Here is a 70,278-nt window from a genome sequence, read left to right as displayed (position 1 = left end):
ACAACCAAAGACCCTTCTCGTCCTGGGCTCCCAATGGGGCACCACCATGAAGACCTCAGATGCGCTGAGGAGTCCAGTGGAGAGCAGAGGCCCCAGGCAGGGGGAAGCACGATTTCCTGTAGGCCTGCCCAAGCCTCTCTGAAAACTAAGATGAGCAATTCTCACCCTGTATTTGCCTACTCTGCCTGACTTTATTTCACAACCTAGAAGCAGGAACTGTTTAGAATCTAGAAGCAGCTACTGTACCACAGCCTTATCACCCCATCCTAGGCGCTTCCTCTTATATCACAGGAGGTGGGGCTTCATTCCTCTCACAGAGCAGGGAGTCCGGGTTCTCCCAGCACACATTTGGACACGGCAGGCTCCCCAGGCCTCCAGGATGCCTGTCCCTGCCTCCTGGCCCCACCCTCCTCCTTGCCTGCTGCTGACTCTACTGCTGGGCCTCACAGGTGAGCACCCCTTGGGGTACACTCCCCTCTCACTCCCCCTCGACCTCTTTCTGCTCCTGAAATTTTAGAGTCTCCAGGAAAACAGGGTGTATGATCCAGGGCTGCACAGAAGGCCAAAGACAGAGCCATGCCTGAGAGCATGAAATCAGGGATCTGAGCATTTTCTCTGTGGGTCCAGAGCCTGCACCTGGTTACCAGAGGCGTCAAAACAGATGATGCTTCAGACCACAACAGTGACAACTTTGTGTGTATTAAACTCTCTAATCTTCACAACGTCCCTGTGTGAGGACTATGACTACTACCCCCTATTTGCAGATGGGGAACCTGAGGCAGAGAGATTGACTTGTCCAGTGTCACCTTTGTGAGGCAGTGGTTCAGCAGGGATTCAAGCCCAGGCCGAGCAGCCCCAGAGCTCATTCTTTTAACCATGTTACACAGCTTCGCAGTGGAGGCTGATTGTGGAAAAGCCAGAAAACACAGAGAAGTAAACCGAAGAATCCTCATCACCCATCGGGCCGCTCAGAGACCCGCAGTTCAGATTCTGCTGTTTGCTCAGGAACGTTTGTTAATGTGCTACAGGTTCCTGTGTGCCAAGTGTGTTGCTGAGCTTTTAATGTGTATTATAATTTTACTTAACCCTGAAAGCACCCTGTGTTCCAGCAGACAAGGCCACACTCTCTATATATTTGTGATGCATGTATCTGTGCGTGTTTGTGTGTGTGTGTGAGTGGGTGTGAGGGAGTTCACACACACACTCACACACATGCGCATGGGACTTGTGAAAAGCTTTTCCTTCTGTTCTCTTCAAATCCTTTCCAGTCCACATGAAATGCACGGGAACAGAGCGTTAGTTCCCTCTGCCTCTCAGGCACTCTCCCTCCTCTCTACTTCTCTCAACTTACCACTTACCCTCCCCAAACCGTCAAGACAAGCAAGCTTCTCTCTTGGTAAAGTGAGTAGAATTTTGCGCCTTATAATCATGGCATCCCTCTTCCGTGATGGATGCAGTGAGGAGGAAAAATGGGATAAAAGATACAGAGACTCCTGCCCCTGTGACCTATCTCTGTAATTATATCCATGTCAACATCTATATCCATGTCTATTTCTATAACTACACCTACACCGACACCTGCATCTGCATCTGCACCAGCACCTGCATCTGCATCTGCACCTACACCGACACCTGCATCTGCATCTGCACCAGCAACTGCATCTGCATCTACACCTGCATCTGTGTCTATATCCATTTCCTTCTCTATATCCCCTGATGTCTGTTGAGGCATCGAGGCCCCAGGAAGTATAATGAGCGGGTGACTTTTCAGTTCCTTGACTGCTCCCCACTGGGGACACCGTTGGAAATTCTTGCGTCGTTATCTCATGTCGCCATCATTTCCAAGGAAGGTCCTCTTGTCACCCTGCCCGCAGGAGAGAGAGCAGAGCACAGAGTTCCAAGGCGCTCAGGGGTAAATGGTAGAGCCATTACTGGAACTCAAACAGCCTGACGCTGGAGCTCACTGGTTTCACCTTCTCCCCGTGTCCTGCCCATGAGATTTCTGCCGCTAGTGACCAGGGGTGTGGGGAAGGGTTGGTGTGGTGGGGAGGGTTTGTGGTTTTCTGCTTCCTGCTAATGCACAAGATCCTTCTGGGGTTTTTTGTTGCTGTTTTTGTTTTTGTTTTTGTTTGGTTGGATTTTGTGTTTTTTGTGTGTTTTTTCCAAGTCATCTGGTTGGAAAACTCAGTTTCTGACATAATTTCCACAAATTTGCCCACTGGAAATAGGCTTCACTTTTTCGGGGAGCAGTCTGACTGGGCAATTCACACATATAATACACATGTTTTTTGGATACCTACTATGTGCAGGAACCATTATGGGAGCTTGGGCTGTGGTGGTGAATAAAAAAGATAAAGTAGCCGTTTTCATGGGGCTTATATCCCAGTGGGGAAATGACAGTAAACAAGGGACATAATAAATAAGTAAATAATATAGAATATTAGAAAGTGATAAGTGCTAAGGCAAAAATTAAATGTTGCTGGACAAGAGAGTTGAGGGAATCTGTAAGGTGGGATGTGTTTTAAACAGTGTAGTCTGGGTGGGCATCACGGAGAAGGAGGAGCCTGAGCCAAGGTTAACAGCAGGCTGTGGGCGAGCCATGTGGTCATCTGGGGGATGAGCCTTCCTATGGGAACAGCATGTGCAAAGGCCCTGAGAGTGGAATCTTCCTGCTGTGTTCAGGTACTTAAGCTTCTGCTCTGAGACAAAGGTTACCATTGTAAGGTTTTGAAGAAAGAAGTGACATAATCTGATATAAGTTTTCAGTTATCATAATATTTTATTGAGTACAGACTACAACTGGACGCAGAGAGAAGAGCATTCGTGCAGTCAGGAAGATGTGACTTGTACCAGGACAGCAGCCAGTGGAGACGGGAAAGATGGAGAAACTGGGTGCATGCTGAAGGGGAGCTGCAGGATTTCTGAGGCATTAGATTCAGGGTGGGAGAGAAAGACCCCACACGTTTGGGACCTGAGCACTGAAGAATAAAGGTGCCTCAGGTGAGATAGAGAGAGCTGTGGGGGACTCAGGAGTTCACTTTGGACATGTTAACTGTGACATGTTTCTTTCCATCTAAAGAAAAATGTGAGTGGGCAGTTGGACATACAAGTCCAGAGTTCAGAGGAAAGGCCGTGGTCACAGATGTAAACATGAGAATTACAGATGCACAGATGGCAGAGTTTTTGCTGTTCCCTGTTCCTCTCCACACTCTGATCCCTCTTTTCTCTTCCTTCCTCTATTCCCTAAACTTCTCCCTCCAAGACTCATTTCTAGTTTCCCATTTTCACCTCAGCTGTTTAGCTTCCCCACCCTAGTCTTCTTCTCCGGACTTAAAAAACCAAACCCCTGATGTTCCTGGCACCAAAGGACCTGCCCTATGACATCATGTGGCCTCCTCAGAGGCATGTGCTCAGTGGGTGGGCCTCACCAGCTCACACTCTGCAAAAGCGACCCACAGATTTCCCCCCTGAGGAGAAGCTAAGAAATGGAAAAGAACCCTGGACCTAGGTGTGGTGCCACAGCGGCCTCCTCTTCTGAGTGACATTGTGTTTTCTTTGTAGCCTGTGCTTTTGGTGTCATATCCAAGAAATTATTATCACATATAGAGTCATGAAGAGTTTCATCTATGACTTTTTTCTAAGAATTTTAAAGTTTTAGCTCCTATATTTAGATTTTTTATTTATGTTGAGTTTATTTTTGTTTATGATGTAAGATAAAGGTCCAGCCTCATTCTTTTGATTGTGGATATCGTTTCCCAGCACCGTGTGTTGATACACTGTCCTTTCTTCATTAAATGGTTTTGGCATCCTTGTGGAAAGTCATTTGACCATATAGGTGAGGGTTTACTTCTCGGTTTTCTATCATATTCCATTGGTCTACCTCTCTATTCTAATGACAGAACAACGCTAGTTTGATTACTATAGTTTTGTACTAAGTTTTAAATCAGGAACTGTGAGTCTTTCAATTATGTTTCTTTTTCAAGATTATTTCATTATTTGGGGTCCCTTGAGATTTTACGTGAACTTCAGAATAGGCTTTGTATTTCTTCAAAAAATACCACTGGGATTTCGGTGGGAATTGTATTGAATCTGTAGATTGCTTTAGGTACTTTAAGCACCTTAACAGCATTAAGTCTTCCAGTCCATGAGCGCAGATGTTTTTCCATTTAAGTCTGTATAAATTTCTTTCAGCAATGTTTTGCTCTTTTCAGTGTACAAATCTTTCATTTCCGTGGCTAAATAGACTCCTAAGTATTTTACAGCGGTTGCTTCTTAAAATAGAACTGTTTGCTGCGTTTCATTTTTGGATTGCTCATCACACGGTAAGGAAGCGGAACTGAGTTCCATTTCTGTAAAGTTTTTAGGAAGGTTCTTTCCATTCTGATTTTACTATTTGCATCTTCACTACTGTTTTCTTAGTATAACTAGAGGTTTTGTTCGCTCTGTTGACGTTTTTGAGGAGCCACTTTTGGTTTTGTTGATTTCCTCTGCTGTTTTTTTTCTCTTCATTATTCACTTTTTATTGATCTCTACACTAATCTCTACTGTTTTCTTCATTCTGCTACTTTAGGTTTGGGGTTTATTTTTCTCTCCTTTTCCTAATTTCTTAAGGCATATAGTGAAGTTATTGATTTATGACCCTTTCTCTTTTTAAATGTATGCACATACAACTATAAATTTCCCTCTAGCACTGCTTTGTCTGCATCACATTTTGGTGTGTTGTGTTTTTGCTCTCACTTTCCTCAAGGTATTCTCTAATTTCCCTTGTGAGTTCTTCCTTGAGCTGATTAATTTGGAGGCTATGTTGTTTGATTTCTTTTTATTTGTGGATATTTCATTTTCCTTCTCTGATTGCTTTCTAGATTTATTTTGCAAACTGCTTCACCAATCCGCTGCTTGAATAGTTCTTACATAGATTCCAGTAATGACCTTGTCATTCATACTGTGTGACAATGCCACATAGATAGGTGTTTTTCTTTCTAGCAACTGGTTTCTGTAACAGCCCGAAGAGATGTCTGTGGTAAAAAAGAGCAATGCCCCCCTCCTACCCAAAGGAGGTCTATACCTTAGGACCCAGAACCTGTGAATATTTTACTTTATATGGTAAAAGAGATTTTGAAGAAGTGATTCATTTAATACTCTTGATCTAGAAATGTTATCCTAGATTATCATGTGGGCACAGTATAATCACAAGGGTTCTTTAAAAAAATCGAAGTAAGAGAAGAGCAAGTGACAAGAGAAGCAAGAGTTTGTAGTGACAGGACGATGGGAATCATGAGGAAAGGCTTTGGGGTAGCCTCTAGAATTTGCAAAGGCAGAGAACAGGGCCTCCAGAAGAAATGTAGCTCAGCTGGCACCTTGAACTTAGCCCAGTAACACCAATTTTGGATTCTGACCTTGAGAACTTTAGGATAAATATCTATTTTTTTAAGTCACTAAGATTCTGATATTTTCTTAAGGCAGTCTGAGGAAACAAATATAACATGATCATGCTATGGGAAAATATCTCAGGAACTTGAAATATTGTTTTACTTCTTATGTAAATGACATGTTCATTGTGTGTTGGGATCTCTGAGCTGTCACTCTAGGACTCGGGCTGATGGAGCAGACTCCATCATGACTGTGGATCTCTGTGGAAGGAAGATGATGACAAAGGTTCTTGCAGTTAAATGCATATCCCACAAAATACACTTGTCACCTCTGCTCACAACTCTGTGCTCTAAAGAAGTTTCATCATTCCACCCAGCAGTGGTTGAGAAGTGGGACACTCCATGAGGCCAAAGAGTGGACAGCAGAAATATTTGGGAAACCGTGGCACTTCCAGAGAGGGCTCTGGTCTCAACCCCCCTCTCTGCCACTTCACTTAACCTCTCTGTGCCTCGGTTTCTTCATTTGTAATAGTCACATTACAGGCTCGTTGTGAGGGTTACACGTATGACACATGCAATGTGCTGAGCTCAGGCCCGCTCAGGGTGTGCACTCGCCGATGAAAGCGGTTGTTGATAAACACTTGGCAGAGCCCACGGGATCACATGCGATGCATCATTAACTGCTCTGTGCTTCCCTCCAGGAGGGGCAGGTGAGGAGGAGCTGCAGGTGATTCAGCCTCAGGAGCCAGTGTCCGTCGCAGCCGGAGAGACGGCCACTCTGAGCTGCACCTCAACCTCCATATACCCCGTGGGGCCTTTCCAGTGGTTCAGAGGGACAGGGCCAGACCGGGAGTTAATCTACCATTTCAGAGACAGCAGCCGCTTCCCCCGAGTAACAAGTGCTGCAGATTACACGCAGAGAGACAACCTGGACTTTTCCATCCGCATCAGTAACATCACCCCAGCAGATGCGGGGACCTACTACTGTGTGAAGTTCCGGAGAGGAGCCAGTAATGACACGGAATTCAAGTTTGGAGGCGGCACCCAGCTCACCGTGAGTGGTGAGTACAGTGTGGGATTCCGTGTCCCTGGCATGTGACAACAGTCAATAAAGATGCCCTCAGTTCTGTGAGCAGCAGCTAGGAATCAGTGCGGTGGTGGGTGCTTATAGTCTTGATCTGATTCATGGGCAGACGTCACCTCTTCTGCAGATCAGGGAAGTTGAGGCCTAGAGATATGCTGTTTGCTCAGACCAATGGCTGTCAATGGTGGGAAAAGCCTGACACCCCCGTTTGTCTGACTCCCCAGCCCTGGCCTTTCAGTCCCGTCCAGGGATGAGGGAACTGAAGGCCTGAGTGACTTGCCCATCACAAGGCCAGGCCTCACCCCTGCCTCCAGGGAGTGCTCCCCTCAAGTGGCCGAGGCTCCTCCTTAGTGACCTGCCTGAGCACCTGCTGTGAGCCAGGCTCTGCTCTGGGTGCTGTGGCAGCTGCAGAACAAAGCAGGAAAAGGCTCTTCTCCCACGAAGCTTCATTCTTTCCCCTCCAACAGGGACAGATCCATCCAGGATGGGACGGGGGAGAACATGCTTCTTTATTTCATCCCTGGAAACATCACATGAGAAGGAAATCCCGAGAAGCACAGACTGTTTCCTCTGACAGCCTGGTGGGAGGAGGTGCCCAGAAGTGGGCAATCACTGTGGGTCTGTCTGAAAAAAACCCTTTATTTCAGAAATCTAGTCACACTGTCACTGAGGCTCCGAGCAGAGTTGGGTCATCTCAGAATGTCCCTCACCCAAGAAATAGGGTCCCCATGTGGGTGACTTAGGGGTCACCCATTTGAGTCAAGACAGTTTTCATTTGCTGTTATCTGCCAGAGGCCCAGGATTCTGAATCCTGTAATATGAGCACACAAGGACCTTTAGACCACCCAGCCCAACCCCTCATGTACAGATGGGAGCCTGAGATCAACAGGTGACAAGGGTTTTGCCCAAGGTCACATGTCCAATGAGTGGGGAGATTGTTCCAGAACCCAATCTGATGTGTGCCAAGCTTTTTCCTTTCCCAGAGATAGACACTCTTTCCATCAAAGAATCTGGTGCATGTAAGCACTGAATTAAAGCTCATTAAAGCACACCACTGAACAGAGAGCTAGCATTTCTTATTTTCACTGGTACCCCGAAGCTTCAGAATGCCCCTCCCATTCAGACCCTGAAGCCCAAGGTGGTTGGGAACTTCTTCCACCTTCAGCCACATCGCCCCAAATCAAGCATCCATGTCAGCGCCTAGGGCTGCCCCTCGTGCCACAGCTCCCTCACCCCCCAGCGTGTGGAGAGAGCACCATTCATTGACTGACTTCTGTTGATGGGTAAGAGTTGTTCCCAACCTTGGGCTATTAAAACAGTGATGCACAGGATACCCTTCTCCATGTGCCACCTTAATCAAAAGAGTTTTGCCCACTGGAAGTGGCATGACTAGGTCACAGGGTGTGTGCATTTTAATTTGTGTAAATATTGCCAAATTTTCCTTCTAGAAATGATAGCCCCTGCACACAGGCAGGGAAGGTAGCTTTATTCGGATTTGGAGGATATTACAAAAGTTCCCGGGTGGTGTGCCCCTTGCCTAGGCAATCACAGGGAGTAAGTGGCTCCATCACCACTCAGATCTGCTGCCTCCTGGTAGAGTGCTCGTTGCCCTTCCCTAAGCTATTTGCCCAGCTGATGCCCTGGCTGAGAAAGCAGGGAGGTAGGAGAGGTCAAGGGCCAGGTCTTCCTCTTGGCATTTACTCTTATAACCAGTTCTGTGAGGGAGGGGTCATCTGTTGCCCCTTTGCTAGATGAGGGCATTGATGTTCAGAGAGGGGACCTGAACTGAGCAGGAAGGGGAACTGAGATTTGAACCCCAAGCAGCATGACTCACAGCCCCTACTCTCTGCAACACCTCACTGTGCTTGTCAAAGTGTAAAGAAAGCTCCAACCCATTTCTTAAAATCATGTCATTTTATGTTCTCAAGCATGAAACATTTTTTAAAAGGTCCTGTGAAGGAGGCAGATCTAGCTTTACAACAGAGATGAGATAGATACTCAAATGTCCTATGATATGTCCTGAAACTATTCCTAAATGACATGACTGCGTATAGAAGCATTCAAGAGGCTTTTCCCTTTGCTGTGCTGTTTCCCCTTCACTGAGAAGCCTGCAGGAGCAGCCTGGGCGCAGAGCCTGGAGAGAGCAGAGAGGGACACTGCACCATTCCTGTCTCTGCAGACTGAGGATGAGGAGGGGTGGGGCATTTCCTGCAGGGCACTGGGGCACTAAGTGAGCAAAAGTTCATATTCTAGACTCACTTGTCAGGAGTCCATTCTTCCATTTATTGCTACAGGGTCCCCAGACCTAGGCACTTGAGGCCACTCCTCCCTGGAAAGGGTGGCAGTCAGTGTCAGGATCCTGAAGGTGGGCATTTGCTCTGTTGATGGACATGAATATTTGGGAGGCCATAGGAAATACCTCTGGGACACAGTAGTGAGCAAGGGGACAGGCCCTTCATTTCTCTCAGCCTGTTTTCTCATCTATAAAATGGTGATAATCATGGACTTCTTTTAGGAGAGTGGAAAGGACTGGAGGTGCTCTGTCTGAATCACCCAGCAGAGTAGCACCCCCAAATCAAGGTGTTATGTTAATGTCAAGACCCAGTAAACTTTGCTGGGACTCAGCTCCTCACCTGCAAAAAGTTTGTATAATAGGTTAATAATATAACATTAATCAAATTCTTGATTAATCAGATATTGATAATATAATAAAATCAACATTTACAGGATACTTTCAGGTGAGCCTGGTGAGAGAAGAGCCCCTCACTGGCCATGGTATTATAACCCACAGCTGTGTGCTCTTAGGCAAGTCTGTTTCCCCCAAGTCCTCAGTTCTCCCGCTTGATAAAGTGTGATCATCATGGCTCCCATTCAGGGGTCTTTAAGGACTGGAGGCCAGCTATGAACAGTTAGTACAAAAATGAGACTCATCAGTAATTCTGTTCCTGTGCCCAGGCTGGTGGGAAATCACCAGGCAAGGAAAGAAGGTGGACTTTGAACTCAGGCCTGCAATTGCTTGTCAGCCCTGCCCCCCGCTCAGAGTTCACTTCTGGGGACATGAGTGTCCCCCTCTGTAAGATGAGGACGATGACACGCCCTCCCCGCATTATTAGAAGCATGAAAAACAATATATGAGAAGGTCCTTGACAGTGTCACATGCTTGTCATTAGAGGTGATAATCACAACCATGTTCATTGTTTATTATGCTCCTGTTACAGTCAAACCCTCTCCCCCCGAGGTATCGGGCCCCACGGGGAGGTCCACACCTGGGCAGACGGTGAACTTCACCTGCAAGTCCCACGGCTTCTCCCCCAGAAACATCATCCTGAAATGGTTCAAAGATGGGAATGAGCTCCGAGCCTCCCAGACCACCGTGGACCCAAAGGGAGACAGCCCTTCCTACAGCATCTCCAGCACAGCCACGGTGGTGCTGGCCCCGGGGGATGTTCGCTCCCAGGTCATCTGCCAGGTGGCCCACGACACCCTAAAGGGAGACACTCCTCTTCGTGGGACTGCCAACTTGTCTGAGATCATCCGAGGTAGATGCCCCTCACACCCAGCGCCAGCCCACACCTGGCCCCTGCCCTCCAGGCCTGCTCCTCCCCCTGCTCTTTGCTCCAGGCCTGGAATTGCCTGGAATCTAATTCCTGACAGTCCTTCCCATCGCCAGGCACGTGGATTTGCCCATCACTGGCCACTGTTTAATGGCAGCTGGCAGGTGGAATCTATCACATGCCAAGCAGTGTGCTCGATAGTTTCATCTACTTTACCAATAGCAACTCCACATACTGAGCACCTGCTATAAGCCAAGCTCTTATGTGCTTGGGGATCTCGTTTGTTTGGCTAAAGTTATTATGTTCTAGCTGCATGCCAGTGGCTGTGGTGGTTGATTTAAATCATATCACCCTAATAGCAGCTACCAGTTCTTGAGCACCTACTGTGTGCAGGTTACAGTGCTTAGTGATTTCATTCATGTGAAAGAATAGCCTCAGTGTCTGAGCGCCTGTCCTCTGATACCCCTGCAGGTGGGGGAGCTGAGTTAGGGAGCGCTCCCCTGTGATCTGTCTGTTCCATGAGGTCAGAGCTTCTGCCCTGTGCTGTTTCAGTTCCGCCCACCGTGGAGGTTACCCAACAACACACAGTGTCAAAGAACCAGGTGAACGTCACCTGCCAGGTGAAGAACTTCTACCCCCAGCGCCTACAGCTGACCTGGTTGGAGAATGGAAACGTGTCCCAAACAGAAACGGCCTTGACCCTCATAGAGAACCAGGATGGGACCTATAACTTGACAAGCTGGCTCCTCATGAATTTATCTGTCCACAAAAATGCTGTGGCGCTCACCTGCCGGGCGGAGCACGATGGGCAGCCTGCGGTCACCAAAAGCCTCACCCTGGGGGCCTCTGCTCACCAGGACAACAGGGACAAAGGTAAAACCCAGGGAGAGGCCTTCACTCCACCTAATCCAACGCCATTTAGATTTTATCTTTACTTTTAATGTTATAAATGGTAATTCTCATTATAGAATAATCTAGAAATCTATTGATAAAAAGTAGAATTTTGAAGTGAGCTCCCCTCCCCCAAAGCCCACACTGCATAGTCACCACTGCTCAGAGTTTGGCACGTATCTTTATAGGTATTTTGACAGGGAGGGAGGAGGCCACCCTGCTCTGTGTCCTGCGCTTGCTTTCTTCACCTAACAGTCATGTGTCCACCATCCCTGCCGCCCCTGCCTCCTCCTGGCTCTTTCTAACCTCCTCCTGGCCTCTGTTCCATTCTGGACTTTTCCATCCGCATCAGTAAGGTCACTCCAGCAAATGCCTGGACCTCCTGCTCTGTGACATTTCAGAAGGGGAGCCCTGAGGACACGGACTTTGAGTCTAAACAGGGCACCCCAGTGCTCATGAGTGGTCACAACACAGGCTTTCCTCCCCCCCGCAAATTTGTGACTATGGACCAGTGACAATCACAACCGCCTGCCTTAGGGTTGTCTGTAATATCGCCTGCTGCTGCTGATGCCTGCGGGTCGGAAGCGGTGCCCCATTGTATTGGAAATGTTCCTTTTTCCTTCATTGGCCTTGATGGAAGGTTTTCAATGTTACTGCTCTTTTCAAAGAACCCACTTTTCGTTTCAGTGAGTTTCTCTGTTTTCAATTTCATTAATTTTTCTCCCCTTTCCTTTATTATTTCCTTCCTCCTGCTTGTTTTGGGCTGATTTTGCTCCCCCTTTTCTTGTTTCCTGAGGTGGGAACATAGATTATTGATATTAGACTTTTTAAATGCCACATCTGGGTTGCATTCTGTGCCTAGGGAGTCAGGACAGTGCAAGCCATGCCTGGATGTGGTGTTTCCCCTCCAGTCCCCAAGTCCGAGCTCATGTGCCTTTCCTTCAACCTCAGAGTCCTCCTATGCTTGTGCCTGGTGTTATCCTAGGGGTCAGAGTTGTACCGAACAAGGAAGAGTCTCTGCCACCTTGCCTGGACCACCTTGGGTTTCTTTTGAGTCCCCATGTCCCACGGGGCTCAGACCAGGTGTTGCTCGCTGGTGCTCTCAGCGTGCCTGACCAGCACGCCTGCAGTCCCAAGGCTGGGAAGGGTTTTCGGGTTGTCTGGGAGAAGCCAAGTACAAGATGCCTGTGTGACCCTCTGCACCGGGAAGCCACAGCCAACCCCAGGGTCTGAGGGTTCAGGCCTCTGCAGACCTGGTCCAATTGGTGTGGCATAAGAATGAACATCTTTTTGGTCACATTTATGGTATTGGGGTGTTTTACAGTGTTTATAGGTGAATGAACCTCACCTCTGTCAGTGTAGCATAATCCACTCATGTTGATGCAGATTTATGCTGAATGGCTGGTTTCAACAGTGAGAAAGAAATTCTGAGTCCTCAAATTTTTCATTCTTTTTGTCTTTCAGAGCTTTAAATCTCCCACCTCCACATGATTTCCTTTTCCCATTAGCACTCAGTTGCCAAACAGCACTTTTCTTTTTCCCCTTTCCCCACAGAAGCTGTGCACTTGAAATTGTGCCTGTCCCTTTGATCTCACCTGTCCTTTTAAAATGTTCCTGCCTCCTTGTGTTACTTTCCTAAGGCCCTGAAACAAGTGACCACAGAGTTAGTGCCTTAAAACAACACAGTTTATTATCTTGCAGCTCTAGAGGTCAGAGGTCTGGGTCGGCAGGACTGGGTTTCCTGTGGAGGCTTTAGGGGAGAATCCCTACCCTTGCTTTTCCAGCCCCTAGAGGCTGCCCGCGCCCCTTGGCTAAGGGCCCCACATCGCTCTCAGCTCTGCTTCTGTCATCACATCTCCTTCTCTGCCTCTCCCGCCTCCCTCTTTCACTGAGTGGGATCTTTGTGAGTAGCTTGGCTCCACTAGGAAGATCCAAGATAAAGTTCTCGTTTGAATTCTTAACTTAGTCACTACTAGTTCCTTTTGCCAGGTAAGGTAACATAGTCACAGACTATGGGGATTCTGTGCCAACCTTTCGAACAGGCGTAATTTAAACCTCTCCCTGTGATCTGTGCTCTGATCTGTGGACGCTTCATTTCGCCAGGTGGCGGTGGGTTTACTATTGGTGGTGGTGGAATTCCCAAACAGCTCTCGGGCCCCTTGCCAGCTGCCCCTCTCCTTGTGGCTGTGGGACAGCAGCCTCCTGGCAGATTGTGCACTAGGATTTGGTGATTTTTCTGCTTTGATTCTCAGCTATTTTGACTTTTTCTCATTTTCTCTTCAAGTAACACTGAGAGCCAGTTGTGTGCAGGGTTTATTTTCTCTTTTATGTTTTTCTCTGATTTGGAGAGGCCATAATTAGAGGCAAGTTGCTGTGCTGCTGCTACTGTCCTCAGCAGCCCAGAAGGGGGCTGAAGACTGTTGAGTGCTTTGGCCCATAGGCCCCTACCTCAGGGTCCCCTGTTTCTCCATCAGGGCCCTATTCTGGCTGAGCAGGCCCATTGAAGTGGAGAATTCAACCTCCTCTGAGGCTCTGTTACTCTAGAATTATGTCCTTGGCCCAAATCTCAGCTTTCTTGCTATCAAAATATCTTCTGGCTCACACTTAATATTTACTTGTAGTTAATCAGTCTTAGCTTTTCATTGTCTTTCTCCAAAAGATTGATGCCCCAGTAACAGCCTTCCAATCCCATAGTCCATATAGTTATCATTTCCCAACTCTTTTCCAAATGCCTGATGCCTAGGAATTCCCTTTCTTTGGTCACAGCATCCCAGTGCACCACCAGTGACAGTTTTAACAATTGCACCAATAGGGCCAGCAGGGCCGATTTCTGCTCCAACTCCAGCCAGTGCTGGGACTTCTTGACCAGCCAGCTGATGAGTGATCTAATTTCTAAATTGCGTTTTATAGTTTGCTCTTCGGAGGACTCCCAGTTGAACTCCTTAGATCAGTTTCCCTGGGAAGCTGACTCTAAATGGCTCTAAGAATGTGGGAAGCTTATTGTGGGGAGCTGTCAGGATCCACATGCCTGAGGGAGCGAAGGAGCAGGACCTGCAGAGGGAGCTGTTTGCTGAACTGCAATGCAGGCACCAGACTTGGCTGCTCTACGGAGAAGCTGGACAGATAACAGCTTCTGAGAGCTGTTTAAATGGAGGGAAGTAGGCCAAGCCTTTGTACTCCCAGTCCAGACAGTCTTCTGATCTGGGTGCCCTCCAGAACCGGGTGCAAACTTTGCAGTTAAGCTCTCTTCGACTGAGGCAAGGTCCCCATAAGCCTCTCAGGTGAGAATTGCCATTCTCCAACATCACAGAAGAAAAATGGTGAGATCTTCAGTCCTACCTTAAGGATTATTTTCGTTATAATAAACCATTTAATATCTTTATTTTTATTTAAACAAAAACTGCTCATTGTAAATCTGCAAAGAATCTAAAAGTGTGCTTTCCCAGGTCCACCTTTCTGTGTCCAATAGAAAGATTCAGCTGACACTGGGGTTAAAGTGGGCTGAATGGTGTTTGAGCTCCTCCCAAGCATGTGACCCCATTTCCTTGAATCACAGGGTGTTTTCCAGCCAGCAGGTTTCATGAAGTCAGGCCTATGAGCTCTTCCTCAGCTCCTGAGAACTTGGGGTCACCCAGCCCTGTCCATGGTGCCACACAGAGCAGCCCTGGAACTCTCACTGTGATCTGTCCTCACTCCCCTCAAATGCCCTGTTGACATTTGTTCCTGTAACACTGAGAGGTTGGACTTGTCTTCATTCAAAAGACAAGGTCTTAGGGTCATCGTTTGAGTCAACAGTGATGTGATTTTTCCAGGCTCGAATCCCATTAATCTGTGACTCTCCATAAACTCTGAGCCTCAGTTTTCTCATCAGAGTAATGGTAATGCTGCCTGCCCCACAGGGTGTGAGACCAAATCAGTTAATCAGGTGCCGCACTTTCCTGTTCTTGAGTAGCCATTCTCTGCACCCCTTCCCTCAAGGAAGACAACCCTGGCAAGCCAAGCAGACACTGATTGCGGACGAACCTCTTTACTCTGATTTCTGCCTTGAGCCCGAGACCAGTTCAGTATTCAAATGCTGTTTCAGAGCATTGATGGGTGCAGGCACCATCAGATAAGGCGGAGGACCCTGGGAAGGGTCTCCTCTAATGGCTCCTCCTGCCCCTTGATTTGCAGGCCAGGTACAGTCTACTCAACTCCTCGCAGCTGTCCTCCTAAGCTTCAAGGTGCTGCTGGCGGTTGGTGCCTCTGCCATCTACGTCCACAGGAAGCGGACGGCCTGACTGTAAGTTGTGGGGCAGGGAGGGCAAGGCAAAGTCTGTCCCAGAAGGGACAAGGTCAAGAGGAGCGGTCAGTCCACAGGGTCAGGGTCCAAGTGGAGTTAGAAGAGGGTGACACACCTCCATCGATAACCTCAGGAGTTTTAAGGATCCCCCCGAGAGATTCCTACTTCCTAGGAAGTGCGTGGGGTCCTGTAAAAGGTGGGCCGTATCAAGGCTTTCAAAGGGTGTCCGCAATGTTTTAGGGTTTCTGGGGAGGAAGCGGGCAGAGGGAACTGAATGAAGGGCAGCTGAGTGGCTAGTTGCCTTGGAGACCATGACTCGATTATTTGATTGCTGACGCTCCTTGCCACAAAGAGAATCCACATTTTAGAGTATTGATGAGAGATCCTGAATCTGCTGCTCTGAGGGCTGTCCGTGCTCTGATCCTCCGTGTGGCAGAGCAGAAGGGATGGGGAAAGAGCACCAGGGCTGGGGAGAAATGCTGAGGTGGCAGAGTCCTATGCCAGGGGCTACCTGTCCTCTCCTGATAGGAATGGCAGGAGGACAGTCCAGGACATAGGGGACATGCCGTAAACATTTCCTGATGAGGAGCAGGGAGCTAAATGTGGACACATTTCCCACAGCTCATTCCTCCTCTCTTGCTACATGCCACCCTCAACCTCTGCGGTCTCCTTCCTTCCCTGAGGGACTCAGTCTAAGGAAACAAACTGACTAGAAGCTTTCACAGACTCTGCTTCAAATGCCTCCCCCAGCCAGACCTGCGGCCCACAGCTCCTCCTGCTGCTCCTCCTCACAGTTCTTGATGCCCCCGGAGCTGGGTCTGCACACAAGCTCCTCGGAAACACACACAGAATCTTGAATTACAGCTGCTCTGTTATCCATACACGTGACAGGAGGAAAAATGGGCTGGAAGGGGGTGAGGCAAAAGGATCTTGATTCAAACACCACAGACTCACACATTTCTTGCCTAGTTTTATTAGATTTTCTTAAATATGTGTTTTTCCCTTAATGTATACTTTTAGGATTATTTCTAGAGATTTTAAGTGCTTTTTAAACATAATCAATTAATATGTCTTAAATGAATGAAGAAATGAATTATTTTCTTTGTATTTTCCTGGTATTAAAATGTCATTTCTTGCATAAAATGACATTTGTTAACCTACAGTCACTAAGTGGAGAATCTCTGGACCAGCTGATCCATTAAAGACCACACAATCCTGTGATCCATCAGGCCCTGAGTAGGGATGTTTCAAAGTTCTGTAGAGAAATCAAAGCAGAAAAGTCCCCCTCTGAGGTCTTTTAGGCAGAGAGACCTGGGTTCAGATACTGGAAAACACATGCCACCTCTGTGACCTTGGGCAACTCGCTAACACTCTCTGAGCCAACTTCATCTGTAAAATGGGAATCCAGCTACCTCAAAAAATTGTGGGGGCTTTGAGGAGAGAGCGGTGTATGAAGCACACAGGGTCTGGAGCAAGGTTGTGTATGATATGGTCCCTTTTCTTCCTTGGCTTATTGAAGAACTTATACCATCTGTGTTTCGCCAGCACTGTGAAGTAATGACGTTGAAAGTTTTTCCAGTGGCCTGGCTGCCTGAAGATGTTGTCAAACTTTTCTGGGGAAAATGTCCCCACTTGCAGGCTGGTGCCTGGATCCAAGAGTCTCCCTAAAGACAGCAAGATCAACATTCGCTTTGAAGTTGGGACATGCTTGCTAGCATCAGGGGAAACTGGAACGAACCCTAAAGTAATTGAAGCCAGGCTCTAATGCTGAAACTAGACCCCAATCATTTGGTTTTTTCCTTTCAGGACATAACAGCAGGCCTCCTCACAGAGCTCCAGGGACACGAGGCCAAGCCAAGCGGTGTCAGCCTGGGACCGAAGGCACAGGCAGGTCCAAAAAGCCAACAAATGAAACCGTCTTCTTCTAAAATTGATTTGGATGAGTTCTTTAAACATGTCAAGCCATTTATACTTCTTTGTAACATAAACTCTTTTAAGGAAGAAAAAGAAGCCTGCCCTTTATTTCATTAAACTGATAAAAATGTACAGAGGTAAAAAAAGGGAGAAACAAATGAAGAACATGACTTAACTGGGAATCGCCAGCCCGCCCACCGGTTCCTCCCTCTTCCCCATACAGGACTCTTTCCTCTCTCTCAGGTAGGATCACTCCTGACAGTTCCTGAGAGTTAAGAGGGCGCCTGTTTTAGGGCTTCAAAGAACCACGCACACTTTCTGTGCCCAACGAGACACACGGGAAAGGGCTCAGCGCGTGGGAAAGTCGTCCTCCGCTCTTCGCTGTACCGAGGGTGCCACACACAGCACCTAGGAGGGGACTCCAGTGGGTTTCCTCCGCTCTTCAGAATGTCCTTCCACCCTAGGGAGTCTCCCACGACGAGGCAGCCATGGGACACGCGGGCCAGGCCGACCTTGCCCTTGATGTACACCTCTGCCTGTCCTCTCCGGTACTGCTGGCCACGAGGAAACCAGGTCACGGCGGCCAGTGTTTTCCTCTCTCCAGTCTCTGAGTGTCCAGTGATTCTCTTTCCCATTCCTGGAGCCTCGATCCTCAAACTGCCAACCCTGCCTTTTCTGGCCTCCCTTTCTAGAGCCAAGTATCCTCTCCTGATTGGAGAGATGCTTTCAATCGCAGCTGTAAAGTGCTCGACCCCCCTCTCACCGCTGCCTGTGACTGTGTACTGGGCGAGTGGGCAAGAGGGCGAGTGGGCAAGGCCAGGGGGAAGGGCAGAGCCTGGACGGGGCAGCAGCGTTTTCCTCTCCACTCCTTCCCCAAAATGTTTCAGATGATCTTCTGTACGCCTGACCAAAAGAGATGTATCGTCATGGTTTTCATCGCAATGATTTTAAAAATGTAATTCCTTTTTTCTTAGAAATTCGCATTAAACTCACAAATATAACGCTGAGGAGACTTCATCACTGGCCTGGGAAACGAGAGATGGTGAGCTATAGAAACGGCTCTGCGCAGTCTGAACATCAAGAGCAGACGGCTCAGTTGGAGCAAAGTTCCACATTCATCCAGCCCAACATTCAACATCTGAAGGACAAAGGGAACTTGAGGGGAACACAGAGTGTGCTGGAGGCTGGTACGGTTCAAGTTCACAGTCCACTAATTTAATAGAAAAATAAGGGGAAAGAACCTGTTGAAAATTAAACTACATGGTTAAACTAGGTTTCCACTGTCCACATAAAACAACAACATTGTATGTGAACCAACAATAGGAAGTAGTAGTAAAGGTAGAATATTGAATTACAGTTGACACGACACGTGTAGCACATGCCTCACGCTCCCGCGTAGGACCCTCTGGCCATGAAGACGGGCGACAGTCCCTTGAGACAGGCAGAAGGGCCTCCAGGAATGTGGTGATAGGAATGAGCTTCTCATTAGGGACTAAAGCTGGACTCCTGGGGACCTTCTCTCTCCTCTACCATTTGACCTTCCTGTACTTCACGGGATGCAAGTTCAGGTCCACAGCTTTCACTTTCCAAACACCTGACCTGAGCCAAGTTCTTGGCTATTCTCTTGACAAAAGTCACCAATGCCATGGCAGGTTTTGTGTGGACACATTTCCTCAGTGACAGTGTGTGCAAATCTGTTCTCTGTGTGCACAGTGTGGGAAAGGGCATGTCCAGGGACACCCCCTGACTCTTGAGCACTTCGCAGTTGATCACAGTCAGCCGCAGGTATTCCAGGTGGGCAGAGATTAGAGTAAACCCTCCCAGGCACATCAGCTTCCCAATGTGTGGTACTACATTTGCTATATGCACTGTAATAAACTGATGTTCTCCTCTTCATGGAACTGGCGAATGCAATAGCAAACACATCACAAAAAGACTTTGGGTTCTGCCCTGCTGCCTTTCTGGACAAAATCACTCCATATTCTTTAGATTGTTGCAGAACATACTTTTACAGCATTTCAATGATTCCCTGAGATTTTCTTTTTCGGGCCCATGCTCTGGGCCAGCAGCTTCATGATTTTCACGTGGTTCAGGCACAAGAAGTGGGTCCAACACACTCATCAGGTTAATTCTTCCCACAGACCCTCCCTGAGACCGGAGCTACCCCCAGCATCCTTGCCCTGTGTATTCTTACGCCCTCTCTCCTCTTTCACGTTGGCTTGGTCGTTTTCAGTAATCCCAGGTTGTGACTAAGGAACACCTCTATCGTAATCACAGGCTGTTTCCCAGCTGCTGGGCCTTGTCCGGTCCTGGTTTGCAAAGCTAAAGATACAAAACCCCCTGCAATTATCAGAAAAATGTAAACTGTATATTTTCACAACATCCAGTACTTTATTCACCTAACCCTCGGAAACCTAAGCACTATTTTAAAGCAGTCACATCACAGCTCAGTGGCAAGGCCAAGAAAGAATAAACTTTTGCCCCAGTAATAAAAAAAAATGTTACAATGACTGTGAATTAAATGTTATGAATTTATTATGCAAATACTTATATACCTTAAATTTTCTTAATACTTAGAGAAGCTCAGTCTTTGTGACATAAGAAAGTATGTTCTGCAACAATCTAAAGAATATGGAGTATTCGACTGTGCAGCTTTCTACCTGACAAAGCAAAAGTTCCAAATGGTATCCAAGCCTGAGGTTTGGAAAGACTTTTTATCAGTAAGAAAGATTACATGAAGCAAATGTCTTAGACAGCTCACACTCTGTACATAAACAAATACACATCCACACACTTGTACAAAGATGCAAACACCCACGTGTGGACACACACTCAAATGCATAAATGCATACACGCAATCATACTGTCAGTCACACACACTCCTGCGCAAACACATACACATACTAATGCTCACACTCACACACACTCATAAAGAAACACACCATGACCTAAGTCACATAGGTCTCCTCAGGTTTATGAAAATGACATGCCAGCAGGCCTCACGAGTGAGCGTATCTCGGTAACACGTTCAGGTAAGGACACGTAGTGGTGAGCCCTTAGTCATTCATCATCCCTCCCGCACTGCAACAAGGCACTTGGAAATCGTTTCCAACGCTCGGAACTTAAAAGGGGGAGAGAGCATTGCCACTTTAGGTCGGAGAACGTGGTAGGCACCCTGCTGTGTGCGGAGCAGTGCCAGTGCGTGGCTGAGCGATGCGGCACAGTGAAAGGGGATATGGGAAAAGGGCCTACGGATAAACTGGAGCTGCAGAGTCTGGGTCCCAGGGCTACGAGGGCAGGAACAGAGAGAGGGCAAGGAGCTGTGGCAACTTCCCAGGGCTGCTGCAAAGGGTGCCACAAACTGAGTGTGTTAAAACGGAAATACGGTTTTTGACAGTCCTTGAAAAGGTCTACAGTCACGTTGCGGGCAGGGTCGTGCTCTGTCTTATCTACAGGTCTCCAGGGCTCCATCTTGCTCCTCCGTCATTCCCCATGGGTGCCAGCACCCTCGGCTTTCTGCAGCTGTACATTCACACTCCGCCTGCCCTCATCATCGAAGGTGTTCTCTGTGTGACGTCTCCCTTTCCTTGGAGGAAACCCAGTCATTGTGTCAGGCCCATTCTAGTCCAGTCTGACCTCATTTTAGCCTCATGACATCTGCAAAGAACCCTATTTCCAAATAACACGACGCGTGCAGGTAGCGAACGTTAGGCTTTGAACCTGCGCTTCTGAGTCACACAATTCAACTTTCAAAAGGACTGCAAGGCACAAGACCGTTCAAGTCAGGGCTGAAAGTACTCCGCAGGGTGTAAGCGCACACAGAAGTGCACAAGGAAATGAGCACTATGAGGGAATTACCCCGTGGGGGGGGGTGAGGACTGAAGAAGTCATAGGAACAAGAAATAATGGAGCTTAGGGTGTATGGAAAAAGGAGAACACATGGCAAGTTTGGGTAAAACATTCAGAAAACGTAATGCCTATGAAGGTTTGGAGAACCAGAGGTTGGAGGGGATACCAGGTTGTAAGTGGAGGCCTGGGCACTTGCTGTTCCAGAGGCGACGAGCGGGTCACAATGGGCACAGCGACGAAGCGTGTGGAGAACGATGGAGGGAGCTTGGGAGGGCAGTGAGCACCTGGCCTAACAGCCCAGGCGAAAAAGGCAGAGACTGCAGGCACTGGGTAAGGGCTTCAGATACGGGGAAGCTGTGGACAACTGACGCCCTAAGGAGTGCATTTGAGGGTAGCTGCACATAAAAGATGCAAGAAAGAGACTGAAGTCTCTGGAGTGAAGGGGGGGAAAAGTCAAGAAAAAAGGAGGGTGTGGATAATGAAGGGTGTGGGGGTGAGGGAGGTAAGATGGGTTGGGTGAGAGCTCTGACATCAGGGGGCCTGGGGCTTCAGAAGAATGAAGGTCTGAGGTGCACAGGATGGGTGCAGGAGAGGAACAGACGTCTAAACCACCTTTGGGGGCAAGGGCGAGGTCTAGTGGATGGACAAAGCTCACTGGGGTACAGAGACGGGTCACAGTGGGGGATAGAGATGAGGGGTGGAGATGGTGGTGGGGAAATGGAGACTGAGAAAGGGAGATTGAAGGTTACAAATTGGTTTTTCCATTTATTAGTTCTGATTTGCATTTGATTTGCACTTGGTGAGTTTTTAATATCAGCCCATCAGACAATAACCTTATATAAATTACCCCTTGCAGGCCCTTCATTTAGACATACAGAGAGACCAGGTAAAATTTAGTGAACAGTGAGCTATCAATGTTGTCACTTCTAGGAGGATATCAGTTCCAAAGTGTGACCATGATGGGTTACAGGAAACTAGTGAGAAAATAAATTCTACCAATAACCTGAACAGTCCTGGAAGTGAATTTTTACCTACAGGCTGAGGATAAGAGCCCATGTGTGCTGCAACCTTGATTTTGACCTTGTGAGACACTAAAAATTTAGAGATCCCACAAAGCCTACTGGACTTCTGACTGATAAACTGAAGAATTTCATTTTAAGCTGTTAAATGTTATTTTATGGCAGTGATAGAAAACAGCTATACAGAGAAAAAAGTTTGATGATACAAAAAATTATAAAATATGAAAGTGTAAAATATTAAAAAAATAAAGTAACACAAAAGATTGCTTAATTATAGTACCATCAGTAAGAGTTTAATCTCCAGAAATAAAAACTTTCATCAGCTCGAGGTATATATTCCTTCTTATGCAATTTCAGAGTGTACTTAATATTGCTATTGAAATTTTGTTTTATATAAACACACACACTCATAAAGAAATTCAGAATATATCATCACAAAATATGACTCCTTAACATCAAAACTGTTTTGAGCTGAAGGCAATTAAGAAGCAGTAAAGACAGGAAAAATTCCTCTTTTCTGCCTGAAGGCAGAAAATAAAATCTCCTTGTGAGGACAGATTCTTCTGGCGCTAGACAGGGCGACAAAGGAAGCTGCAAACAAACCTGTTGAACTAACGTGATCTCGGGGAGACCCAGCTACCCCTACCCCAAGCTCTGTTATCCTGTCAGTGCTTCACAGATGTACTGTTTGTCAAACAGTATAAAATGTACCTGTTATGGTCACTTCCTTGGACCTTCATTCTCTTGGTAAGATGTCTATGTAGAGGTAAAAATTTAACAAAATGTGTATTCTTTTCTCCTGTTAATCTGTCTCAAGTCCATTTAGTTCTTAGGCAAAGCCAGAGACCCGAGAGCAGTAGAGAATTTTCTTTTCCTGACACAAACATTAAAATTGTCTCTACTTGCCCGGCCGGGTGTGGCTCAGCTGTTGAGCATCAACCTAGGATCCAGATCACGGTTTGAGTCCCCATCAGGGCACATGACTGACTGGGTTCAGGCTCCATCCCCAGTAGGGGGAGTGCAGGAGGCAGCTGATCAATGACTCCCTCATCATTGATGTTTCTATGTCTCTCTCCCTCTCCCTTCCTCTCTCTGAAACCAATAAAGATATATATATATACCTTAAAAGTGTCTGTACTTGCCATGGCTGGTGTCAGTTGGCTGGGCATTGTGCCCTGCACTGAAAGGTTGCAGGTTCAATTCCTGGTCAGGCACATGCCTGAGTTCTGGGCTTGAATCCTGTCAAGGGTGTGCAGGAGGCAGCCAATGTTTTGCTCACATCAATGTTTCTTTCTCTCTAAAAATCAATGAAAAATCTTAAAAAATAGTCTGTACTTGGTTCAATAGTCTCACAAGTATCATCGTATCAGACTTACTATCAATGAAATTGCCTTCTTAATGAATGGCAATAAAGGTTGTTTTCATACCACTAGAAACAGATGTACTGCATGCATATCAACAGCTTTGATGGTGATTATGAATAAAACGCCCTATTGAAACACTGCCTGTTTATACACTGACAGAGTTGAAGGTGTGTCTCCTGCTATCACACACATCATGGAATGTGGATTATCTGTCACACGTGGTTACCTGGGTGCTTCTAGGATATGAGGTTGTGTGCCACCCATCTTACTATGGGTAGGTAACTACAAAATGGTTCTTGCAAGTGCATTTAAAGCCTAAAATTCCATCATGTTCCCCACATCCCCACATTTAATTTTAGGGTACTTTTCTCATCTGTCGCCTTGGTGTTTCCAAGGACAGAGCGGCCTAAGAACTCAGAGACTTCACTCCTCGTTTATCCCTTCATTCGTCCACAACCACAATACACCAGCATAGCCAGACTTCACTCTTTCTCATAACCCACCACAGTGCCTGCAATTAGGGATCCCTACCAAGGCTGGACATAAGCACTTCTGATGCACAACGTCCGCGCCCAGGGCCAAATCCAAATCCTGCTGTCACATGCTCCTCCCTTCACCAGCTCTGACTCTCACCTCAAGCAAGCGCATGCACCGAAGGTCAGAGTTCAGGAGAGCTGGGAGCAGGATACGGAGCATATGCAGCATGGGTCAGCCCGCCCTCTTACCAACACCGTGATTTCCAGGCTGTTTAATATCCTCAGCCATTTATACCTTTTCCTTTCGCCAGAACCTTCGCACACGCTCATAGGAAGAACCTCTCAAGGACCAAGTCCAGCACTTCCAACAATGCACACAACCCAACAGACAGAGGACCAGGGACTGGCCACCCAGAATCACCATGCATAATATAAATACACGAGGCACCCATCCGTTCCTTTCCTGGAGTGCTCCCTGTGATGTCCCCTGAATCTGATTTTATACTTCAACCCTAACATGGTGGGTTCAGAGCTCATTGTCCTCAGAATTTTAATCCAGATTATGGTTCCTCTGCCTAATGAGGTTAGCAAAGCTGAACAGAAGAATTTTTAGTTCAGCTGCCTTCAAAAATGACTCTCAGGCTAAGAACTGCTCTGCCATGGCAATTTTCAGATTACTGTCCTTGACAAAGCAGCCTCACATGTCTATGAGCACACAGTAGATGCTCAATTATTAATGTTCTTCATGTATTTTTTTATTGTTGCCAGCATTTTGGGTGTTCCCCATTTTCCCCCTTTGCTCCTCTCAACCCAACCCCCATCCAAGCCCAGGCCTTGAACACATTATTTTCTGTGTCTATGGGTTATGCATATATGTTCTTTAGTTAATCTCATCCCTCTACCCCCTTCCCATATGCCATCCATCAGTCTACCCCATGTATCCACACCTCTGGACTTATTTTGTTCATCAGTTTATTTTGTTCAACAGATTACACATATATGTGAGATCATGTGGTATTTGTCTTTCTCTGATGGCTTATTTCGCTTAGCATAATAATCTCCAGCTCCATCCATGCTGTTGCAAAGGGTACGAGATCTGTCTTTTTTACAGCCACATAGTATTCCATGGTGTAAATGTACCACAGGGTTTTTACCCACTCATCTACTGATGGGCACTTGGTCTGTTTCCAGATCTTAGCTATTGTAAATAACGCTGCTATGAACAAAGGGCTGATGGTGTTTTGGGAATCTTAGGATATATTCCCAGAAGTGCGATGGCTGGGACATAACGCAGTTCCATTTTTAATTTTTTGGTGAAACTCCACACTGTTTTCCACAGTGGCTGCACCAGCCTGCATTCCCACCAGCAGTGCACGGGAGTTCCCCTTTCGCCACATCCTCACCAGCATTGGTTGGTCGTTGATTTGTTGATGGCAGCCATTCTGACAGGTGTGAGGTGATACCTCATTGTCATTTTAATTTACATCTCTCTGATGATTACTGACGTTGACCATTTTTCCATATGTCCACTGGCCATCTGTGTGTCCTCTTTGAAGAAGTGTCTATTCAGGACCATTGCCCAATTTTTATTTGGACTGTCTTCCTGGTGTTCAGTTGTGTAAGTTCTTTATATACTTTGGAAATTAACCCCTTATCAGATGTGCCATTGAAGAATATGTTCTCCCACACAGTGGGTTCAATTGTTACCATGAATAAGGTGAGAAGCATTAACATTCATAGCATGTTAACACAGCATTCACTAGGCATCGCTGTTAATACACTTATATGCATTCATTTTTATCAGTGAGAATATATTAAGTCCACACAAAGCATTACAAACCCACTGTATCACTGGTCAAAATACACATTACAAGCATTCATAGAATCATGAAATGAATTAAGTTTTAAATCACATTAATATTTTGTTTCAAAAAATCACAAATGTTGTCATAATAAAAGGGGATACCATGGAGGTAATCATATTTATCCAGTCATCCACCCGCTTTGTATTTTGTATCATACTAAAAGGTCATGTAACTTTATTGGATTCTCTAAAATAAGTATTCTGATATAGTCCTATTTGAAAAGTGTTACTAACTTATACTTTCTATTATGAATTTCCTAATATTTTAGATTTAATTTTGATTAGCTACTTTCCCACGTTTTCTACATCTTTAGTCACTTTCAAGCGTAAATTCTGTGGGATTTTCTGAAGTGTCTATTTTGGACAAAGGTCTTTCTTCATTTATTACAAGTGTAGAATTTCTTCCTGGTATACGTTCTGATATTGGGAAAAGCTGTAGGTCCCGCTAAAGGGTTTACCATATTCTTTAAAGTTTTAAGATTTCTCTCCAGTATAAATTCTCATGTATCAGTTAAAATGTAAATGCTGAATATAGGCTTTACCGCATATTTTACATTTGCATGGTTTCACTCCAGTATGAAATCACTGAAGTTCAGTGAGATTCGCTGAGTGGTTAAAAGTTCTGTCACACTCTTTATATTAGTATTGTTTCAGTCCAGCGTGAATTATGTGATATGAACTAAGGTTCCAACACTGGGTGAAACGCTTTTCGATTCTCTACACTTGTAAGGCTTCCTTCTTGTATGGATTCTCTGATATTTAGTGGAGTTTGGGTAATAGCTAGAGGTTTTCCCATACTATTTACATTTGTATTGCTTCTATCCAGTATGAATTCCCCAATACTGAGTAAAGCTATAGCAGAGGTTAAAGTCTTTACACTTGTAAAGCTCCTCTCAGGTGTGTGCTCTCATGTGTTTGGTAAGGTTAAAGCAGTGGGTAAAGGATTTGCCACATTCTCAACATTTATAAGGTTTCTCTCTAATAGTCCTCTGATATCTGGTAAGATCTGAACAGCGGTCAAAGGTTTTGTCACATTCTCTACATTTATAAGGTCTTTTTCCAGTTTGAATTCTTCGAAGTTCAGTAAGTTCTGAGCACTGGGCAAAGGCTTTGCCATATTTTCTACATTTATAAAACTCCTCTCCAGATGAATTCTCTGATGATGAGTAAAGCTTGAATACCAGTTAAAGGCTTTGCCACAATCTCCACATTTATAAGGCTTCTCTCCAGTATGAATTCTCTGATGACTGGTTAGGTCTGAACAACGGTAAAAGGCTTTGCCACATTCTCTACATTTATAAGGCTTCTCTCCAGTATGAAGTCTCTGGTGTCGAGTCAGGCTTGAATACCAGTTAAAGGATTTGCCACATTCTCTACATTTATAAGGCTTCTCTCTAGTGTGGTTTCTCTCATGTTTCATAAGGCCTGAACACTCATTAAAGGTTTTGCCACATTCTCTACACTTATAAGGCTTCCCTACAGAATGAATTCTCTGATGTTCAGTAAGTTTGGAGCTCTGGGTAAAGGCTTTTCCACATTCTCTACATTTATAAGGCTTCTCGCCAGTATGAATTCTCTGATGAAGAATAAGGCTTGAACTCCGGATAAAGGCTTTGTCACATTCGCTACATTTATAAGGCTTCTCTCCAGTATGAATTCTCTGATGAGTAGTGAGGTCTGAACACCGGTTAAAGGCTTTGTCACATTCTCTACATTTATAAGGCTTCTCTCCAGTATGAATTTTCTGATGTCGAGTAAGACTTGAATACCAGTTAAAGGCTTTGCCACATTCCCTACACATATAAGGCTTCTCTCCAGTATGAATTCTCTGATGTCGAATCAGGCTTGAAAGCAGCTTAAAGGCTCTGCCACATACTCTACACTTAGAAGGTTTCTCTCCAGTGTGAATTCTCTGATGACTGGTAAGACTTGAATACCACTTATAGGCTTTTCCACATTCTCTACATTTATAGGGCTTCTCTCCAGGATGAAGTCTCTGATATTCAGTAAGTCTTAAGCACTTGTTAAAGGTTATGCCACAATCTCTACATTTATAAAGCTTCTCTCCAGTATGAAGTGTCTCATGTAGAATAACATGGGTATGTAACTTAAAAACTTTATCACATTCTTTACATTTGTAAGGCTTCTCCTCACTGTGGATTTTCTTACGTGTATATACATTGGATAACTGACTCAAGACTCTCACACACTGATTGCACCTGAAAGGCTCCTCCCCAGTGTGAGCATTTTTAAGTTCAGTGAGATTTAATGACTGGCTTAAAGGTCTGGCATATTCACTACATTCTTCTGTCTTCTCTACACTGGGAGTATTCTGAGGTACAGTAGTGTTGGAGCTTTTATCAAGGACTTCCAGACACTTATAATTTCTCTCTGGAAGCTGAGTTCTCTGATGGTTATCAGACGTTGACTCTTGTTTAATGTTTTTCCAGGATTCACTGCACTGATGACTTCCCTCTTCATTATGTGCACTCTGGTAATCATTGAAGAAAGAAAGGCCTTTAGTGAGGGCTCTAATACCACTGCACATGTACAGTTGTTCCTAATTACCTACTCTGATACCTCCTGAACCATGATGAATATAAACTCTATGTGTTTATGAAAATTATAGATTCTGGAGCAAGAAAGAGTATTTCTCTGTGAAGGAATAATGCGCATTTGGTTAAGGGATTTACAAATTCACAGTTATAATTTTTATCTTCATTTTTTAATATCTGATTTTTAAGAAATATTTGACTTAATCAAATTCTACATTAAATCATTCAAAGAATTATTTACACAATGGACTAGGTGACTTCTCTGATAATACAAATTTTATTTCAGAAAACTGTTTGTTTTTTAAATTTCTTTGGACTTTATGTTCAGAAACACATTGTTCTGCCAATGTAACTTACAGTAGAAATTTTCAACATGTTTTATGTCCTTAACCTCTTTTACCAACAAGATTTTTATATGGCTAGTTGCCCCAGTTTGCTAATATCCCTCACAACACCCTATTTCCTCTTCATATCCCCCCGCACATTACAAAACTTTCATTAAGTGTATATTCTCAATGCCACAATTCAGTATCTTACCTGTAACATCTTGTAGAATGAGTCATCTTCGCCTGACTTTGGCAACAAGCCCTGGGTAACTTGAGAAGATATAGCTGAAATATACCAAACTGATTATCAAACTACACTCAGGTGAGTATTTTTTAAATTCCAATGTACAAAATTAATACCTGTAAAAAGACTTCAGATGGCAGAATTGGAAGCACCAAAACACTCTTCCTCCTTGGAAATGTTAACTTACCAATAATTACTGAAACAATTACCTTCTAGAATACTTTAGAAGCCAGCTCAAAGACCACCACAGCCCCCAGAAAGCACAAAATAAAAAAGTCATATCAAAGAGGGAGAAAAAGTGGCTTACATTTGCTCAAAATAGCTGCTCACCCTCCCTGGCACACTACAAAATGACTTTGGGATAACTCCCCATTCTCAGTTTCTTCTCAGAAGAAAAATGAGTGTATTATGTGTCTGATGGTCTTGATTTCCTGCAGGTGCCTGAGGGACTTGTTTCTGTTTTGAATGATACAGCTTGCTAAGGAAATGGCAATATGCTGTGTAAGCACTGTGGTAGCTGTGAAGAAAAAAAGTAATTGTTCAAGCACCTGAGAGACTGCAGTGCTGACAACATACATCAGGAATGAGAAGGTATCATGAGCTCTAAAATATGTATACACACACGCACACGCACATGCACACGCACGCACACACACATTTTAAAATGGGAAACTACACAAAACACACATGCAACCTTCAGGTCAAGATAGCGGGTGCAAATAAATGCAGTACTGGTATTCTCCCACAACCACATCAAAAATACAACCAAACTACAGAAAAATCATCATTCAGAACCGCCTGAAATCTAGTTGAACAGAAATTCTACAACTAAGATTGTAGAGAAAAAGCTTCATTGAGACATGTAGGGAGTGCAAAGATGTGGAATGGACTGGTCCCAGGTGGTGGATAAAAATCATGAGGGACATTTCAGCTATACAGGTCAATTCTGAGGAGTGAGGGGTCCCAGTCACACACTAGGCCAACCAACCCAGGGTTCCAGTGTCCAGAATAGATGTCCCCATTACTTCTGGCTGTAAAAACCAATGGGGATTGTGGCCGAGTGTGATGGAGAGCTGCTGGAGTACCAGGCAGATCCTCCTACAGGGCCCACGAATAGATATACTCAGACTCACTCTGAGTTCCAGTGCTGGGGCAGCAGCTCGAAAGCCACCAGGGACATATAGGGAGGAACTAAAGTATCTGGCATTAAGATGAGAGCTGGAGGAGATTTCTTCCAGACAGAAATTTTGGTAGAAGCCACTGTTCCTTTCTGAGCCCTTACCCCACACAGCAGGCAGGCAGGCACCATATCTAAAACTCCATCTGCCTGGTTCACACTACTTACCCAACCTGGAGATTTCCTGAGACTCTGCACCATCAACTTGTGGGCCCACCCCAGCTATTTTCAGTGGCTCTTTGATATAAACAGATTGTCATAGCTCATGCTTCAGACTTTACTACAGTGTCTCAAACAAGCAGCACGTAGCTTCAGTGTGTGCCATACCTCTCACTAAGTGTCCCCAGGCCCAGCATTAGTGGCAGCTGGCCTTGGTTCACAGCTTGGCCTCTCCTCAGAACCTCCAACCTCAGCACAAGTAGCAGCCATATGGAGATCCCTTTGTAAATCATGCCAGGTGATCCCAGGAAGAACACAGCAGTGACTGACCTTGTCTGCACTTTCATGGAGGCCCCAGGTCAGCACATCCAGTGGACGCCTTCAGACCACACTGAAGCACCATCCAAACCACCTCCATAAGCAACAAACTCAAGGGGCAGACTCAGCAGGCACCAGAACCACGCTGAAATAAGTCCTGTTCCGTAAGGTGAGTCCTGCACAGCCAATCCTCCACAAGGGTCACAGATTTTCCAGCTGATGAGCCTTGGTGTAAATCCCTCCCACTGAAATTTCAACAGCAAGCAAGGCACAACTACAAAAGGAGGTTATACATAGCCCATACAGTGGTGTGCACCTGGAGTGCTCAGCTCAGGTGAATGGGGAGGCTGTGCCACTGGATGCTGCAAGACATCTACTACATTAGGCCACTCTTCCAAGCCCAGGAGATGTAGTAGCTCTACCTAATACATGGAAACAAACAGAGATCTTTCCAAAATAAAGAGACAAACATATCTGAAATGAAAGAACAGAACAAAACTGAAGGAAAAAAACAAAACAGAAACAAGCAATCTACTCGATGTAGAGTTCAAAACACTGGTTATAAGGATGCTCAGTGAACTTAGGGAAAGAGTAAATGAACATAGAGAGAACTTCCAAAGCTTACAAAAGAACATAGAAACCAGAAAAAAGAACCAGTCAGAAATGAAGGATACATTAATTGAAATGAATAATAATTTACAAGGAAATTAGCAGTACAGTAGATGAAGCCAATAATCAAAACAGCAACTTGGAATATAAGGAAACACAAAACACCCAATCAAAACAGCATAAACAAAAAATCACCCAAAAAAATTACAATATTGTAAGGAACCTCTGGGACAACTTCAAGCATACCAACATTCATGTCATGTGGACATCAAAATAAACAAGCAAGCAGAACAGAAAAAGATCCATATACACAGAGAACATTTTGATGGTTGTAAGGAGGGGAGTTGGTTTGGGGGTTGGATGACAAAAATGATGGAAGAAGTACAAACTGGTAATATAATAGACATAAGGATATAAAATGCAGCACAGGGAGCCCTAGCTGGTTTGACTCAGTGGTTAGAGCGTTGGCCGGAGGACTAAAGGGTCAAGGGCACATACCTCGGTTGTAGGCTCAACCCACGGCCCTGGTCAGGGTGCATGTGGGAGGCAACCAATCGATGTGTCTCTCTCACATCAATGATTCTCTCTCATATCAATGCTTCTCCCTCTCTCTCTCCCCCTTCCTTCCACTCTTTCTAAAAAAAAAAAAAAAAAAATCAATGGAGAGCTCAGGTGGTGTGGCTCAGCAGTTGAGCATTGACCTATGATCCAGGAGATTGCAGGAGGTAGCTAGCTGATCCATGACTCTCTGATCATTGATGCTTCTATCTCTCTCACCCTCTCCCTTTGTCTCTCTCAGAAATCAATAAAAATACACTTTTTTCTAAAAAAATCAGTGGAGAAATGTCCTGGGAAAGGATTAACAACAACAAAAAGGTGCAGCACAGTGAATATAGTCAATAAATTATTAACTGTGTGTCATCAGATGGGTATGACATCATCACAGTTATATAATGTCTAATCACTGGGGTGTATAGCTAAAACTTATATAATATTGTATGTCACCTGTAATTGAAAAAAAAATGATTTAAGCACATACACACACTGATTACACTTTCCAGAATAGGTTTGACAGGCCATTAAAAATCTACCAAAACTCATTGTTATTTGTGTTCTCCTGTACAAAGCAAGTTTATAAGGAAAGAGATGGCATCTGCTTCTCATGACCTTAAATAGCAACAAAAGATCACAAGGCATACAAAGAAACAGAAAAACATAGCCCAACCAGAGGAACAAAATAAATCTCCATAACTTGGCCCTATGTTAATGAAGATCTATTACTTACCTGACAAAGAATTCAAAATAACCATCTTAAAAGGGCTCAATTGGAAAATAGAGAAAAAACATAGAAAAGTAAATATTACCATGAAAACTGTATGACAAAATTAAAAACGCAGAGGCCAAAAATATAAAAGAGAACCAAACAGCTCTAGCCAGTTTGGCTCAGTGGTTAGAGTGTCAGCCTGCAGACTGAAGGGTCCCATGTTTGATTCCAGCTAAGGGCAAATACCTCAGATACAGGCTCGGCCCCCTGCAGGAGGCAACCAATCGGTGTGTCTCTCTCACATCAATGTTTCTCTCTCTCTCTCTCTCTCTCTCCCCCTTCCACTCTCTCTGGAAAGCAATGGAAAAATATCCTCAGGTGAGGATTTAAAAAAAAGAGAGAACCAAACAGATATTGGGGGCTGAAGAACACAGTACCTGAGTTTAAATATGTGATAGAAACATTGGCAACGGACTTGATCAGGAAGGAAGAACAAGATGGCCTGGACGCCTACCCCACTCCCCTCACAAACTACGTCTATGAGGCAGGAAACAGACTTAAAAATTGGTTTCACATAGAATTCACAGCAACATGCGCAGACTCTCCCAGGTACCCCAAAGAAACACAAAAATAACCAGGTAGTACCACCCTTGCACTGTTAGAAGAGGACTTTGGCTCTCACTGCAAATGTGATGGAAGATAAAGGAGCAGGAGAATTCTTAGATGATATTGGAGGATCTGTCCCTCTGAGACAAAAACAGAAATAAACCTCATCCTCTAAAAAAATCATTTCTATTAAAGCATATCTTTCCAAACCATATTTTAAGGTCTGGCTTCCTCTGTGACCTTTGGCCTCCCACCTGGGTCAGCTGCTTCCTTCATTCTCACCTACCTGGGTTGATGAATATTGTCTTTTCTCTCTGCAACTCCCAGGGCTCCATAATTTGCTCCAAAAAAGTAAGGTCTGGCTTAGACACAGCAAGACCTGTTTATTAGAAAAAATGAGTATGAGACTTAATACAGATTCTCCAATTTCCAATCTGGTCCCTGTGCTCGAGAAGATAGGACATTGTAGAATAGTAGAATATTCTAGAAAATTACTTCCCAAAATATTCTTTTCTGACAGCACCTTTACTACACTAGACATAACATCTAAAGTTTCCAGATCCTGGGTTCCACCATCCGTACATCGTAAAGCTTTCCTTTTCGGACCAGCACACACCCTATTACTTTCCTTAAGAACGCAGATCTGAAACCCTACCAAACAAAGCAGAAGCCCCTAGGACACACTGTACTAATGAAGAAAACAAAACCCTGTGGGTAAAGTAAAAATGCTGAAAGGAAGTGGTCCTCACCCAGGAATACCAGGTTCCTGTAGTTCTGCAACATCACATCCATGTACAGTTTCCTCTGAGCTGGGTCCAGGCATGCCCACTCCTCCTGAGAGAATTCTATGGCCACATCACTGAATGTCAACAGTCCCTGAAATGGGGGGGGGGGGGAGTTACTCAAGTGACCATGGGGAGAGTTCATCATGTGACCCAATATGAAAACAGAGTTAATGGAACTGGTTTTAGCCTAATAGAGTATCCTGAATTATCCAGTAAGATCATTTTGAGACTAATATTCTCTAAAGTATTTTGAGAAAGGAAGATGACACATGACCCACAAAACCACTGTAGAAGCTCTACTTTTCTGGAAGATAAATTTTAAAAATAAATGCATCAACACAGGCATATCCACTTTTGAGTGCTATATTTGAACCTTAGAGGACCAAGTATATATATTTCTTAGATGAACTCATTCTGAGTGAAAACTGTACAGTACTTCTAAAATTTTAATATGGACAACAATAAACTGGAGATTGAAAAAATAGTGATTCTGATTCAGGAGTTCTGGGGTGAGGCCTGAGTTCCCATATGTTTAACTAGCTCATTTTTGAAATACGGCCACCGATGTGTCTGATCCATGAATCGTACTGAGTAAGAAAACACAGGAAAAATATTCGTGTACAGGATTTTGACTGAAGAGTTTTATGAAATTAACAGGTCTCATAAATTAGTAAGCCAACCAACCACAGTCCTTCTTTAAAGTTTACTATGTATTAGATATTGTTCTAACAGTTTTCCATATATTAATTAATAAAACTCATAAGTAATCAGAGAACAATGATATTACTATTCTTCCTTTTTTATGAGACTATTTTGTAAAACATCCAGCAAATGGCAGAGGCTGGGTATTACTCCAGACTTTATCTAGTGTGTGTCTGTGATGTCTACGGAATACAATAAAAGTTTACAGTACGAGGCCTAGCTGATAAAAGTCTCCAATTGCGAAGCTTCTATCACCAGTAAACAAAAATGAGAGCATTTATTTTGCAAAGCACTTACAAGCAAAGAGAGACTAAAAAAGAAAAGTGTTTCCAGATGAAATGTGATTGTTTATAAACATCTTTCAAAATATTTCTGTGAGGCCCTTATTAAGGATAAAGAAAAAATATTAACTCTATAGTTCAGGAACCTGGCAGAGAATATCTGCACCAAGTGAAAATCAGGTGTAAAGGAAGTGATATCATGTGACTAAAGCATGGAAGGACACATCATCACTAACATCAGTTTTACAAAAATTTCAATCCACACATACCTTCCATATTCTATAAATTTAATAGTGCATTTAAAAACAAGTCTTTTTTGCCAATGTAGTAAGCAAGTACCTTCTAATTATTTTTCTTTTTCACAACTTTCTGATCTACTCTGAGCCATTATGACTATCCTGGTTAAATGTGCATTTTCTCAATCCTGTCCTACAGAGCTGATGTTGCAGGCATACGAAGTCTAAATCCTAAATTTCCTGGATATCAATGCCTTCCCATGTTGATCTGTCACAAAGAAAATAATTTCAAAAATTGAAGGTGTAGGGATTTAGAACAAGGTACCCTAAAATGTGCTTCAATGGTATGCAGATTATTTTGAGCTAAAAGCACCAAGATCCTGTGGGCTCAGGAGAAACTTCTGCTCTCCCCTTTAACTATCTAGGAGAATTTAAATTAGGAGTCTGGCCCGTGATAAGTGTTAAAACCAAAAATGACTTTTTACCTATCTAGATGGTAGATAAACTAATAATTCCTGAACATGTGATCTCCCAGTAACGATCTTGTGAAGTCCCCAGTTGCACTACCTCATCCCAGGCTCAGAACGTCTCACCTACCAATTTTCCCTTTCAGTCTTGAACGTCTCACGCAGGTGGGGTCTCTGACTCTCTCATGTATGTGGAGCCCCCAAACATACTGTATGTGTTAAATTTGGATATTTTCCCTTGCTAATCTGTCTCATGTCTATCTGATTAGACCAGCTGAAAGAATCTTGAAGGTAGAAGTATCTTCCTCTTCCACAAAGGTAATTAATTTATGGCAAGACTTCATCATGCCTTACAGGGAACATGGATGGAGACAATGGACAGAAGACTGGGACAAAAGGAAAAGGTATTCAAGAGACAGTACAGGGATGTCACCATCCCTCAACTCCCTACTCAAAAACGCAGAGGTAGTTACAGAGCACCCTGTTACCTCCCTCCTACATGCCTGCTTCCTTGCAGATGCTGAAACTACTAACTCACATGAGTAGTTGATCCAGGTTTGTCTGCTGTATGACCCTCCTGGGGTGGCTCTAGTGAACTACATCAAAACCTTTTCCCCACAGCACAGGCGCTAATAACCAGGTAACCCAGTTGGAAAAGGAAGTCACCCCACCCCGAAATGAAAATTTCCACCAGCAGACCTTTTTCAAAAGGCCCATTTTTTCCCAAGCTTATTAAAGCAGCCAAGCAGAGCCAGCCCCAGGGTCAGTTCCGAGGACCTTCCTTTCTCCTGTGCTGTCTCCCTTATGCTCAAGCATAAGCCTAATTTGGACTACCATAAGAAAAAAAAAAGTAAAAAAAAAGAAAGAAAAAAAAAAGTAAGTAGTTAAAAAACCTCATTAGGAAGGGTCATCAAAGTAAAGAAGTAAAGGTTTGCAGCTTCTAAATCCATGAACTTTTGAAAGAGATGCAAACACGGAACTGACCTGCGACGAGCAATTACCTGAGACGCAGCCATCCTGTCCTCCTCCTCCTGCCCCGGGTTCTTCTCAGGCGACTTTATGTAGAGGAATCACATCTGCATCTTGAGGACATGCTCTCAAAGGCCTAAGCACAGCGCCATCCTCTGTTTCCACCACACTCACAGGCAGAAGGATCTTGAAACGCTGAAAAACATCACACTGCCCTGTCCTTTGTCACAGGAGAGATTCAGAAACAATGAGATCCTACCTGAGACCGAACTGTGAGTTTTTCCTCTACTTTTGTCCTGGGCTCTAAGCAGAGCACCGTTACCTCCCCTGCACCAAGGCCACCTCAGCTCCCGCAAACGCACGGGGGCAGAGGGGCCTTCTGCTAAATGCTGGCCTCGCTTCTGAGTCGCCTGGAGCGCCACAGTAAAACAATGATGTTCCACCCACACCAGCTGTCCAACTCTGGGGAAGTCGGCACAGGTAATGTTATTTCTTACAACTCATCAAATGATGTAATGGAAGAGGACCTTTTAGCTAAGCATTTCTCCTGAAGCTTTAATGTGCATGCAGAACCCTTGGGAACCAGGGTCCCGATCTGCAAAGTTATTATTCTGCAGGTCTGCAGTGAGGCCCATGGAATAGCATCTTTACCAAGTTCCCTGGTGGAGCTGACCTGCTTTCAGTAGCAATGGGCTACAGATACTAGACTCAAAACACCTGAGACCTGAGTGTAGCGTGAGGGGTTGGGGTAGGAACTTCTAGAAGGGCAGGCTCCCAGGGTGAATTCCCAAAGGTGAGGTGGTCCTGGAATGGGTGTGGCCAGGTCCTTAGGTACTGTGTAGGTGCAAGGGGGGAAGGGGGAAATCACGTGGTGGCATCAGAGTTGTGTGAGAGGCCTGCCCTGATTCCTTCCCAAACTACCTTGTGTCCCCAGGTCTTCACCCCTTCACCTCCCATGGGCCCATGGTACAGCAGGACAATCCACTGCCTGATTCTCTGTCCAAAGGTAAGTGGAGCCTCAATCCTTAAGAAACAAGGAACAGAAAAGTGTTTACATCACAGTTTTATTTGAAAATGAACCCAAGAAGCACACCCTAGAAGCCTGTCAAGAGATGTGATTGTTCATACCCCATCCATCTTCACCTTCTCCAACTGACCCCCAAATATATTTTCTTGTCGTTCTTGCTACTGTTTTACTACAGTAAGAACACTTCACATGAGATCTACCCTTTCATTAAAATTTTAACTGCACAATACAATAGCGTTAACAACAGGCACAATGTTGTACAGTGGATCTCTGAAACAAATTAATCTTCAATAAATCAAAATTTGTATCTCTGAATAGCAACTCCCATTTCCAGTCTCCTCGACCTCTGGCAACACTAATCTTTGTTCCTGTGAGTTTCACTGTATTGTGGGAAATCTCAACCTGGATTTACACAGGGTTTATACACTAAAATTACTTACTATGAAACGTAAGTTTAAAATGTATAAATTTAATAGTCATGTTATTAAAGGAAATATGATTGAATGCATACAGATAAGCCCCCAAACTTGACAGAGTCTAACAAACATAATTATTATGAAACAGAAAACAAATTCCTGAAACACAGCAGATTCACTATAATAAAACCTTAAATCAGCCCTGAATCTTCAGGGAGAGATTTATGCTTTAAACTGCAGATACGGTCTTAGGAAAAGAATAGGTTATTTTTTTTTTGGTAGGATCACAGTTGAATTCGTATGTACATACACTCTCAACCTTACAACATGGTGTTATTCAGAGTCTTTTGGTCCTTGTTGTATTTGTCTAAACATATGTCAAGTTCTGAGAGGAAAATTTTTAAAAACTCTCACTCTAGGAATATGTTTCTCAATTTCTCCCCGCATTTCCTAGCATTATATCATTCATCTTTAGCTTTGTTTGTCATTTGGACTTATATTTATGACTACTCATTTACTCATGCAAGTTTTACTATCTCCTTGGTGCCTGGTATTAAAGACACAAAACAGAACAAGACCAAGGCTGTGCACATGTGGGGCCGACACCCTAATCAGAAGAAAGACAATACACATGTAAACAAATAAATAAACAGAAAACTATCTGAGTCCAGAGAAGCCCGATGCAGACCTGTTAAAACAGCATAACGGAATTACAGCCTGAAGTGGTTGGCTGGGAAAAAAAATGCTGAAAGTTGGGAACAAGGGAACAGCCACTACAAAGGCCTAAGGCAGAAACTCGCATATGTGTTTCAGGAACAGTGAGGAGGCCCCTATGCCTGCAGCTGATCCAGGGAGTGGGTGAATAGGCAACGAAATGGAAGGAGCAAATGGGTGAGTTGTGGGGCCCCATGGGCCATCTTAGCTTCACAGACTACGTTTTATTGTTTTATTATCTATCCAGTCATTCACTAGAATATTTCATTTATTTAAATTAAACTATTATATATTACTTAATGAGCACGAAGTAGTAGGTTCTCGCAATGAATCAGATAAGGGTCCTGTCACCCGTATGGATCTCATAGACTATTAGAGAAAAAAGAGAAATAAGCAATTTGATAGAAAAGCAACAGAAACAAATCTGTCCAATTACAAAATAAAATGCACACTTCCAATGTGCCAGACACTGTTCCAAGCTCTTCCTGCATATTCATTAATTTAATTATTATCACAATATTACCAGGTAGATATAATATTGTCCCCATTTTACAGATGAGGGCCAGCAGCACTCCCAAGATCACAACCAGGACCAGACAGGTCTTTCTTTCCTTCCCTGTCCCAGTACTACTTTCCAATCAACACTCTCCTCTCTCCCCTCAAACTCCTTCACCCTACAACCCCCAAAGAGTCTCAAGGTCTGGGGAAAACAGCTCTTACAACCCTTCAGGCCTCTCTGCTGCTGGTACCTGCAGGGGGAAGGAGGAGGTGAAGGAGCCACAGGCACCCAACCCTGCCTTACACAATGTCCCTTACCTCTAGTCCCTAGGATTTGCCGGGCCTGTGGCTTGTGAAGCACTGACTCGTCTTGATGAGGTCTTCATAAAACTAAGGGCCGTGGAATTTGTTGAGCAAATAGGTGGCATTAGAGGACTGTATGCAGGGGAGGGGTGGGTCAGCTCTGGATATAAGATGACCCCTCTGGGACCATAAGGGGGGGACAGACTGGAAGAGAGAGACTGGAGGCCAACGTGGAGGCTCAATGAGGGCCCAAGGACTGAGGACAGAAGCTGAGCCAGCGGAGACCATGGGGATGGAGAGGACAGGATGGGTAGATTCAAAGGTCAGGAAACAGTAGAGAGGATGGGAGACTGGGAAGCTTGGGGATAGGGGCATGTGTTGGCACAGAGAACCTTGGGTCTTGTCCAATGACTGAGTAGACAGCAGGGAACCTGAGTAAGGAGGAAGATTAGGGGAAGACAGTGAGCTCAGTGGGGACCTGTGGGTGCAAAAGGTCCCAATAACGATATTTAGATGCAACAGTCTACAAGCCAGGAGAGTGGTCGCATGGAGGGTGAAAGGGGACTCTTTGCAAAGCCCTCCAAGAGCGAAAATACTCAGGGTTTTCCAATAACTTGAGTAAGACTGGGATGGGTGTGGGTGACGCTTTGAAAAATGCCACACGAAAACCAAGGCCTCAAACACCAGGCAAGGGTGTTGGGACTTCCTGCCCAGAGCAGCAGCAACATGGGACACCTGTGATGGAAGAAAGAATCTGGGAATGGGAGTGAGGGCAGGAGGCAGGTGGATTGAAAGGGGTGGGGGTAGGAAGCCCCAGTGGGTTCCTGATAAGCACAGAGGGATATAAAATGATGAACAGATTTTGGCACTGAATACTTTGAAAAAAATGTTAGCTACGGACATATGTTGGTCAAATTACTTCACCATGAATAGATGAGTTCTGTTGGAACAGAGCATCAAGACCATACAGTCCGTCCTTCAACATTCTCAGAAAATGGAGGAAAGGGACTTGAGGAAACACTGCTGTAGATCACAGCTCACTAACTTAACAAATCATATAAAAGGAATAAAAGAGCTGCTGAATATTAGACTAACTCACTAAAGCTAGGTTCTGACTGTTCAGAACACAGACATCCTTACCAAGTGTACAATGAAATGGCCTAATATTATTTACTGTGTTGCAATGGATGTTTCCACATATGATATAGAGTAGAAAGAATGCAGGGCTCATCATCTAAACTAAACACAATATATTTAAAAGCAAAAAAAATTTGGTATTTTAAAAATATATAATGATTTCTAGGTGTGTGTTTTTAATTTAAGCTACCTCATATTTAGAAAAGAATGATAAAAGCTGGTTATGTGATGTCATCAATACTTATTTCAGAAGTTAATGACCATTTAGAAAAAAAACAGAAATTCAATAAACAAAGATGTGTTTCAATATGCTTTTAAAAACATAATGAAGTAAATGTAAGAGAGGTAGAAAGAAAAATGTAAATTCATTTCAAAAAAGTAAAAGACCAACACTTTCAATATTCCTTGAAAAAGCACCACAGAGTGACAGACTTGGTCATTTCTTGTCCCATTTCACCTATCTAATCCCATCCCAGGAAATGACAAGAGACCCAAGGCAAGTCTCTCCCCTCTGGCTGAATAAGGGTTGCAAATGGAAGTATTCAGTGATGCAAATAATTATAAAATGCACAAGCCTTATAAACTGGAGTTTTGCAATTCTCATTCTCATCTCCATAACTGAAATAATTATGCAAACTTTAAATTAAACAGGTTATAAAGCCACATGTCAACACCACAACTTAATCATCCACATCCCATCAATTCTCCACTCATCCAGATCTGGGTTCCCCTTCTTCCTCCACTACAATGTATTTGTTTATCAATCTGTTTAGGTCTCTCTTTCTTGTTTCTTTCCACTGCTGTCCCTTCCTGCGTCCCCTCTGCCTCCCTCACCGCCCCCCCCCCTTTTTCTCACCCTTTTCTCTATTCCTTTCGCTATACCTCAGTACCACTTTCTCCATACTCTCTGATTGCTCCCCACCTCCAGAACGCGTCTCTCCCTCCACATCCCTGTGTCCCCTCCCTGCCAGCTACCTTGCCTTTCAGGTTACACCCCCTCTGCCAGACTCCCCGGCACCGCCACCGGCTAAGCTCACAGCGCTGCTTCTGTGCGCCGTCATCCTACCGCTCCTGCTCCTGTCCTCCCTGCCTCTGAAGCGCCTCGCCCCTCGTGGCCTCCCCTTCTGCTAGCCCGGCGCTCCCCTCCCCTTCTGCTCCCCTTCCCGTCTCCCGGCCCCTCCCACCCTCCACGGCTCTCTCTTCTTTCTCCATCTGCTACGCGCGAGCCACCCTTTCTTCCTTCCCGGCGCTTTACAAGGTCCTCCCACATTGTTTGCCTTCTTACGGGCCCCTCACTGACCTTTCCGCCCTCTCACTCCTCTATTTCCTTCTCATCTTTCTCGCGATCCCCCCTAGGCCCAGCGCTGCGCCCCTTTCCTGGCCTCCCCTTCGCCAGCACGGCCTTCACAAAGCCACTCCCCACGTGGGGGGAGGTGACCTCTTCTCGGGACACCCCGTGTTCTGTCCTGAATCCCACCGCACTGAAAAATGCACTTTTTTGGCATCTGGCCTTTTACTTATTAAGTGGAGGGTGGGCGAGGGGGTGTCTGCAGAGGGAAGTGGGGGGTCTGCAGAACCCCAGGCCTGGGGGGATCGGGGCCTCTCCCGGCGAGAACTGCGAGGCTGGGGGAGGGGCGCAAGGAGTTGGAATCCATCTCCCAGGACCTGAGATGGCCTGGGGAGGGGTGGCCGGCCAGTGCAAGGCTTTCGGCAGGAAAGCTACGCGCCGGCTGTGCTCCACGGTCGGGAGACAGAAGGACCACAGGCACGGCCGACCAGACTTGAACCAAAACTACAGCGGGCTCTCGACCCGGAAGAGAAGCCCTCAGGGTTCAGGACGGGAGACTTACCGCCGTTGGAGACACGCGCTTGGGGCTTTCAAGGTCCGTCGCGCCCCCCAGGCTTCGTAGGTGTAGGACTGGGGCACAGATGCTTAGATTTCACCGAGAAAGACCGAAGCCGCAGGCGCCAGAGTGACCTTCCCCCTGCGCCAGCCGCTTCCGGGTCTGGTAGGAACTGCGCCTGCGCGGGCGGGGGGTCTTGGGCGGAGCGCTGCGGCGGAGGGGCGGGGCCGGGGCGGGCCAGGGGCGGGGCTCCGGGGGCGGGGTCCGACCGCTCGCCGAGGCCGCCGCGCGGGGTGCCGAAGGCCGTGGGAGCCCTGAGCCTCGGGGCAGCTCTGAGCCGGGGCGGGGGCGGCGGGGCGCCCGGGGGGGTGGCCAGGTTCAGCGCCGCGGGGCGCCGTGTCTGGGCCCGGGCTCCCGCCCCCCGGCTCTGCGTTTGTCTTTTCTGATTTCTGAACCTGTTCAGTTTCCTCTGCGCCCTGTGAGGCAGGGCTCCTTCCTGCCCATTTTAAGCTGATGTTTCAAACAGTTTAAAGTGTAGAGTTCTGCGGGCCACATACGTTGAAAGCTAAAATATCTTTAACAGGCTGGAAACAAATGTATTCAAAACTGCTACTGGGAAGCGGTGGACTCGCCTGCTTGGCAGAGATGCCAGCTGAATGCCAGCCCTGGGGTCTGGGAACCTGGACTAACAAACCACATTACAGTGTTTTGCTGAGTTTGACTATACACTTAATTTTACAAGTGCTTTCTTTATATTCTCTTGTTACATTTTTTTATTTCCGCTTGAAATCCCATGTCCAGACGCCCTCAAAACAGTCTCTTAATTTCCTTTTCCTTGTGAACTTAGCCATGCTTTTCTGTGTTTTCCATTCCTTCTAACTCTTGTTGAAAACTGGCGTTTTAAATAATGTAACGTGGAAACCTAGAAATCAGAATCTCCTCCTTCGCTCAGGTTTGTTGTTGCTGCTTGTCGTGGGTTGGGATTTGTGCAGTGCTTTTTCAAGTCACTTTTGTAAAGACAGTCTTTATTGTCACGCGTGGCCGATGCAGTCTCCCTTCCATCAGCTTGGTAGTCACATTGTGGATTCACAGAGATTTCGCTAAGTGCCTGGAGCCAAGAGAGGGAGGGAAGCGGAAAAGGAGATAAGTTCCTCTCCCAGTGTTTGCAGGTTGATTCTGAGCCGCGACAGCGACCAGTGCTCAGCCACGCCGTCCTCCACAGTCCCACCTTCACCTGTGCAGAGTAAGAGGAGCTAGGTTATGTCTTTACCCAGGCACATCTATGCCCCAGGGTAGGTGGGCTATTCCTAAGGCCTTTGCTCCTCACACGCATTTTCCCTCAGTGTCTCCTGGTGCTTTCCATCTTTCTATCACTAGTCTCATTATCTCTTGTCCTAGTTTGCTGTGGCCAATATTTTTGCTTTTAAATTCTGTATGATGTTCGCTGAAATGTTGCCAAAGAGAAGAGCCCGTTTTGAATTCAAAGGGCAAAACGGAAGCAGATATGTCATTTTCAGGAGGACCCGTGACCAGATAAAGACTTTGCAAACCCACTCAATCGTTCTGTAACATTGAAAGTAGCCAGAAGTTCTCAGACACGTCCATGATCTTTGGCTTCTCCATCCACCTCTGCTGCAGGAGGCAGTTTCCCAGCCTTCCATAAAATTCACTGCTCAAGGTCCTGCCTCTCAAATAACTGCCTGTATGTTTTCCTGACAAAATACAGATTGTTACAACCCCTCAGAATACTATTTCTATGTTTTCAAAATGTAAAAATCGCAAGCAGCATGTCTGTATTGGTTCCATGGTCCATTCGTTCTCTAATTTTTCACCTTAAAGAAATTGTCATTTTTATTATATTTTAAAATTGGATGCTTAAAAATAATAAATAGTTGGCCCGGCCAGGCGTGGCTCAGAGGTTAAGTGTCGACCTAGGATCCAGGCGATCAGGGTTCGATTCCCGGTCAGGGCACATGCCTGGGTTGTGGGCTTGATCAATGACTCTTTCATCATTGATGTTTCTCTCTCTCTCTCTCCCTCTCCTTTCCTCTCTCTGAAATCAATAAAGATATATTTAAAAAAAAAATTTTTTTTTAAATAATAATAATAATGAATAGTTGGAACAACTGAATATCTACATGGAAAGTCCTCAAGTACATAAGAGCTTGGCTTTTAGCAGGTGCTCAGTAAGTGGAGTTGCTATAGGTAAAGTAGATGAAACTAACATGCTCGGCATGTTGTAGAATCTACCTGGCAGCTGCCATTAAACACTGGTGAGTGATGGGCAAGTCCATGTGCCTGGCAATGGGAAGGACTGTCAGGAATTAGATTCCAGGCAATTCCAGGCCTGGAGCAGAGAGCAGGGGGAGGAGCAGGCTTGGAGGTTAGCGACCAGGTGTGGGCTTGGGCCAGGTGTGAGGGGCATCTACCTCGGATAGTCTCAGACAAGTTGACAGTCCCACGAAGAGGAGGGCCTCCCTGAAGGGTGACGTGTTCCACCTGGCAGATGACCTGGGAGCGAACATCCCCCTGGGCCGGCACCACCCTGGCTGTGCTGGAGATGCTGTAGGAAGGGCTGTCTCCCTCTGGGCCTATGGTGGTCTGGGAGGCTGGGAGCTCATTTCCTGCTGCCCACAGGTTCCTGCTGCTCCTTCTTACAGTTCTTGATGCCCCCAGACATGGGTCACTTAGAAACAGACACAGAAACCCAAATTATCAGCTTCTCTGTTATCCAATACTCATGACATAAATATGATAGGAGGGGAAAAATGGGCTGCTGGGAGTAGACGTCATAGAAGGGACAGTGATGTTAAGTGCAATTAGACGTTTACCAATCAAAGAGAAAGCAACACTATGACCAAGTTGTACAGTTTGATACAGTGAGCTAGACACATTAATTTTGGCATTGGTTCAATAATGTATATTCCTTTTAAAAAAATTTTTTGGTTGTTCTTTAAGGATATTATGTAGCTGAGGAACAGTAATTTCAAATAAGTTGAGAATTCCTCAACTATTTCAAGTGGGACATGGGAAACAGTAGTTAATTCAGGCCTGTTTGTATTGATGAATTAATGATTATAATGTTTTCTCTGTAAAAAAGGAGCATGATAATTTACTTTGACAGAACCATAGGAACATACATCAACAGAATTCTTGATCTTTAAAATTTTATTACCACAAGGCCACGAATAAACCAAGAGAATGGTAGGCAGGCTTTGGGGACAAAGAGACTGCCGTATGATTTTTAATAACTGAAAATAAAAGGCAAGTTGTATGTGTAGCATTGTAATGAGATCAGCATGAGATGTCTAAGGGCAACATTGGACAGTAGAAGACAAGGAATAATGCCTGCACATTCTAAAGGAAAATTATTTCCAATCTAAAATTCTATGTCTGGCCCAGCCAGGTGTGGCTCAGCAGTTGAGCATCGATCTAGCATCCAGAAGATCAAGGTTAGATTCCCAGTCAGGGCACATGCTGGGGTTGCAGCTCAATCCCCAGTCAGGGGCATGCAGGAGGCGGCTCATCAATGACTCTCTCATCATTGATGCTCCTATCTCTCTCTCTCCCTCTCTCTTCCTCTCTCTGAAATCAATAAAGACGTAAATAATAATAATAATAATAAAGAAACAATGGCTCTTTCCTACACTACTGGTGGGCATATAAATTGGCACCATTACTTTGGAAAATTTTGCATTGAACATTCACATACCCAATAACCTGGCATTTCCACTCTTGGCTCAGAAACAAAGGCTCAGAGATGGCAAATGAGTGTGAAGGGTCACACAGCCAGGAAGAGGCAAACCCAATACTTGATCCAAAGTCTGGCTGACTTGAGCACACACTATGGCAGCCATTGTCATCTCCCTCCCAAAGTGCTGAGGACAGAGGCTGTCGCAAAGAATCATTAAAGTTTTGACAGAGTAATTACAGGAACCACTGCCCAGACACAAAAGCAGGAAGCCCCTTCCACCAGGCTCCTTCCTCTTGCATCAGCAGTCTTATTTTGCCGTGTTCAAAACACTTCCCTAAGAAGCCTTCTCCTCAAGAAGCAGACACAGCCTTGCCCACGGGCCCCACTTCAGACTCGGACACTCATCAGAAAGCAAAGAGACCGCCAGTCTCAGGTTCCACTGGAGGCACGGTGTGCCCCGTGATGCCCACCCCTCCCCACCTGGCCCACTCACCTCCCTCTCAGCTGCTGGTGCTGCTTCTTGTCCTGTCAGGTGAGTGGGATCTGGGACAGAACAGAATTTACCCCTGGCTGGTCCCAGAGAGGGGCACCAGCTGCTCTGGCGTGCTTGATGGGGCTCGAACCCACCAAGGTGGAGTAGGAAGAAGGCGCTGAGAACTTTCCTGACCCCAGCAGAGCACAGGCCTAGTATCCGAAGAAGCAGAGCTTCTTGGAAAGCATAGTGAAGTTAAGCTTCCAGGCTCTGGGCTCATGCCAGGTGGGTTCTGGCTCGGACACTCGTGTGCCCACGTCAGATGCCACGGCTCTTCTACAAAGCAGGACAGCTAATGGGACCTTTCTCTAGAAATGTTGGAAGAATTAAACATAAAAATGGTGAGGCACAGCCCAGGGCCATTGATGTAATTTGCAGGGCCCAGTGCAAAAAGAAAATGCAAGTCCTTTGTTCAATTATTCATCGACCTGTGATTAAGGAACTCACGGTTTGATTCCGGGTCAGGGCACATGCCCAGGTTACGGGCTCAGTCCCCAGTAGGGAGCATACAGTAAGCAGCCGATCTCCCTTCCTCTCTCTGAAATCAATAAAGATATTTAAAAAAAAATAAAAAATTTTAAGGCAGCAACAGCTCAAGCATGGGGCCCATGTAACTATTCATGTGGAGCAGCCAGGAGCCAGCACTGGCCCAGCCCGAGGGAAACCTAGGCTCAAATCGCACCACCAATTGTTTTAAGTAACTTCTCTCTGAGCCTCAGGTTTCCCTCTCTGTAAAATAGGGCTAATCATAGGAGGTACTTCATGACTTTGTTAGGAGGTTTCAACGACATAATACCTATAAGTACAATTGACCCTTGAACAATGCAGGAGTTAGGGGTTCTGACTCCCCATGCAATTAAAATCCATGTATAACTTTCGATTCTCTAAAAACTTAACTAGTAATAGTCTGCTGTTGGCCAGAAGCCTTCCTTATAAACAGTCCACTAACACATAGTTTGTGTTATATGTACTATATACTGTATACTTACAATAAAGTAAGCTAAAGAAAAGAAAATGTTATTAAGAAAATCATAAAGAAAAGAAAATACATTTATAGTGCTGTATGTATTTGCTGAAAAAAATCTACGTATAAGTGGACCCACACAGTTCAAACCCTTGTTCTTTGAGGGTCAACTATACCTGGCACAATGTAAAGATTTAATAACTGTTGGCTCTTAATAGCATATGCATATCTCCTCTAAGATCAGTCTCATTTAGCTCTAAAGTCTTGGAGCTCCTGGGTATTGCTCAGCCTCTGGGTCCAGAACACTGTGGTCCACCACACAAGATGCTTGGCTCTCAGCAGGCTCATTCCATCTCTTGCCCATCTGGCCCCTTGCCCCATGCCCTATTGAGATCTAGATTCTGTTCATCACACCTTGGGTCCTCCAGGATGGTCACCTCCAGAAGGGACCTTGTTGGGACCCAGCTGTGGGGCCAAACCTAGATAGTCCCTTGTTCAATGGCTATAACTTGAGGCACCTCTTCACTTCTCCGAGCTGGTTTTCTTGAATAATGATAGCTAATATATTTAGCATTTACATTGTGCTGAGTCCTCCATCAACTATTGAAAGAGGGATATTGAAATCTCAGACTATTACTGTGCATTTGTCTATTTCTCCCTGCAGTTCTATTGGGTTTGCTTTATATACTTTGAAGTTCTGTTATTAGGTGCATAAATGTTTGTGATTTGTATTTCTTCTTGATTACTCCTTTATCATTATGAAATGACATTCATTATTCCTGGAGATAGTTTTTGCTCTGAAGTCTACTTTATCTGATACTAAAATAGCCACTCCAGCCTTCTTTTGATTAGTACTAGTATGCTATATGTTTTTCTGTCATTTTCTTTTTAACCTATTTGCACCTTTAATATTTAAAGTGCATTTCTTATCAGCAACAGATAGTTGGGTCTTACTTTTTTATCTAATATGACAATCTCTAACTTGTACTTAAGATATTTAGACCATTTACATTTAAAGTGCTATTTATATGACCAGATTTAAATCTATTACTCTCCTCTCTGTTCTTTGTTCCCTTTTCCTTCTGTCTATTTTTGGTAATTAAATATTTTTATAATGCTATTTTATCTCTTTTATTGGCTGTTAGCTATAACTCTTGATTTTGTAGTTTAGTGGTTGCTTTAGGACTTAATTATACATCTTTAATTTATCACCATCTACCTTTGATCATACCATTTCACATATACAGTCATGCATCATTCAGGAAAGGGACTGAGAAACACATCATTAGGTGAATTTGTCGTCGTGTGAACATTTAGGGGTCATGATGAACAAAGCAACATGAGATTAAATCACACACAATAGAAAATGATGCCATCAAGAGACGCAATAAAGATGAGATGCGTGAGGCTGCTGCCGGCATAACATGGCATACTGTTTCAGAGCAAACTTCTATTTTATAAGTAGAAAAAGTACACTCAGAAATAATGATAAAAAAGCCTGGCCAGCGTGGCTCAGCAGTTGAGTATCTACCTATGTATGATCCAGGAGGTCATGGTTCGATTACCAGTTGTGGGCTCGATCCCCAGTAGGGGGCGTGCAGGAGGCAGACAGCCGATCAATGACTCTCATCATTGATGTTTCTCTCTCTCTTCCTCTCCGTTCCTCTCTCTGAAATCAATAAAGATATAAAATATTATATATTCTAAAAAATAAAATTAATTAAAAATAAAGTAATGATAAAAAGTATAGTATAGTAAGTATATAAACCAGAAACACAGTCATTTATTATCATCATCAAGTATTATGAGTTGTACATACTTATATATACTATACTTTCATATAGCTGGCAGTGCAGGTTTGTTTACAACGGCGTCACCATGAACACATGAGGAATATGTTGCTCTATAACCTTACCATGGCTACAATATCATTAGGCAATAGGAACTTTTCTGCTCCTCTATAATTTTGTGGGACCACTGTAGTACATGAGGTTCATTGTTGACCAAAACATCATTATGTGATGCATGACTGTAATATAAGAACCTTGCGATAGTATACTAACATTTCCCCCATCTCTGCCTTTACTCTATTATTGTCTTAACTTTATTTATACAAGTTCTATAAACCTCACAATAGAATGTTATTACTTTTTATAATTTTGGGGCCTTGCTTTTCAGATTTGTTCAGTGAGACTAGAGCCCATCTCTCTGGGTAGAGTACCCTGTCTTGTGTTGTCTACCCATTGCCCTGTCGATCATGAGGTCTTCCAGTCTGGCTGGTGGGCACAGGCACTATTCTCAACCCTGTGCTGAGGGTTGGACACTGTTTTGTGCATACACTTGAGGAAACTACCTGAGGCCAGGGCAAGACCCACCAGAAAGGATTAGAGAGAACAGATCTGACTCATTTAGATAATGGTTTTGGGGGTGGGCGTTGCTGAACTTCTTGGAACTAAAGACACCGAGGACAAAAGCCATCCCTAGGATTAAATATGGTGTGTCACTTGGTCACTACTGTGAGGTAGTTCTTAGAGGCTAATAGTACACGTCTAGCTGCAGATAAGCAGAAAAAGAATTTAGAGTTTCACAGCCCTTCCCCATATCCTCTTAGAAGAGAAGAGAATGTTTGTTTCACTTCCCTACCTCATCTCACTCGCAACTGAGTAACACCATGATATACTGTACCGCAAGCTTATGTCTTAGAGTGAAACCGAGTTATTCCCAGGGCCTGATGGGAACACAAACCAAGGGAAATTCAGAACAAAAAGCTGATGACCTTCTGTTGAGCAAACCCCTAAGTCACCTGATCTGCATTCAAATCCTGGCCATGACTGTTCTGAGTGTACGGTTCACCTCCAGTTTCTTCAAATCTCTCTGAGCATTCATTTTCTCATCTCATAAATAGAGACAGTAAAATAGACCCTCCTCATAGAGTCCTGGTGCTTATGATGTTCATAACCTGGGTGTAGAAGAACTTCCATAGGTGGCTTCCACCCTCTTTTTCTGAGCTTAGTCTGAGGCCAAATTCAAAGTTCAACCTATCCCCCAAATAGACCCGCTTCACAGCGCATCAACAAGCATTGTTGAAGGAGTCACAGGAGGCGGGAGAGCACTTACAATGAGCACCACAGCGCATAAACTCTCTCTGCTATATTTGAGGATTAAGACAAGGGGCTCCAGAAACAGGCTTTAAGTGTTTGGATTGAGGCTCTGTCAGATTTGGGGGTCGGGGGATGAATTAGTCTGCTAGGGATGTAGTAACAAAGTACCACAGGCTGCTGTCTTAAACAACAAAAATTTATTTTTTCACAATTCTACAGACTAGAAGTCTAAGATGAAGGTGTCTACAGGGTTGATTTCTCCTGAGGCCTGTCTCCATGGCTTGTAGATGGCTGTCTTCTCTCCATGTCTTCATGTGGTCTTCCGTGTCTGTGTGTGTGTGTGTGTGTGTGTGTGTGTGTGTGTGTCCTAATCTGCCTTATAAGGACAGCCGTCATATTGGACTAAGACCCTCCCATGTGACCTTATTTTAACTTAATTACCTATTTATAGACTATCTCTAAATGCAGTCACATTCTGAGGTACATGGGTGAGGACTTCAACATATGAATTGTGGGGGTAGGGGGCACCATTCAGCCCATAAACGGTGATCCTGGGAAAGTTACCTAATCTTTCTGGGCACTCATTGTCTTCTGTTCTAAAATGGGGATGATGGCCCCTCCGGGCGTGGCTCAGCAGTTGAGCATCCACATAGGAGCCAGGAGATCGAAGTTCGATTCCCAGTCAGGGCACATGCCCGGGTTGCAGGCTCCATCCCCAATGAGGGGCGTGCAGGAGGCAGCCGATCAATGACTCTCATCATTGATGTTTCTATCCCCCTCTCCCTTCCTCTCACTAAAATCAATAAAATATATTAAAAAATAAAATAAAAATAAAATGGGAATGATGCTGCCCACCTCATGGGAGCGTTGGAAGGGACAAATACAAGCAGTTCCTGGCACATGGTGAGCACTCAAGTGCCATCCATTATTTGTAAGTTCTCCATTCAGTGGCTCTGTTCTCTCCAGCCAGTTGCCTCATCTCCTCTTTTACTTCCATCTCCAACAACACCCCTGGAGTGTACTGAACAATTGTTCTTGGTCAGCTAATGACTAATTTCTGTTAAGCTTGCCTCTTAGGTCTCCAAGACTTTCCTGTCCAGCTCAAGGTCTTTCTTCCTCTATTGTAGGAGCCTCTGAGCGGAGCAACGGGAATGAGTGGCAGGTGCTGCAACCCGATGGTCCCATGCTGGTGGCAGAAGGTGAGACACTCCTACTGAGGTGTACAGTGATGGGCTCCTGCATTGATGCCATGATAAAATGGGTCAAGGTGAGCAATCAGGGCCAGCAGGAAATTTACAACTTCAGACACGGCTTCTTCCCTGGGGTGACACCCTTGATCCAGCAGACATTGGAGCCACTTGATTGCGACCATTCTATCTATATCCATAATGTCACCAGGGAGCAGGAAGGAACCTACCACTGCGTGAGGTTTGACGGCTTGAGTGGACACTCAGAAATGCAGCTGGATGAGGGCACCTCGGTGCTTGTGAAGGGTGAGTATTAGGCCCTGCGGGTTATAACATTCTGCTCCGCTCTGTTTCTCTACATCAGTCACTTTTACCCACAATCATGCTATACACACAAAATCTCAATGGCACGTAGCAATTAGTATATCTCACTCACACATTACAGGCAGCTGGGGTGCTTCTGTTCCACACATCTCATCCTGGGGCCCAGACTGGCAGGGTGCGTTTTCTCATGGAGAGTGCAGCAGAACAAGGGACAAGTCCCAGCACTCCCGGTACATTTCAAGCTTCTACTGGCACAATGTCTGCTAACAGCCCGTTGGTTAGAGCAACTCACATGACTCAGCTCAAACTCAATAGACAAGAAAGTGTACCTGCTGTCGTGAGGCCATGGCAGGAATATGGATGTACCACAGGGGAGTCAAGAACTGGGGCTGATCATTTAATTTACCTCACTCCCCAAGGCATCAGTCATGTTATCTGTAAGTTCACCAGTGATGGCCTGGACACCCAAATCCTGGATGTGTCATTCAATAGAAGTGTGTTCTTAAATCAGTCACTTCAGATCTGTGTACTTCAAGTGCCTAACTTGAAAAATAGGCAACACAATTCCTACTTCAAGAGTCATTCGGGTAATGAAACAGAAGAACCGATGTTTGTGAAACCACTCTGTAAACTGCTGACATGGAGAGTATCTGTGGGTGTGGTGGAGGTGGGGGGTGGGGAGAGATTCATTTTAGCTTGATGCAAGCATTTCAGGAAGACTTCTCTGACTCCTTCCAAGCTGTGGCTGGTGCCTGCTCTTGGTCCTGCAGTCGTCTGGATATCCAAACTCAGAGGGATTTTCTGGACCATCTCCACCACCAGACTGAGAACTTTTTCAGGGCAGGATGTTTGTGTGTCTTTCTAAGCTTTATTTTCCCCAGTCTTAGCATTAGCACAAAGTCAGTACTGAGGACTTCTGTATTGCCCTGGCCAGAGTGGCTCAGGTAGTTGGAACACCATCCCAGACACTGAAAGGTTACCAGCTCCATCCCCAGTCAGGGCTTATGTGGGAGGCAACTGATCAATGTTTCACTCTCACATGGATTCCTCTCTCTCTCCCTCTCCTCTCGTCAACTACTGAGTAATGAGGGGACACAGGAGGGAGTGGCTGATTGAAGAAAGCAAGGAAGAGGAGGGAGGGAAGAGATGAGTGGATGATGGAAAAAGAAAGAATGAAACAAGGACCTCTCTTTGAATTCAGGAGCTGAGAGCCTACAGCCACACCTCTGGATCATCCAGCCCCAGGAGTTGGTGTTGGCAACCACTGGAGACACTGTCTTGCTGAACTGCACAGTACTTGGATATGGTCCTCCTGGACCCGTGAGGTGGTTTCGGGGGGCTGGTTTGAGCCGGGAAGCCATTTACAACTTCGAAGGCATCTCCCAGCCCAACGTGACTGCAGTCCACGCCTCCAGCAGTGATTTCAGCATTCTTTTGCAAGGTGTCTCTACTGAGTACACAGGCACCTACTACTGTGTAAAGTTTCACAGGAAAATTAACAGGCAATACCTGTCTGGACAGGGCACCAGGCTGAGAGTGCAAGGTAAGACAGGTGATCTAGGAGATGTTAGGGGAAAGGGGAGGTTATCCACAGGAACTCTTCACCATGTCCCAAATAAGCCAGCTTTTCTCAGCCTCCATGCCTTTACATAAGCTGTTGCCTCTGCCTGGAATGTTTTCTCATTTTCTATGTCAAACTCCTGCTCATCCCTCAAAGCTCAGCATAAATAGCCCCTCCTCTGTGAAACCTTCTCCTTTTACCAGGCAGAGTTAATTTCTCCCCTTTCTGGGTACCATGGAACTATGTATAGTTAACAATTCAACAAACATCTAGTGCATGCCTGTTGACTGTTCTTCACTGTACTCGGTGCTATGGATACTGCAATGAATTAGACGTTGTTTCAACCCCAGAGATGCTCAACAGGACTAACCAGTCCCCGCTACTAGGTATGACTTCTAGCCCTCATCCCAGATGGACGCTGGCAGACTCATTTTGGTGACCCCAGCTCCAAGCACAGGGCTCAGAAAGTGGTGGGACAGAAAGAAAAGTGGAATTTAAGACCACCTCTCTCCCTTGCAGCAAATTCCTCTTCTCCCCAAGAGACAGAAGTCATCAATCAACATGTAGCCAGGAGATTTCTGTCAGGTGAGTGTTCTTACCTCCAAAGGAGTTAACCAATACCCCACAGGCAAAGGTGGGGCAAAGATGGCTTAGCCATGGGAAGGGACCGGTCCCTTCTAGGGCCCATCTGCCACCAAGAAAGTTCCTAGAACTCCATCTCAACCGCAGAACCGGGAACCCAGAGAACCTTGCTAAAGCTCAATCAGAGACACAGCCAGTTCTAAATGTTCAATGGGCAGTCTTGTTTGAGAGGTAGTGGACTGCCCATGATTCCTGGTAAGATTACACCGTAAAACTGTACGTAACAGTGCTAAATAGCACATGGCTCTATAGCTAGGCTTCCTGGATTGAGCCCCTATCTCTCTGTGAGATTGTGGGCAGGGTGCCTCACTCCTTGAATCTCTGATGTCCTGCTCTGTGAACTGAGGGCTTCGGGAAATCAGAGAGCCTACCTCACAGGGTTGTGTGTGGATCCAATGAGTCACATGTGCTGAGTGCCCAGAACTGTGTCTGTCACAGCACCTGTTAGCACTCAGGGGCATTGATGACTGGGAGAACTGGGAATAGAGGTTGCCAGGTTGCCCTCCCTGATGCTCAACCCTGTTCCTCCCATTCTTGGGAGCCCATCACTTCTTCAACACGTGTAGCCTTGAGCAAATCACTTCCCCACTCTGCGTCTGCTTCCTCATCTATACAAATCGCATTGCTCTCCTGCCTTGCAAGATTAGTTTGAGGATTATATTAGGCAATTAGGAAGTGCTTAGCTTGGGGCCTGAGGCAGAGAAGCCAAGCAGCCAATAAATGAAAGTAGTTTTCTATTATAGCAGGTCCTTGGATGACGCCATTTCCATCATTTCGTTATAATGTTAATAAGATGCCGTAGGAAAGTTCACTCTTGTTTATATGAACTAGCTTATGCTAAAGTTGGTTTCATTACATGTATGTTTTACTTAAAGTCACAGAACCAATCGATTATGTTAAGTGAAAACTTGCTGTATTGTCAGAGGTCAGGGAGGTCATCAGGATGATTAAAGGTACAGGTAAGATATTGAGCAAGGCCTTTTCAGGCCTGGGACAAAGGGAGGGGAGGACTTGGATCTCCTCTGCCAGTATAGAAAGAATGTGGCCCCAGAGGTTATGGGCAGCTGAGCCCAACCTCGCCCACAGGGAGCACTAAGTGTGGACTGTTAAGGGCTCACCTGAGGTCCTTCCTGAACTCTCCTTTGTATCCCCCAGGCCTCCTGTCTGTGCTCACGGTCGTGGTCCTGGGACTGAAGGCAGTGACCTTGGCTGCACTCCTGGTGGCCCTGGCTGCCCGCTGGAGAAGAGCTGGACAAGAAAACATCAAAACCCCAGGCCCAGCAAAGTTGCGCTCATTTTAGCATGCAGCATGGGGCATGGGTGAGGGATCAACTCCAGAGAGGTACCCTGAGTCAGAGGGGGGCCAGGGCTCCCCAACTATTTCTCTGTCTCCAATCCCAGCCTCCAGATGTCCCCCAGGGCTCATGACAAACTCCAGGATCCCTGCACCTGGTTTCAGTTCACCTGGTGAAATACCCCACCTGACACTGGGTTCCCCTCTGACGAATCTTCCTCTCTCTTCTCAGCCTATTGAGACCCTCCTTGTCCTTCAAGGCCTTGCCGAAGTTTCTCCTCAAGGCTCTTGCTTCTGCTGCAGTCCCTTCTGAAGTGCCCTCCTCCTTCCCCCATCGCTCCACATTTTCACAATCTTCAAAATCTAACTCAGAGACTTCCCAGAAGGTATCCCAGAGCATTTCTGAGCTCACCCAGCCACACTGCCTCCATGTATAGCCTCCTCTCCCCTTTTCTGCCTTTTTTCCTTCCACACTGTGGCTAGCTTGGGTGTCTGTAATAGTTGGAATACAAGTTTGGCAAGTTTAACAAAACTCATAAATAACAGTGATTTAAACCAGAACAAAATTGGTATCTCTAGTAACATATGAGCATAAGCAGACCAGGCAAAACAGCCGCTCCCTGATATTGAGACCAAGGATTCCTTGATTGCGTTGCTACCAGGTCGACATCCCAGGCAGCAAGACCAGGGAAAAGGCAATGAAGGGGAGTGTGACACTCCCCTTTTAGGACACAGCTAGGAATTTGCCCACATCATCTCTAATTGGCTAGAATGTTTCATGTGGTCATGGCTAGCTGCAAGGAAGACTGGGAAATGTAGTCTTTATTCTGGAAGCAATAACCCCAGCTGAAAATTTTCACTAGAAAAACAGAGGGTAAATATCAATAGATACTGTAAGAGTAATTTCCACCTCAATACTTCAATGGCATGGACTCAGCCTCTCCCTTGCCCTGTACGACACCTGAGTTCAATTCCCAGCTGAGACAGCCCCTCTTTGGTCACTACCTGCAGTAGGACAGCATAATGGAGGACAGTCATTCTCAAGACGAGGAGATTTTGCCACCCAGGGGCATTTGGCAATGTCTAAAGACATTTTTGGTTGTCATGAGTTGGGGGGATGCTATCACCATCTAGTGGTTAGAGGTCAGAGATGCTGCTGTGTATCCTATAATGCACAGGGCAGCCCCCGCAACAAAGAGTTGTCTGGCCCACAATATCAGCAGTGTCCAGTTTGTAAAGCCCTGATGTAAGGGAAAGCATGCATTTCCTGGAGTCAGACACAGGGGACTTCTAATCCTGAAGCCCTCCCACCCTCCCTGTGCACCTTTAGTGACTAATCAGTCACTTCACCTCTTGGAACTGTGGGGGAATAACCTGGATTTGTCTGCATTGTAGAAGAGCCAATTTAATTCAGCATTTGCTGAGGACTTACTGTGTGCTGTGCGCACTGTGTACACTCAGGACATGTGAACCCCCTTCCCACTTTCCATGCAAACATTTATTAGCACCTACTGTGTGGGAAGTGGATTAGTCTAGATGTTTTTCATCATAACAACAGAAAAACAGGTTGAACAAGCCTAAGACAATGGGGATATTAACTTAATCTAAGAATCACTGAATTAGCAGACATCAGAAAGCACAGATACGGTGGGCTGAATGATGTCTCACCCCCCCACCTCACCCCCAAAGATACTCCACTCCCTAATTCCTGGAATCTGTGACTGTTACCTTGAGGTGGGGGATACCTAAACTGAGATCAGAAGGATGAGCTGGACCTGGCAAAGGGAAGAGAAAGAGAAGCGCATCCAGGCAGGTGGCAAGAGGGCAAAGCAGCTCAGGACCTAGAAGACAGGATTGTGTCTGAGAAGGTGCCGTTGGAGCAGAAGCCTGAAGAAAGTGAGGGAACACCTTGCCCACGAGCGAGGGAAAGGTGTTCCCCACAAGAGCAGCAGATGCAAAGACTCATGCGAACGCATGGCTGGCACGCTGAGGGTCATCAAGAAGGGCCTGCAGCAGAGGAAGCCGGTGAGAAACCCACGAGAGCAGGTAGAGGGGCTGGCGCATGTCACCTGAGTCTTGCAGGCCCCGAGACTCATGCGGAGTAACATGGGGAGCCAAGCAAGGGTTGGAAGAAAGGAGTGACCCGTCGTTCAAGGTCTGCTTTAGCTCCCTAGAGTATGAGCAACCAGAGGGCAGGGGCTCTGCTTTGCTCGCTGCTGATCCCCAGCCCTGGAAGAGCACCGGGACCTTGATAACACTCAGTAAATATTTAAACGAGCGAATGAACGAGTGAATAAACTAATGAAAGGACGAGACGAGTCCACTAGTAACTGGGATTCTGACTTCAGCAACCCGCATTCTGCCTGCCCTTGGGTTTAAAGTCCCGCCCTGCCTCTCATCCCGGCGCCTCTCCAACTCCCGCCGTTCGGCTGCGGCCCTGCGCTGCGGCCGCCAGAGGGCGCAGAGCTGCGGCGTTTCCCGCACGGAGGGCTTTGCGTGAAGCACCGCGTGGGGCGGGGCCTGCGGGCGGGTGCCGCTCGGCCGGGCAGGGTCCACCCCCGGGCGGAACGCAGCGGCGAGGCTGAGGCCGTGCAGCGACGGCCGGAGCGGTTTGGGCGGCACACTGGGCGAAGATGGCGGACAGGCAGGAGTCGCTGAGGGAGTTCGTGGCGGTGACGGGTACCGAGGAGGACCGGGCTCGCTTCTTCCTGGAGTCGGCCGGCTGGGATCTGCAGGTAGCGCCGCGAGGCATGCTGCGTCGGGCAGGCCGGGGGCGGCGGGGCGCGGGCGCCTCGCACGTCAGGCCGGCGGTGGCCGAAGCGCACCGTCATCCCGCCGGGCCGCGGCCCGACGCAGGCCTCAGGGGCCTGTGGCCGCTCGCCAAGCGTTGCCAGCTCTCCTCGGTCGTGGGAAAACGCGGGCCAGCGCCAGCCCCGCCGTGCTCTGCCCGGCCTCCGTTTCCCCTCCTGCCTCTCGGGTTCGCTGGGCCGGCGAGCTTTGGGCACTGCAGCAACCCTCGTGGGGACGGGGAGCCTGGGGGCGTGGCGGCCGCGCCGAGCCTCGAACGGAGCCCGGCCCGAACGACCCGCCCCGGGGACGAGGTGGTCGTTTACTTCCATTTCCTTAGCCCGACCGCAGGTGGAGGGAGAAGCCGGGCCAAGGATTTGGTCCACGCCCCCTCCTACCTCACTGCTGGGAGAAACTACATCTGGGGAGGTGGTGCAAGGTTGGAGTGTGTTTATCTTTATTAGTTGCCTTGTCTCTAAAATGGGAGTCTCGTGGAGATTGTCTAGTTCACTGGCACGTATTAAATAGTCATAAATACTTATTAAGACATTAAGACGAGCCACGCGAGGCAGGGACTTTTGTAAGCTGTATAATCACCCGTGCCTGGAACAACGCCGGGCATGTAATAGGTATTCAGAAATTGTAGAAAGAATTGTGTAAATGTTCCTGGCCAGCATACATCTTAGGTAGAGGAGGATTAGTGTTTATTGAGCACCTACCATGAGCCAGATGCTGTTTTAACTGCTTTATTTGTCTTAAGTCATTTAAATTTTGCATTTTGCAGCTAAGGTGTAGGGAGGTTAAGTTACTTGTTCAAGGCCTCGCTAACTACCAGGTGGAAGAGAGAACATTAGAACTCAGTGATGTCTGATTACAAAGCCCAAACTCTTAACCACCATATACCTGGCACTTTACATATGATGATTTGTTTAATTCTGGCAACACTGAGGTAAAGGAGACCAGCGTCGTTGTATCGATGAGGAATTGGAAGGTCAGAGGGTATGTGACATGCCCAAGGCTACACAGCCAGTAAGTAGTGAAGTTGAGATTTGAATTGGATCTGCTGACTCCACCATTTAAATTGCTTCCAGAGATAAAGCATCACACTTCTGCAGACACACAGTGTGAATGAAGCCATTGAGCAGGGCAGAAACACAGAATGCAGCTTCTGCCTGAAAGACTTAGAGGCTCACAGTGATACAACTGGCACGTCATCAATCCCAGTCTCCTCACGCTATAGGTGGGGAAACTGAGGCTCATGCTTGTGGCATGACTTGCCCGGCCAGGCCAGGACTTGAATATAGCCACCCCTCAGTGCCAACCTAATGCAAATCCCCTGGCAGCACACTTTCTCCTGGCATACTGCCTGCAAAGGCATACTGCCTGCAGCAGGCAGGTTATGTTATATCCCATGAAAGCACAGTATTCCTAATAGGCTGATATGTCCCAGAACAGCTCACTGCCTCTTATAAGGCTGGTGACATTGAGAACAGGAGCCACGTCTTTTTCATCTCTGTAGATCTCGGTGCTTTTATTTCTTTGTGCAAGTAAGTGATTAGTAAATGCCTGCCCATTGAGCGGATGAGAGAAACAATCATGAATGGCCAAAAGACTTCCATATTCCTTGAATATAAAGTTAAGACATGACTATGCATAAATATTAAAGGATCTTCTCATCCATTGTGCAGGTTTGGTGGGACAGGTGTCCCCATTGCACAGATTAGGAAACTGGGCCTTAGAGAGAAAGTAGAAGTAGTAATCTGGACTGGCCTCACAGTTCCTGACTCCTGGTTATCACATAAGAGCTGAGAATAAGGGCCTGAGCACACTGCCCGGGATGGAACTCAGGCAACTGTAGGCAGTTTTCTTAATTTCTCAGTACTTCTGTATCAACTGTAAAATGAGAGAATAATAGTTATAATTACACAGGGTTCATTGAGAATGAAATGAGTTAACACATGTACAGTTACTCTCAATATGGCACATAAATAAATGTTCAATAAATGTACACTGCTTTTGCTAAATGATATTTTTTAGTAAGATGAGAATGAGGAGTTTCTCCATCCCAGCCTTCCTTCTTGGCTTTTATTCCCCCCCACAGTAGGTAGAATTTGTTTGAGGTAATGTGAAGACTAATAGTTGGTTTAATTTTCTAGGCCCCCAGATACAGACCTATTTATAAGTGTGGGCCATGTCTTTGTGTCTTTGCTCCTTTTTACTCAAAGGAGATACGTGTTAGATGAAAGCCTGTTTAAGGATCCCAGGTTACTATCTCTGTTTCAGATCGCCTTAGCAAGCTTTTATGAGGATGGAGGGGACGAAGACATTGTGACCATTTCACAGGCAACCCCCAGTTCAGTGTCCAGAGGCACAGCCCCCAGGTAAGGGTCAATTTCAATTATTGCTATATGGGTGTGCTTCCAGCAGTGATGAGGAGCTGTTTCCTAACTTGACAGAGGGTTCAGGCCTGGGGATACAGACCAGTGGGTTTGAGTGAGAAAGTTAGACTGACTGGTGGGTCATAGTTCTTTGTCCAGAGGAAAACTCTGGTGGCATTATTAGAAGCCAAGTTTATGCTAGCACCTTAAGGGAATTTCTTGTGGAGCCTTCCTTCCCCCAGTCCAACCTGTTTGATCTGACTTCCTTTCCTGTATAGATATGTATAAGGCACTCAGGTGGGGAATCTTACGTGAGTGTGGTTTATGGTCTAATCCTGGGGGAAACCACAGAACCTACTTTTAAGAGTTTGAAGGTCTTTTATTTATGAAAACTGAGGAGTGGCCTCTCCATCTCTGGAGGTTTTCAGTAGAAACTGAAGGACTTCCTTCCAGGAGTGCTGTAGATATAAAAGATCAGACGTTAGAAGGGGTTTTGTTGTTTTGTGGTTTTTTTGGGGGGGAGGGTTTGTTTTTTGACATTTTAGGGTGCCCATTACCCTATTAAGAAGTCTTAGAGAAAATAAACCTGCATAACCCATCCTTTCCCAAGTAGATTACAGAAACCTTATCTTATTAGGTGAACTGTTATTAATCTTTATAATCCTGTTTGCATCCCCTGCCCCAGCCACCTTGACTCCAAGGTTCCTAGGGCAGATCTCTGCTGTGATCTGCAGTGAAACAGTGCTGATCTTCTAGGAGACAGGCGAGACTTCTTCCTACAGAAGTGTCTGACCTACAGCTTCTCTCTCTGCTCTAGCTTGATTTGCCTCTATTCTCTGGCATGTGTTTACCAGAAAAACTTACTTGGGTTTGACTTCAATCCCAGAGTATAGATACAATGTTTCTTTGCCAGTGAAGTTGCTAATTGTGTTTCTGAGCCTTTAATCACATTTCCTCCCCCATTTAGTTAGTTATTTTGCTGATCCTCACCTAAGGATTTTTTTTTCCATTGATCTGTTGTGGGGGGGGGGGGAAGACATCCATTGGTTGCCTCCCACATGCACCCCGACCACGGCCAGGGCTGAACCTGTAACCAACCCAGGTACGTGCCCAGACCGGGTATCAGACCCACATCTCATCAGTGTGTGGGCCGGCACTAACCACTGAGCAACACCGGCCAGGGCACATTTCCTCCGTTTAAAGGAACACTAACCCCAAATCTCATTGCTCCCTTAACTTCTTTCCCTACCTCCCATTTCCAGAGGAAAAAGGTTGTAGGCAACTGATCTTTAATTATTCATAGGGACTAACCTGTGAGATGTCCTTAATGGCACATCTGGATGTTACTACCGGGTTATTAGGATGAGGGCTCTTCTTACAGCTGCTGGTAGAGACAGCTGATTTCCTGGGGTGTGACTCTTTCAGGTTACTGGTGGGGGTTGGTGTGTCAGTAATACAGAGTGGGAAAAGTTGAAAGTTAGCCTATAATGTCAGCCACATATTCACATCTGTCTTCTCTAGTAGTCCCAAAGTCCTATTAAGAGGGTGGTTTAATAGAGCATGGGTCAAGAGTCTGACTGCTTAGGTCCAAATCCCAGCTCTGTCCCTGGAGATTTGTGACCTTGGGCAGGTTACTTAACATCTCAGTCCCTCTGTTTTTCTCACTTGTCAAATGGGAATGGTAGTAGTGCCTACCAAACAGGAGATTAAATTAGCTAATACTTACAAAGCATTTTGAACACAATAAATGTTAGCTGCTATTATCCATTCTCACGTTCCCCATTTTTTTGTGTGTGTTCCCTGTCATTTCACAACAAGTACACATATTTTAAACATAGACATAAAAGTAAAAGAATCGAGGATTTAGGAGAGTAAAAGACTGACACATGCAGATCTAAAGGCCTTGCTTTGTTGCTTTGGTTAAGCCTCAGACTTGTCACTGAGGGAGAGGGAGGGCACAGTTTGTTGCATTGTTCTTGTCCAGAAGGAAAATGCTGACTACATCCTCAGAAGCCAAGTTTATGCTAGCACCTCAAAAGAATTCTGTGTGGAGCCTGCTTCTCCCCATCCCCAGTCCTGTTTGCCTGACTGTTGTAGGACACTTAGCCTTCCTCTGGGCTTTGCCCATGCCCCACTATCATCTTCTCAGATACCTTTCATGTTGTCACTGCATGTTTCATGAACAATTAGTAAGTTACTTCTTTGACTCTAGAACAAGCGTTCTTAGTGGGGAGGCTCTGAATCCTTCGGATAAATCTGTGGAATGAATGCGAGATGGTTCATGAATGACCTGAAATTGTAGGCAAAAATTTGTTTGTATGTTTTATCTTTTCTCTCGAGGAAATCCGTAGCATTTGTCAGTTTCTCAGAGGTCTGCAGGGCATAAAAAAGTTAGTTATTGCTATAGGAGAAAGTCTAAATCCCTCCATAGTAACAGTTGTCGTTTATTGAGCACTTACTAAGTGTTGGGCACTGGGTTAAATCTTTACATATATCTTTCTTTAGTCCTCACTGCAGCCCTCTGAGGTGGGTACTTTGTTGTTCCCACTTTAGACACTGCTTAAGTTCAGATCTCAGCTCTGTCGCTGGAGATTTGTGACCTTGGGCAGGTTACTTAACATCTCAGTCCCTCTGTTTTTCTCACTTGTCAAATGGGAATTACACTGAAGCAGGGCACCTTCCCAAGACCACACAGCTAATAAAACAAGGATTTAAATGCAGATCTGTTTCTGATTACAGCATTCAGCTTTCAGCCAGAATGATATACTGCCTCTCCTTGTTGACATGGAGGCTTCTCCAGAGTTTGCCATGAACCTGCCATCCTAACCTTAACCCCTTTTTCTCATTTACCAGACTGATTTCTTTGGGTCTCAGTTTTGCCTTATTTTTGTTCTGCCTTTGTTTGAGCCTTTCACTGGCCTGGGCATGCCTGCTCTTGCTTTCTTCCTGTCCAGATCTCACGCTTCCTCTGGGTTAGCTCCATCCCCACCTTCCCTGTTGAGCATGTTATCCCCAACCCATAGGCAGCATGCCATAGTTCTATTCCTCAGAACTCCAGTCACAACTCTAATTCAGTCACTTCTTTGACCCATATCCTCCTTGTTCTCTTGGTGACATCTCTACTGTGTTGTCATGAACTCTTCTCCTCATATTTAACTTAATTTTTTCTCACTAAGTAAATTATAAGTTCTAAGAAGTGGTCGGGTTAGTATTTCAGGAGCACCCACATCTGTCTAACTCTACCAGATAGTCTCACCTATGCTCTCTTCTTATCTGAATAGCTGTGGAAGTAGTTAGGGTGCTCTCCATTTCACAGGTCAAGATGCTGAGGCTTAGAAAGGTTGAGTAACTCACATTTGCTGTTATGCCAGAGTCAAGCCCAAGTCCGTCTAAATCCAGAGCTACTTCTACTTCTGTGTTCAGCACCTCCCAGCCCTGTACCTATAGCACAGGGTCAGCCAACAGGTAGCAGTTAGTTCCTTTTTTTTTTTCTTCTTCTAACAAAACTGTACTTTTTGAGAATTTCAGGGACTACTGTTGTCTGATCTAAAACTATAGTGTCCAATATGGTAGCCACTAGCCTCCTGTAGCTGTTTAAATTATTAAATATTTGTACTTAACTACATTTCACATGTTCAGTAGCCACGTGTGACTAGTGGTTTCCATGTTGGCAGAAAATGTGATCTGACAGAGGACTTTTGTGCCACTTCAGGGTGCCCCGGTAGCCTGGGAGATAGTTTTGATGCTGAAAAATTGAGATTTCTGAGACATTTTGCCACTTTGTGGAAGACATAGACAAAATATTCTGAAATTGGCAGTGTCCCCAAGACATCCATACCAGTAAGGTAACTCAGAGCAGTGGTTCTCAAACTTGAGCATGCATGTGAATTACTTGGAGGGCTTCTTAAAAGCAGATTGCTAGACACTCCTCCATAGTTTCTGTTTGAAGAGGTCTGAGGTGGGGCCTGAGGATTTGCGTTTCTCACAGTTTCACAGGTAATGCGGATACTCCAGTCCAAGGACCAACACTTTGAGAACCACTGCTCAAGACTAGTACTTGAAATGTGCTACATTATGCATCAGTACCCCGGCTGTTCACAGAAAGCCTATGAGGTTGGTACTGTGATTGTCTCAATTTTCACATGAGAAAATGAAGGCTTAGAAACTTTATTAGTATGCCCAAGATCCTACGGTAGGAGACTGAGCTGGGATCAGGCCCAGGTATGTGGACACCAGAGTCTGTGTTAGGTACTGTCAGAGTCTAGGTATAAGAACTTTTGGGGGGAAAATCAAACCCATAGCCGGAGCAAGTGGTTTGCTAAAGCAAGTGTACACCTGTGTATTTGAAGGTGTTTAACAACAGAGAGACAGGATTTTTTATTCGTATTTATTTCTTTTTAACCATGTCATAGAGCATCAAGGAATGCCCAGGAGGTTGCCTTCAGCTAACTCAGGCAGGGAATGTATTTGCCTCATCAAGTGGTCTTTGTCCTCCCACTTCTAGTTGATGGAACCTCAAAGCCTGTTCTGTACCCTACTCGTATCCTTGAAATAAACCTTTAAGACCAAACTGGAGCTTTCTTCCTAGAAAACAACTGTTCCTTCTCTGTCCAGCCTCACTAAGTCTGTATTATCCTCTTGTCCCCATATCATAGGAACGCTACTATTTTCTCCTTAGAAATACAGAAAATGTTTTTATAAGATGTGTGTCTTACGATCCTTGTAAAACTAGGACTGTCCCTTAATGACAAATCTAAACCAGAAAAAAAGTGGCAGTGTAAGACAATGTCAGAGGAGGGAGTTAACCCTTCTCACACCCATTTTTAGTGTGCCTCTCTACCACACCCCAGACAACTCTTTTTTTTCCTAAACACTAACAAATACTTCTTGACTAACCTACATAAGAAGCAGGCAGAGGCCTCCTTGCCTCTTCATGTCATTTCTACATCTTGACAGCTTGTCCTTCCTCTAATGTGTTACTCTTGCTAATGTCTGTGCATATACTTCTTTCCTTTAGTGCCCCGCTGGTTCCTTTGCCCCGCCAGCCCCACCACCCTTTATCCAACTGACTGACAGTCCATCAGTTCTTCAGCACTCAGTCCAAATGTTGCATTTTTCTGGGAAACGTTTCCTGATGTCCCCCATCCCCCCTCAGAACATGGTTCTGCGCTCACGTGTCCCATGTGTTTTCCTCTGTCATAGCCCCTGTTACATAATATTTAATGATGGTTTCCTGGCCAAAGTGCCACTAGGCTGTAAGCAACTCAAGGGTAAGAACTGTGTGTGTTCATTTTTATAGATCTACCACCTAGTTGAGTGCCTAGCACAGGCATTCCCTCAGTATTTAAAAAGTAAATGATGCCTGGCCGGGTGTGGCTCAGTGGTTAAGCGTTGACCTAGGATCCAGGGGATCAGGGTTCGATTCCCGGTCAGGGCACATGCCCAGGTTGCGGGCTGCAGCCGATCAATGACTCTGTCATCATTGATGTTTCTATCTCTCTCTCTCTCCGTCTCCTTTCCTCTCTCTGAAATCAATAAAAATATATTAAAAAAAAAAAAAAAAGTAAATGATGAAAATAGCAATTCATTAGTAAGTTTTTAAAATAGTACAGGCCCCATCTCATTCCCCCCCTTTCTAACTTATTCTCAGCCCTGTGTGACCTTGAAGAAATAAATGCCACATTATTTTACTTACAAACTTAGAGAGGTTAACCCTCTTCCACAAAGATCCTCTTCCTGCCCCACCAAAAAAATCTAACCCCAGTGTCCTCAACTCCTTAGCAGCTGGTGATGGGGGATACCTTTCTTGAACTCCCCTGAGATCGCTTTGCTCTTTTCTGCATCTCCAGCGATAACAGGGTAACATCCTTCAAAGACCTCATTCATGACCAAGACGAAGAGGAGGAGGAGGAGGAGGGCCAGAGGTGAGTCTTCATGGGGGAGCACAGTCCACAGGAAAGTCCTTGATAATGTGTAAATCATGGTAATGTGTAAATCATCTAGAAGGATAAACGTGTTTGGTTATCATTAGCTATTACTACTGGCGACTAGTCACACACATAGTAGAAATAGCCTCCCCCCCTCCTCCGAGAGATAGCTTTGAAGTAATCCCTGTCCCTTGTTACTACTGCTTTTATTTTGGTGTATTCTGGGTTTATTTTTGTTTTTAATTGTTAAAATAGTATGTATTTATTGAAGAAGGTTATGGGAAGGGAAACATCAATAAAAAAGAAAAAAAGTCCTTTATAATATCACAACCCAGAGATAACCAGGTATCAATATTTTTGGTGTATTTCCAGCGTTTTCTTTTTAATTAAAAAAGCAATACAACACAACCCTGGCTGGTGTGACTCAGTTGGGCATCGTTCCATGCACCAAAGATTGCTGGTTCAGTTCCCCTTCAGGGTACATGCCCAGGTAGCAGGCTCTATCCCTGGTAGGGGACGTGCAGGAGGCAGCTGATTAATGTTCCATTCTCACATCGATGTTTGTCTCTCTCCCTTTCCTTCCCTCTCCCTCTAAAAAATCAATAAAAATTATTTTTAAAAAGGCAATATATCACATAATAAACAGAATAAAAGGCTTCTGAATGTATGTTCCCCCACTATACACACATACATACTGTTTGTTTTTAACTTTTAGGAATGTTATAATGAAATTAGTATACGTTGTAGAAAATACAGAATAGTGTAATGAAAAATATATAACACTCATCTACCATTTGGTAACTACATTAGTATTTTGGTGTATTTCCACTTAGTTTTGGTTCTGTGTATAAATATACTTTGTTTTATATTGTAATTTACACTGTAACAGTCAGATAATTTTGTTTTTTGCTTTTGTTGGGTTACTGCTACATCTTAAACACTTCTTCATGTCATTAAAATTCTTCATATGTGTTTTCAATGACTATAATAATCCATCATACGGGATGTCTGACATTTAGATTGTTTCATTTTTTACCACTGTAAATATCAGTGCTGTGAACATATCTGTCTGTTAATCTTTGACTATGTTTCATATTATTTTCTTAGAATCATGTCTAGAAATAAAAATACCAGGTCATGGACATTAATGTTTTTAAGGCACTTGATCACAGGCCCTAGCAAATAAGGCAAGGCTTGGAGATGCCTTAAAAAAGACCTGATAGTCCATTGAGCAGAAATTCATCTACCTGGAATGAGCAAGAATGTACTGGCTGCAGCCTCGTTTCATGGGTTTTGCTTCTTTGTGGACTCTGCCTTGGTCTGTCAGACATTCCTAAGGAACACTGTGTAATAACCATTATGGAAATGCAATGAACTCATCATGGTCACTCTTTGGGAAGTGGGCTGAGAAATCACATGTGTTCTATTTTCTGATTTCATCTGTATACACTTTACATTGCCTCTGAGCCTTCTTAAATATACTCAAGGTTCAGAAATAAATGTTAATTTCAGGGTTTTACACTCCTTGAGTGACAGGCAGTGTCATCAAGTATGTGAATGTCCAGCTCCTAAATGACCTCCTTCTACTCCTCCTCCCATCCTGTCACATCTGCCAGGCATTGACTTTTCTTTATTTGACATCCTGATTACTTCCTCTGCCCCTCAACATTTCAGACCTGATGACACTGGTGGTAGTATTCTTTCGAAAGCCTATGGCTTTGCCTTGCATTCCCTAGGGAACGTCAGGAAATGAAAGGCTGAGACTAATTTTCATAGGTTCTTAATTCCCCCTACCCATGGACATGCTATTGACTTAGCTGTGAATAGAAATAATAAGGAGGCAGCTAGGCAAACTACCTGACTCCTGGTTTTCAGACCCAGGTAAAAAAGTGCTAACTTAATCTCAAGCCATGCTTGGCCCCATTGCAAAACTCAACGTGGGTATCTTGAGGCTTGTTTTTGAGCATCCCTGGCCTTTTCCAGTACCCTCGCCTCAGTGCCCCCGGTATAGGTCACAAGAATAGCAGGATGAGGTAAGGCTTGGGTGAGCTCTTGGTGCTATATCACACCACCTTACATGTGTGCATTACTCTGTGCTTGTTCTTTTGCATACATCTGCTGATTTGAACCTCATGGCCCTGACTTAAGGAGCAGGTAGGTAGGGCATGTGGTTCTTCCCTCCCATTTCAGAGACAAAGAAAGTAAGATACACAGCCGTGTGCTGGCTTACCCAGGGTTACTCAGCAGCAGAGCCAACACTGGAGCCTTGCTGCCTGTACTAACCATGCCACTGTCACCATTAACCCAGAGCTGCTAGTGGTAGCTGCTTCTGACCATGACCATAGTTGCTATGCTCTGGAGAGGTGCTGGCCACCAGATGATAATTGCCAGTTGGGACTCTGGAGCCGACGTGCTGCCATGCATGCCTGGAATGCCCTTCCCTGATTTCTTCACCTGATCAACTCACCCTCATCCTCAAGACTCAGCTAGAAGACGTCCTTCTTAGGAAGCCTTGACTGTCCTTCCCAGCTCAGTGTTCCCAGAGCACCCCTTATACTGGCCTCTGTTGCTGCTCACACTGCATTATGCCTGCCTGCCTCCTTACACATGTCCCCAGTTAGACAGTAAGTTCCTTAAAGATGGACATAGTACCCTTTGCTTCAGTGTGCCCAGCACCTATCCCAGAGTCTGGCACATGCTCTATTTGTGTTTTCTAAGTGCGTTTGGTGTTAGATGTGTATTTTCTGCACAGGTTTTATGCTGGAGGCTCAGAGAGAAGTGGACAACAGATTGTTGGCCCTCCCAGGAAGAAAAGTCCCAACGAGCTGGTGGATGATCTATTTAAAGGTGCCAAGGAACATGGAGCTGTAGCTGTGGAGCGAGTGACCAAGAGCCCTGGAGAGACCAGTAAACAAAGAGTGAGCATAGAAGGTTGTTGTCTCTGTCCAAAGAACTCAGGTCCCATAGCAGGAGAAGGAGGCTCTCCTCACCCCAATGGTGACTGAATTTTTGTTTGGTTTTTCATTTGCTCACTTACTCTCATACGCAGAAGAGCAGCACAGCTTCTCCACCCTTTAACATGAAATCAAGACTTGCAGCAGTGTTTTCAAGCCTGTGACCTGTGATCCGGGTTGGGTTTCAACACATTTTATGTGGCCTATTCAGTTTGACTTACTCAGTGTTTTGCTTTATTTTGTTTTAATTGAATTAATAGCCACCTGTTTTATATAAAGTCAGGGTTTCCGTCTCTTCGGGGAAATAAAAAATTCTTCAGTGTTGTCCTTTTCACAAATTTCTGGGTGGCCATGATTAGAAGTAGGAGCAACTGTTCCCTTTAGCCAAGCAACATTCCCTTCTTCCAGTTCTCACCCTATTCCTGGCCACTTAATGGCCATGCAGGTAGATGGCCCTGCAACTCTGCCTGGGCCTTTAATTCTGAGGTTGATACCCAGAGAGAGTGAATCTAGTACTTAAGGAGCTTTTAATAATCATTGTACCTGAGTAACCCCACCCCCACTGACCCACTCCTCAAGTGTGTGTGATTTTGTCTTTTATAGCCATTTGCTGGGGGTGGCTACCGCCTT

At 45.3% G+C, this 70,278-nt stretch overlaps 5 protein-coding genes across 7 annotated transcripts in view; 3 read left to right on the top strand and 2 right to left on the bottom strand.

Moving 5' to 3' along the window:
- Positions 1-379: 379 nt before the first annotated feature.
- Positions 380-15,178, top strand: LOC107544434 (signal-regulatory protein beta-1-like). Of its 2 annotated transcripts, none has more exons than XM_087818570.1 (5): positions 380-449; positions 6,071-6,430; positions 9,672-9,992; positions 10,560-10,880; positions 15,072-15,178. In XM_087818570.1, the coding sequence occupies exons 1-5, from the start codon at positions 380-382 to the stop codon at positions 15,176-15,178; spliced, it is 1,179 nt and encodes a 392-aa protein (XP_087674696.1). The 2 variants fall into 2 exon arrangements, with proteins under 2 accessions (XP_087674696.1, XP_087674695.1); XM_087818569.1 differs by having other exon boundaries at positions 10,560-10,897; positions 15,083-15,178.
- An 11,116-nt stretch (positions 15,179-26,294) lies between these two features.
- LOC107544435 (uncharacterized) lies at positions 26,295-31,689 on the bottom strand. The gene is given in 3 exon segments (XM_087818831.1): positions 26,295-26,813; positions 26,816-28,157; positions 28,759-31,689. Coding segments are annotated over 3 exon segments (1,680 nt in total). The 5' UTR covers positions 28,768-31,689; the 3' UTR covers positions 26,295-26,484.
- Positions 31,690-33,202: 1,513 nt separating this feature from the next.
- LOC107544436 (KRAB domain-containing protein 5-like) lies at positions 33,203-42,441 on the bottom strand. Its single transcript, XM_016222328.2, has 4 exons — positions 42,310-42,441; positions 36,397-36,584; positions 33,674-33,800; positions 33,203-33,303 (listed from the first exon to the last, which is right to left on the bottom strand). Exons 2-4 carry the CDS (start codon positions 36,409-36,411, stop codon positions 33,203-33,205), a joined length of 243 nt encoding a protein of 80 aa, XP_016077814.1. The 5' UTR covers positions 36,412-36,584; positions 42,310-42,441.
- A 4,018-nt stretch (positions 42,442-46,459) lies between these two features.
- On the top strand, positions 46,460-55,609 carry SIRPB2 (signal regulatory protein beta 2). Its single transcript, XM_087819290.1, has 5 exons — positions 46,460-46,529; positions 51,722-52,087; positions 53,307-53,648; positions 54,186-54,251; positions 55,464-55,609. Exons 1-5 carry the CDS (start codon positions 46,460-46,462, stop codon positions 55,607-55,609), a joined length of 990 nt encoding a protein of 329 aa, XP_087675416.1.
- A 2,626-nt stretch (positions 55,610-58,235) lies between these two features.
- Positions 58,236-70,278, top strand: part of NSFL1C (NSFL1 cofactor) — a 19,064-nt gene continuing 7,021 nt past the window's right edge. Inside the window, exons 1-5 of one of the 2 annotated variants that reach the window (XM_087818830.1) lie at positions 58,236-58,337; positions 60,673-60,770; positions 66,617-66,691; positions 69,447-69,612; positions 70,252-70,278. The exon at positions 70,252-70,278 is cut by the window's right edge and continues 66 nt beyond it. In XM_087818830.1, the coding sequence (XP_087674956.1) occupies positions 58,236-58,337; positions 60,673-60,770; positions 66,617-66,691; positions 69,447-69,612; positions 70,252-70,278 (468 nt within the window). Of the gene's footprint in view, positions 58,338-60,672; positions 60,771-63,455; positions 64,881-66,616; positions 66,692-69,446; positions 69,613-70,251 lie in introns of those variants that run through there. The other variant, XM_016222330.2, reaches the window with a different exon arrangement.

The sequence above is a fragment of the Miniopterus natalensis genome, chromosome 7 (assembly GCF_054644295.1).
Source record: "Miniopterus natalensis isolate mMinNat1 chromosome 7, mMinNat1.hap1, whole genome shotgun sequence".
NCBI lineage: Eukaryota > Metazoa > Chordata > Mammalia > Chiroptera > Miniopteridae > Miniopterus > Miniopterus natalensis.
This window is presented reverse-complemented; position numbering and strand designations above follow the sequence as displayed.

Excerpts from the sequence above, each read along its gene's own strand:
- LOC107544434 (XM_087818569.1), top strand. The coding sequence starts at position 380 with ATGCCTGTCCCTGCCTCCTGGCCCCACCCTCCTCCTTGCCTGCTGCTG. Across the intron at positions 6,431-9,671 it reads CACCCAGCTCACCGTGAGTG|TCAAACCCTCTCCCCCCGAG; the intron begins GTGAGTACAGTG and ends CTCCTGTTACAG. Across the intron at positions 10,898-15,082 it reads AAGGTAAAACCCAGGGAGAG|TCTACTCAACTCCTCGCAGC; the intron begins GCCTTCACTCCA and ends GGCCAGGTACAG.
- LOC107544436 (XM_016222328.2), bottom strand. Across the intron at positions 33,304-33,673 it reads CAGGAACCTGGTATTCCTGG|GTCTTGCTGTGTCTAAGCCA; the intron begins GTGAGGACCACT and ends TCTAATAAACAG.
- SIRPB2 (XM_087819290.1), top strand. The coding sequence starts at position 46,460 with ATGCCCACCCCTCCCCACCTGGCCCACTCACCTCCCTCTCAGCTGCTG. Across the intron at positions 53,649-54,185 it reads CACCAGGCTGAGAGTGCAAG|CAAATTCCTCTTCTCCCCAA; the intron begins GTAAGACAGGTG and ends TCTCCCTTGCAG. Across the intron at positions 54,252-55,463 it reads AGCCAGGAGATTTCTGTCAG|GCCTCCTGTCTGTGCTCACG; the intron begins GTGAGTGTTCTT and ends TGTATCCCCCAG.